Below are 71,218 nucleotides of genomic sequence, written 5' to 3' on the forward strand. Positions count from 1 at the left end.
TTAGTTTGAATACCTGGAGTTCTCTCAATGTCATTTTTTTTTTTTTTTGGTGGTACTGGGGTTCCTGGAAGCCCCTCTACCTCCGGGCTACACTCCCAGACCTATTTTTACATTTTCATTTGGAAACAGGGTCTCCTAAGCCAGCGCGCGCAGCTGGCTTCGAACCTGCGCGATCCTCCTGTCTCTGCCTCCCAAGCGCGGGGATTACAAGCGTGCGCCACCACGCCCGGCTCTCAGTGTCATTTTTCAGAGAAAGAAAGCTTGATTTTTGAGGTGGGGGAGAAAAGGCAAAAAGGAGGTCCTTTTTGGAAAGTACTATCTCCATCTGCTGGTGTTTGAGGATATCGCTAATGCATACTTGAAAGGCACGTCAATCCCACAGTTCGAGGTGATTCAAACAAACTGCTTCTTCAGTCCCTTCCTTCCAAGCATTCTGCCTCTCTTGCTTTCTTCCTTTCTCTTTTTCTGGTTGTCTTGTTCATCTATTCTCTCTTCTATCATTCCACTTCTCTTCCTTCATATCACTGATGCATGCTCCGCATGTGTAAATAAAGACGTGCATGAATCACTCTAAGGCAGATGTAGCCTTGGGCAGTTTCTTTTCTTGCATCGGGTTGGATCTGTAGCCTTCTGTAGCTTCCCCTCCTTAGTTCCAGGTTTGCTCTCTAGGGCCCTGCAGGACACAACCAAATTCTCCACCCTGAGTCCTTCAAAAGCCTGAATAGTCTTATCATGCTTTCCATTTATCTGCTTCTCTCCTGCCTCAGCACTTTCTTGCAGCCCCTTGATTGTCCATCACACACCAAAATTTGTAGGTCCTTCCTCGCCCTGGTCACCTGTGCTGGACATGCGCCAGGCCCTCTGGATCTTTCTCTCGCTGTGGGTCCACCCATAAAAACTCCAGCTCTGTGCTCAGTAGCACAGAACAGAGATGATCCATCACCTCCCTTGCTCTACACACCCTGATTCTCCCTTCTGTGCACTTATTCTGAGCATCCAGACTTCTCAGTTAACCTATTGGGGCTAACAATAAACATTTCTTGTCTTGCTAAGCAAATCATATCATCCTTGCAAGTTTTACAAAAGCAAAGACTCAGAGTTTTGTATTAGGGCCAGATAAATTTGAACATATTAGATCTAGCCTGTTCAGATATTTTCTTTTTCCCAATATTTTTTGCCTATTTTTTGTGATACTGGGGATTGAACCTAGAGGAGTTCTAACTTCGAGCTACACCCACAACCCTATTTTTTGTTCTTTATTTCGAAACAGAGTCTAAGTTGCACAGGGCCTCACTAAGTAGCTGAGGCTGGCCTCAAACCTGCAGTCTTCCAATCTCAGCTTCCCAAGTACGGGGATTACAAGCATGTGCCACCACACTCAGCTATTCTCTTTTCAATTCTATCAGTTTTATTGTCCTTATGTGCTTTGAAGCTTTGTTATCAAGAGTATATTCGTTTGAACATGTTATCGCTTCTTAATGAATTAACCCTTTTATCATTAAATTGTTCTTCTATACCACTTAGTATATAACTTGCCCCAAAGTCCATTGTATCAGATATTAATATATTCACTCCAGCTTTCTTATTACATGGTATATCCTGTCCCATATTTTAAAATTCCTAAACCATCTGTGTCTATATTAAAGACAAGTTTCTTACGAACAACATATAACTGAGCCTTGTTTTATCCAATGATAAAATGAATAATGCCTTTTAATTGGAGGCTTTTCATCATTTCCATTTAATACAATTATTGACATTGTTGGGCTTAAATCAACCATCCAGTTTGGTTTCTTATTTGTACCATCTCATTTTTGTCCTTTTCTTCTGCATTCTTTGGATTAATTTTTCGGTATTGCATTTTAGAGATTAGACATCCCTCTTTGTCTAATGTTTTCAGTGGTTGTTCTCGGGAAGCGAGTGGTAAATATCTGTCTTAGTCTACTGAGGCTACTACAACAGAATGTCATAGGTGACTTAAACATTTATTTCTCCTAGTTCTGGAGACTGGGAAGCCCAAAATCATGGCAGATCTGTTTATAGTAAGGTCCATTCCTGCCTTGGAGATTACTGTATCTCACATGGCAGGGATTGAGAGAGATCTGGTAGTGTTGCCTCTGCCCTCTCTTTTTCCTCCTCCTTCTTCCTTTCTTTTTTCCTTTCTCTCTCTCTCATACTGGGATTGAACCCAGGGACATTCTACCTCCAAGCTATACCCCCAGCCCTTTTTATTGTGGATAAACAGGGTTTTGCTAAGTTGCTTAGAGTCTCACTACTTGCCGAGGTGGCTTCAAATCTGTAGTCATTCTGTCTCAGCCTCCCAAGCACTGGCATTGCAGGCATGTACCACCACACCTAGTTTGACTCCTCCTCCTTCTTCTTCCTTTTTGGGAGTCTGGGGATGGAACCCAGGGGCATTTGACCTCTGAGCTATACCCCCCACCCTATTTTTTATTCTTTATTTTGAAACAGGATCTCACTAAGTTGCAGAGGGCCTCACTAAGCGGCTAAGGCTGGCCATGAACCGCGATCCTCCTGTCTCAGCCTCCTGAATGCTGGGGTTATAAGCGTGTGCCACCACACCCGGCTGTCTCTTCTTATAGAGCACATATTCCATTCAAAATTCATATGTTGAAGCTCTAACCTCCAATGGTATAATTAGGAAAAGAGGATTTTGGAAAGTAATTAGGATTATATTGCATCATGAGAGTGGAGCCCTTATAATGGGTCCTTAGCCTCTTTTGGATGGTTATTAATACAAATAATGCTATAATAAATTAAGTGCATGCATATGTGATTTTATATTTGTGTATATCTATATGATAGAATCCTAAAAGTGCAATCACTGAGAATATGCATATTTGTACTGCAATTTTTTGTGTGGTACTGGGGAATGAACCCAGGGTATCTGCCTCCAAGCTACACACCCAATCCTTTTTACTTATTTTTGAGGTACTGGGAATGGAACCCTGGGGGCATTCTACCTCTGAGCTACACCCTCAGCCCTTATTTATTTATTTATTTATTTATTTATTGGTGGTACTGGAAATGGAACCCAAGGGCCTTCTACCTCTGGGCTACACTCTCAGACCTATTCTATATTTTATTTGGAAACAGGGTCTCTTAAGCCAGCTGCGGCTGGCTTTGAACCTGTGCGATCCTCCTGTCCCAGCCTCCCAAGCGCGGGGATTACAAGCATGCACAAGTGTGCGCCACCACACTTGGCTCCATCCTCAGCCCTATTAATTTTTTTATTTTGAAACAGGGTCTTACTGAGTTGCAAAGGGCCCAAGTAGCTGAGGCTGCCTGCAAACCACGATCCTCCTGTCTCAGCCTCTCAAATGCTAGTGAAATGGGGGTTTCTTGAGAGGAAACCCGGCGAGTTCTTGTCTACAGTGAGCTAAGAATGACACCCGCAGATCTCAGGAAGGGGAGTAAAAGGTTTATTGGAAGCAGCAGGGAATGGGGGAGAGTGGCTGAACACCCCCAAAGGCGCTGGGACTCTGGGTCCAGCAGCTGCCTTCAGGACAATACTTGAGAGTATCCCAAGCCGAATTGCCTTCAGGTGCAGGCTGCTTTCTTCCAGAGTCCATGCGATCCGCCAGAAGGGAATAGAGAAAAGTGGCTGAACACCCCATAGGGGTGGTTGGAACTCTGGGGTCCAGTAGCTGCCTTCAGGGTCACTACCCGAGTGTCGCCCGAGCCAAGTGTCCATCAGTTGTAAACTACTTTCTCCCAGAGTCCAAGCGATCTGCTAGAAAAGAGGTACAGGTCACCCCTAGGGACCTGGTCAGCCATGATGTCCAGCAGAGGCCTTCAGGTCACTACTTGAGAGTCACCCGAGCCACGTGCCCTCAGATGCATTCTGCATTCCCTCAGGGCCAACACAACCTGTGTGAGAGAGAACAGCTCCCCAAAAGGGGAGGGGGTCCCGAGAGGGAAAGCCACAATTTGTCCAGCTCCCCAAAAGGGGAGGGTGTCCCGAGAGGGAAAGCCCCAATTTGTCGTCCAGTCAGGCAAGGCCTGGCCGCTTGCAAGTCCGCTTTTGGTTAGGGTGACTTTGGGATTCCAAAAGGAGAATTTTGGGAAGTAGCTCTCAGGATTTGCATAGGGTATTTGCAAGTCCTTTAAAGAATCTCCTTTCATTCACTTGCTCTGTGCTGGCTCCTGGGTTTATTGATTAATAAACAGATGGCTTTATGAAGCTCTGGCCTTATCTCTGAGCCTTTCAGGTATTTGTCGCCCCTCAGGAAACTCAGGAAATTAACTTTTTTCTACCGAGGCCTTTTTCCTGCCTATTTCCTTTCTACCTCCTCACTAGGATTACAAGCATGTACCACCGCGACCCAGCTTTTTTGTTGTTTTAATTTTTGAAACAGTGTCTTCCTAGATTGCTGAGTGTCAAATTGATGAGGCCGGCTTTGAACCTGCAACCCCCCTGTCTCAGCTTCCTAAGTACTAGGATTATAGGTGTGCACCACCACAACTGGCTAGTATTTGCAATCTTCATAGTGTTGAGTGGGGGCTTTTCCCTCTACCAACTCAGGTTCAATGACTGGAGGCCTATCAATGAACTGACAAAACACAGATTAACAGGAAAAAGTTTATTCACTTTTGTGGGAGTGAACTATGAGGGAATCCCTGAATAACTAAAGTTAAGAATTTATACACCATCTTAATAAAAAGAATCAGGTCTTCAAGGGATTGTAAACAGAAGGAAACTAATGAGAAACAAATAGCAGGTACAGATTTTTTTCCCCCAACACTGGGGATTGAACCCATGGGAGCTCTATCTCTTAGCCTTCTTTATTAAAAAAAAAAAAGTATCTTGAGACAGGGTCTTGCTAAGTTGCTGAGGCTTGTCTCTATGTTGTGATCTCCTGCCTCAGCCGCACCTAGCTGGTGTTACAGGTGTGCCACATGCTTGGCTCTTTTCTCCTCCCCCCACCCCACCCCCAGCAAAGCTGTGGTGTATGCCTAGATATATTTTTCCACATTTGTATACTTTGGTAGAATACATTTCTAGGAAGAAATAGCCAGCTATAAAGGAAATAAATGCATATTTCAAATCCCTCCCGCTCCCCTTTTTTACTATTGGGGTTGAACCCAGGGGACCTTCTACCTCCAAGCTACACCACCAGCTCTTTAATTTTTTTTTTTAATTTTGAGACAAGGTCTTGCTGTGTTGCTGAGGCTGTCCTCAAACCTGCAATTCTTCTGTCACAGCTTCCCAAGTACTGTGATTACAGGGGTGCACTACCATGCCCAACCTTTCTCTCTCTCTCTCCCTCCCTCTCCTTCCCTCTCTCTCTGTTGTTACACACACACAGTGTGTGTGTGTGTGTGTGTGTGTGTGTGTTACTGTGGATTGAACTCAGGGGCATTCTACCTTCGAGCTACACACCCAGCCCTAGTTTATTTTTTAGTATGAAAGAGGGTCTCACTAAGTTGCTTAGGCTAGAGATTCTCCTGTCTCAGCCTCCCAAGTATTGGGATTACAATCATGAGCCATCATGTCCAGTTCTGATCATATTTTAAATTTCTACAGACACCACCAGGTTACCTTCAAAGACAGTATCAATGAAACTCTGTTAGCAATAATGGGAGGTGACCATTTACGAAACATTATTAACTTTGGCCAGTCTGTAAATGTGAGATAATATCTAAGTCACAGAATTATTTTAAGGACAAGTGAGACAGGTTCTTTCATGGTTCATGGCTTATTGTCAGCATTCCATATTATCTTTTACTGCCCATTCTGATGTAAAACTTATATGTGAGGGCTTCAGTCTGGAAATCTTAATGAACAAAACTGATCATCAGACTTCATCAAGCCCTTAAAGAAATAAACCCGAAGGACAACACTTCCAATCAGCAACGCCTGAAGGGGTAGAATCAGCTGAAATAATGCTCGGGCGTTAGATTTTGAAAAAGCAGGGGATTCCACTTAAAAAAAAAAAAAGTTCTCTCATTCTTCCCACCCGCCACCTGCAAAGATCCCAGCCTCATTCGCGAGCCTGCCTTAGAGCCACGCGGAGCTCCTACCAACACCTTCAGCTGTCTTCTCCTGGAGGAAGGAGGGCTTCTTCCCAGGCCGCAGTGTCGAATATCCCGGCTGGACTGCGTCTGCCAGTGTCCTTCTGGGCTCGGATTCTGCATTCGACGGGCACTTGGGTGCCCGAGGCTGCCCCAGGGTTTCCTTTTCTGACGGCATCCACCTGAGTCCGCAGTCCTTCCACATTGCAGACATCGCCGGGAGAGCGGAGTACTTCGAATTTTGTGTTTTCAGGGGTAGGCTAGTATAAACTTGAATCTGGAGACAAGGCTTGCCTGACCTGCAGCTCAGAAAGCAGAATCCCGCGCAGGGCTCGGGAGTCCCGACCGGCCGCCGGGCTCCTCCGGAGGGGGCGTTTCCAGACGCGCCGCCACCCGGGCTGTAAGTGGGACAGGGTTCCACCTAATTGCAATCGAATGAACGGCATCTTTTATTCAGCGTTTAGGCCTGAATTTTAGCTTAACACAATATAAACAGCTTCTTGGAATTATCTAATATCTAGGAAATGGGAACAACCCTGATCAGAGTGCGTGGACTCCGCTAGAAGAACTCACAGCCCTGCCGGAGAGAATGGAGAGGGCGCGCTCAGCCCCCAAGCAGTCGTGATTGTGATTGGCGGTGCTGGCCTCAACCATTACGTATTTTGATTGGCTAAAGCACACAGTCCCTTTTCTATAGTCCAAACCTAGAGTCGCTTAGTGATAAATCCCGCCTTGAAAGGCGTTTGATAACAGGGTTACCTGTTGTAAGGAGAACGGTGATTGGTCAGAGCGCTCACGTACTCGGACGGTAGTAAACACAGCCATACTCCTGGGACTGTGGATTGGTCAGTTTTTCAGAGGGCCGAGTAAATTCCTCCGGGTTCGCGCACGGCTGGCGGCACTCCCACTCGGGCCCCGCCCTCCCCCTTGCTGATTGGTTACATCCCGGACATGGGGGAGGGAAAATAGAGCGGGGTAGGCGAGCTTGCGTCGCGTCACTTCCGTTTACTGTCGGCCGCCGCCGCGGCGTTCTCGGAGAGCCGCGGCGAACCGGCAGACGGAACCCGGGGGACGAAAGGAGGGGCGGGTGGAGGGGCGGGCAGAAGGGGAGGAAGTCCATCTTGGAGACGCCAGTCTGGACGTTCCCGCCTCCTCAGACACCGTCTGGTCGGATCCGAGAAGGGTCACCGCCTCCTCCAGCGAGGAGAGGGGGGCGGAGCCCGGCTCAGGTGAGGCCACCGGGTCCGCTGGAGTGGTGATGGCGCGCGCGCTCACCTGAAGACGGTTGAGCCACGGGGGCGCGCGGACGCGTCCTGCTGCCCCTGCCTGCCCGCCGGCCTTTCAGAGGGCGTATTGTTACCCTTTGGCTCCGAGGGTCCGGGAGGGTGGGGGGCGGGTTCTTCTGCGCAGGCGTCCCCCGTGTCCGGACGCCTGGCTGGCTGTGTGCGGGGTGGGGCGGGGGCTTTTCCCCTGCGGATCTCGGGATAGAGTAGTTGTTCGCTGGGGTGGGAAAGGCCACCCCGCTTATAGCGTGGCGGAACAAATAGAAGAGCTACTGCCCTGCGAGATGGAGTCGGGTAGCAGTCTTGCTTCCATCCAGTGTCTTCTTGAGCGAAGAGCTTTCATCAGAGCAAGGCCACAAGCGATCTGGATTCGGAAGCTGGCGGCAGACTTTGGAGGATGGAGTCAGTGTTTTGGAATGCCCCCAACTTGTTAGAAGACGACTAAAGAGTGTTTAATAGGCGTCCGTGTGATACCCTCGACTTTCGGGCTTCGTGCATGGAGCTATGGGAGATGCGGTGGTTAAAAGACAGCCATCCCATCATTTCCTTCTGTTTGGAAAACAGATTTGAACAAAAACAACAGAAGGTGGTGATTTGGGAGGGGGGACGAAGGTTTTTTTTTTTTTTTCTTTCTAAATTGTGTATTTACAATTTTGAGTATGCATCCTGGTGTAATGGAGAATAATGTAGAAGCTAATTCCTAAATAGATGACAAATTTTAAATACTTAATTTGGAGGAAAATTTTTGGCTAAAGGTATAGTAAAAAGCCTTGATTACCAAGGAGTGTGCTCTGGTTAAGGCTAATTGGAATTAATAGAAGAAATTTTACTTTCAAGAATTGAAACAAAAATATTTGCAAAATCTGCTCGTATATTTTGAGTTGTAGCAAGTAGATGTTACATAGATGTCGATCTTTTGATAGAGGTTGGTGAGAATGCTTTAGTCTTCGTCGGTGATCTGTTGTCCTTGAAAGGGCTGTTGTGCCTTAAAAGGTGGTCTACTTACCTTGTTTTTTTGAAGAATTTCCTTTTCATTTGCTTGTGATTTCTGTGGTGAAGGTGGTTGACTGTAAGCTAAAAGATTGGAGAGGGAAGAGTCCAGATGGGAAAAGAAGGAATTTAATTGCTTAACTCTGCGGGAAATCTCAGCAAACTTGGGAAGACTGACCTAGCCACCACAGCCAGCTTGGTGACCTGTCAGGTAAGATAAACTGGTTGAAGGTCTGTTCTGGGCCCTTGGGTTTTGCCAGATTTCTGGACCAGTACTTTTTAAAGAATCTTGAAGTTAACTTGTTTTTTGGAGATTTATCTTTTTTTCTTTTCTTCTAAAAGGTGTGTCATAACTTTTAGTTTGCTGGGGATGTGGGCAACCTGGATTCTAGTTAACTGATGTGTTTCTAGCAACTAAATAGCAAACAATTGATCAGATTTGGAGGAAAATAATTTTATAGTTTAGGATCACTGCTCTCAAAAAAGACTGTCACAGACTGCCATAAGAAATGGAAGGGTTTTTTTTTTTTTAAAACCACGTGGATGGCAAAATGCATGTAAATGTTTTAGTATTTAAGGTACTTAGCACTAATTATATTAGAGACTTAAAAATATCTTGTTTAGTAACAAAACTTGCTGTAATGCTGACACAGAATCTTGAATCTGCCTCAAATCTTCCTCAGAAGGGGAAAAAAACCTCAAGGTACTGAGTCTATATTAGCCTTTAGGTTTTCTTTGGTATAAACTAATTGTAAATACTTTGCCTCTGTCAGTTTTGAACATATGATTTCTTCTTTTACTGTATTTAACACAGCTCAAATGTGTATGTTGTCTACTAGAGGCAGTCTTTGTTAGTGTGGCAGGTGGGGTGAAATGTAACACTATACTGCACCTTTTGTCTAAGTATGAACTTCTCATTAGCTAAAAGACCAGCTGTTTCTGAGTGAACTATTGCTCTTTACAGTTGTTTTCACCATTTTCAGTACTGAATAGTGGCAATTAATCTCAAGATCCAGTTTTCTGGGGCGCGTTTCATTTAATTAATTATACATATATTGGCTAAAATCTTTATTTTCTTGTCATCTTAAACACATTAGGAATTGTCTTGGAGTGCTTACTTTTAACAGATAGCAGTAGATTCTTAGTATCCAAGATTATTTATAGTTTTCTTTTTGATCTTCTAATATATTTGAATGATATGTTTAATGTGCCAGTAATTTTATGATTCTAAAATACATTTTGTTCATTTTATTTTCAGGAAGGCAGGATAGCATAAGTAAACATTATGTTATAGCTTCACTGGCAGCTTCTTTTTTTCTTTCCTTTTTTTTTGGGGGGGGTGGTCTGGGGATGGAACCCAGGGGCATTCGACCTCTGAGCTACACCCCCGCCCTATTTTTTATTTATTTTGAGACAGGGTCTCACTAAGTTGTGGAGGGCCTCACTAAGTAGCTGAGGCTGTCCACGAACTGTGATTCTTTGGTCTCAGCCTCCCGAATGCTGCGATTACAAGCATGCACTACTACACCTGGTTTAGCTTCTTTTTTTTCTTTTCTGGTCTTATATGAAATAATATAGTTTATAATCCCTATGGTACATTAGAAGACTAATTCTAATTAATTTAATTGTAATCAGTGAATTTTCCAAATTTGCTTTATTCTCTTAAGTTTGTTATGGAAAGGAATTTGCTGGGAGGGATTTTTTTCTCATATAAATGGAAATTAATAAAATGTTTTACAAACTTTAAAGAATGATTAGTGGGTCTCCTTTTTGGAAATTATATTTGATAATCTGCTTTTTTGTGTATTTGATAACAGATTTACAAATGACTTATTTCCAACTTCTCATTTTTTAATTTATTTGTGTACTGGAAGTTGAACCTAGGGCTTCCTACCTCCAAGGTATACCCCTACACTTTCTTATAATTTATTTGAAAAAGGGTCTGGATAAGTTGTTTAGCCTATCCTTATACCTGCTATCCTCCTGTCTCAGCCTTGTAAGTACTGGAATTACAGGCGTGCACCACCACACCCCACTTCAACTTCTTTCATTTAAATTTATTAGGCTGAATTGCTTTTCCTTTTTTTCCTGTACATGATATTGTTAACATGGTATAATTGATTTTTAGTACACCTTAATTTGTCGGTTGTAATTCAAAATCCATTCAACTTTGCAGTGGTGCATGCCTGTAATCCCAGTAGTTGGGAGGCAGAAACAGGGGGATCACAGGTTCCTGGTCAGCAGCATGCAATAACCTAACAAGACCCTGTTTCAAATAAAAAATAAAATAGAGCTGCAGTGGTGCTACTCCAAGCTAGAGCATATTTGAGTTTAATCCCCCGTACTGCAAAAATAAACAGCAGGGCGTGGTGGTGCATGCTTGTAATCCCAGTACTTGGGAGGCCGAGACAGGAGGATCACATAGGTTCAAAGCCACCCTTAGCTACATACTGAGGATCTCAGCAATTCAGTGAGACCCTCTTTCCAACTAAAGAATAAAAAATAGGGCTGGGATTGTAGTTTGGAAATAGAATGCTCCTGGGTTCCATCCCCAGTACCACATAAATAAATAAATAAATAAATAAATAAATAAATAAATAATAATTTTAAATCCACTCAACCATTCTCCTTTACAAATACAAGGTTTTTACCTTTATTTACCTCCTGCTTTTGTGTCTACTCCAAGAGGAATTTGAGGAAGGAGGACAGGGAAGAGAAAATCTAAGGGCTTTGGGATCCAGTTGTGACAGGAACCCAGAAATGCTACAAAAAACCCTAAATATTTAGTAGCATACATTGTATTTTATTTTGAATAGATGGTCAAAAGCAACTTAGTAGGTCACATATCAGTTACTTAATTGAACTATTGATTTGACAAATGATTACAAATGATACACCGAGCTACACCCCCTGCCTTGTTTTTTATTCTTTATTTTAAAATTGGGTCTTACTAAATTGTGGAGGGCTTCACTAAGTAGCTCTCAGCCTCTCAAATGCTGGGATTACAAGTGTGTGCCACCATTCCCAGCTGAAAGTAGACTTGTTTTAAGAAGTGCATTAAATCCATTCTTTGCCTTCTATACTGGTAAGGTACCAGCAACAATAGTGTCTCTAGTGCATTGGCATGGTTTTCTCCCCCCCCCCCACCCCCAGTACTGGGGATGGAACCCAGGGGCATTTTACCTCTGAGCTACACCCCCAGCCCTAGTTTTTAGTCTTTTTATTTTTTTTGAAACAGGGTCTCACAGAGTCGCGAAGGGCCTGGCTAAATCGCTGAGGCCATCTGCAAACTGTGATCCTCTGGTCTCTGCCTTCTGAATGCTGGAATGCTGGGATTACAAGTGTGCACCACCACGCCTGGCTGCATGGTTTTCTTCTTAATAAAAACGTTAGTATTTTTCATTAAGAATGCTTCTGCTGGTCGTTGTGGCTGACATAGAAGACAGGAGGCTTGCAGTTTGCAGCCGACCTCAGCTAGGTCCTTTGCAACTCAGTGAGACCGTGTTTCAAAATAAAAAAAAATTAGGTCTGGGGGTATAGCTCAAAGGTAGAATGCTCCTGAGTTCCATCCCCAGTAACAAAAAAAAAAGCTTCTCTTAGCCAGGTGTAGTGGCACACACTTGTAATCCCAGTATTTATGAGGCTGAGACAGGAGGATCACAGGTTCACGGCCAGCCTCAGCTACTTAGGCCTTCTGCAGCTTAGTAAGACCCTATTTCAAATTAAAGAATAAAAAATAGGGATGAGGGTGTGTGGCTTGGAGGTAGAATGTCCCTGGGTTCCATCCTCAGTGATGCAAAAAAATAAAAATAAAAAAGAGAGGAAGCCAGGTGTGGTGGCGCACGCTTGTAATCCCAGCATTTGGGAGGCTGAGACAGGAGGGCCGCGGTTCGTGGACAGCCTCAGCTACTTAGTGAAGCCCTCTGCAACTTAGTAAAGACCCTGTTTAAAAATAAAGAATAAAAAGTAGGGCAGGGGGTTTAGCTTGGAGGTCAAATGCCCCTGGGTTCCATCCCCAAACCTGCCAAAAAAAGAAAAAAAAGAGAGAGGGAAAGTCCCTCCTGTCACCTCGTCCTTGCTCTGATTTTCACTGTTGGCTGTGATCTTACCCACTTCTCTTTTCACTCTCATGTCCAAGACTTGACTGCTTTCCAGCATCATCCCTTATTCCCTCCCATCTCCCAGTCCTCCCGACTACTTAACTGTCTCTCTTCTGAGTGTTCTCACATCAGGTACCTGGCCCTGTCTTGTTGGGATTACTCCTATTACAGCAAAGTAAGGTTTTGTTTTTGGATCTGGGTTCATCTCTCTTACTGTATTAGTTGGATGACATTGGCCCTAGATATGGGTGGATGCTGTTTGACAGTCATCCCATAGAGATAGTACATGTGAAGCACCTCTAATACCTGGTTCTTAGATGTTCAGCCCTTCCATTTTCTTCCTTTATCACCCAGCTAATAGAAACTTGGGTAAATGCTGGTACAGTGTTACTAACACTGCATAGGGGCTTTCACAGTTTGCTGCCCCATTTGTAAGTGACCCTGGAAGGTAACACTATTGTTGAGAAAATACTAGTCAGTTTATTCTGTAAATTTTAGTAACAAAACATATGTATAATTTGACAGTAGCCTTTATACTTAAATTGCATTTGTCCTGTATTTCTGAAGAATAAGATTCCTATGCATGCATTTTTCCATATATGTGAAACTTAACTACAATAGTAGTTTTCAAATTTTGTGACTTTGAGAGTTCACATTTAAAAAATATTGATAGCCGGGCGTGGTGGCGCATGCTTGTAATCCCCACGCTTGGGCGGCAGATATAGGAGGATCATGCAGGTTCGAAGCCAGCCTCGCTGGCTTAAGAGACCCTGTTTCCAAATAAAAATATAAAGAATAGATGTCTGGGAGTGTAGCCTGGAGGTAGAAGGGTTTCCAGGAACCCCAGTGCCACAAAACAATAATAATAATTAATAAAAATTATTGATAGCCAGGCATGGTGGTGCACACTTGTAATCCCAGCGCTTGGGAGGCTGAGACAGGAGGATCACACAGGTTCGAACCCAGCCTCAGCTACTTAGGCTTTCAAAACTTAGTGAGACCCTGTTTCCAAATAAAATATAAAATAGGCCTGGGAGTATAGCCCAGAGATAGAAATGCCCCTGGATTCCACCCCCAGTACCACAAAAAAAAATTATTTTAAAAAAATATTGATGACTTTAAAGAGCTTTTTTGCAAGTTATAGTTACCAGTGTTTCACATACTAGAAATGAAATTAAGAAAAAATTAAATATTAAAAATAATAATCCCACTATATTTGAATATCAATAACATTTTTTGGATGTGTAGTATTGGGGATTGAACCCAGGGGGAGTCTTGCTACTTGCTGAGGCTGTCCTCAAATCTGTGATCGTCCTAGCTCAGCCTCCCAAGTTACAAGTGGGATTACAAGTGTGTGCCACCATGCCTGGCTATAAATAACATTTTTATGAAAAAACTTTCTAAAACAAAAAGTATTTAGCTGGGGATGGTAGTGCAGGCTTGTAATCCCAGTATTTGGGAAGCTGAAACAGGAAGATTGCCCAGGTTCAAAGCCAGCCTCGGCTACTTAGGTTCTCAGCAACTTAATGAAACCCTATTTCCAAATAAGATTATAAAATAATTCTGGGAGTGTAGGCCCTGAGTTCCATCCCAGTACCACACACACACACACAAAACCCTTGGATTTTTTTTAGTGTGATGTGTGATATTGCCAGAAAGTTTACTTGAGAAAAGATATTATGACAACTTACTTTGTTACTGATTTTTATTGAAACAATAGTTATAATACTGTAATTGGGCCTCTCAACACAACATGACATCTTAGAATCAAAGAGATTAAGTTTTGCCAGGCGTAGTGGCGCACGCTTGTAATCCCCGCGCTTGGGAGGCAGAGACAGGAGGATCGCGCAGGTTCAAAGCCAGTCACGTGCGCTGGCTTAGGAGACCCTGTTTCCAAATAAAAATATAAAATAGGTCTGGTAGTGTAGCCCAGAGGTTGAAGGGTTTCCAGGAACCCCAGTACCACCAAAAAAAAAAGAGAGAGAGAGAGATTAAGCTTTGTTTTTTCTTTTTTGTTTGAATTGAGGTTTCTTGTTTACCTAATGGTTATGGAAGGGTGGAAGATTGAGAATGCAACATATATTATGTAAATATACAAAAATATCCTTTACTAAAGTCATTAGCTTTACCATTGTGGCTACATATCACTTTAGTATCACCAAGTGTGTAGCAGATACTAGCTGCTCTGACCAGATCTCCTGGATCCCCGCACCTGTTCTGTGCACTCCTCTTGCAGCTTCTCTGCGCTTTGTGTCTAGTGGTTTACATCTGTAACTTTTTCAAGAACTGTCTCGGGTGACTGACATCCTTTAGAGCATGGGCCCAAGAGCCGAAGTGCCTGGTAGTTTACATCCCCCTAGGGAGGCTCTTAGATGTTGACCCATTGATGCAGGACCAGGAGAGACCAATTCCTTTGTCTTGAGGTGGCTCAAACTCAGAGGCATTTTTTATACTCCAGAGCAATTCTGTTAGACCAGTTTAAAGGTGAATTTTTGCCCAGAATTTCACCCTTGCTTGCCTGCTGTTTCTTCTCTCTCCTGCTCCCCCCTCCCAGTTTTTCTTGGGAGCATCTCCCTGATATATCACTTGGACTTGAATCCTCTGATGGTTTGCTTCTGGGGAACCCAAACTAAGACAGCATGAATCTTAAGCCGCCTTTTTTTGTGTGTCTGTGTGTGGTCCTGGGGGTGGAACCCAGGAACCTCTGCCTCCAGGCTACGCCCCCAACCTATTTTATATTTTATTTTGAAACAGGTTCTCACTAAGTTGCTGAGAGCCTCACTAAGTAGCTGAGGCTGGCTTCAAACCTGTGCGATCCTCCTGTCTCAGCCCCCCAAGTTACTGGGATGACAAGTGTGTGCCACCACGCTGGCTAAGCCTTCTTTATATTCTTAGTCTTTGGAATCACTTTTGAGAATCATCATAATACGCCGCTATTTCCAACTCATTCTTGGAATATTGACTGTTGGCACTTTGGGATGGCCAAGACATATATTAAAAATGATGCTGATGCATTAGCTGCATTTTTTCATTTGGCTTAATTCCTGGCTCCATTTTTACCTGTAGTGGGTTATGCTTGTATTACTGGATAGTAATAGCTTTTTTTTTTTTTTTTTTTTTTTTTTTAATCCAGGGGCATTCTACCTCCGAGCTACACCCCTAGCTCTATTTTTTTATTCTTTATTTTGAAACAGAGTCTCACTGGGTTGTAGAGGGCCTCACTAAGTAGCTGAGACTGTCTGTGAACCTGTGATTCTCCTGTCTCAGCCTCCAAAATGCTGGGATTACAAGCATGTGCCACCATGCCCTCCTTTAATAGCTTATCTTAAAAGTCAGTTAGCCGGACTGGTGATGTAAGTGGTGGCCTACACTTGTAATTCTAGTACTTGGGAAGCTAAGACAGGAGGATCGCAGGTTCATGGCCAGCCTCAGCTACTTATTGAGGCCCTCTACAACTTAGTGAGACCTTGTTTCAAAATAAAGAATAAAAAGTAGGAACTGGGGATGTAGCTTGGAGGTAGAATGCCTGGGTTCCATCCTTAGTATGGCAAAAAAAAAAAAAAAAATTTGTCAGTCAGTGCAATCACAGCAATAGGTTGCCCCTCATTATCCATGAATCCTTACTGATCCATTCAAGAAAATTGGTCAGTATTTATTACTTAATTATATTGCCTGGTAGGTGTTACAACTATTTACATCAATATTGCATTGTAGGGAGCTTCCTATCCTAAGATGATTAAATAATATTTATCTATTTCATAAGATTTAATAGATATTTCCTATAGTGATGCCCTTTGGGGAAAGTAATTATTTGACAGCTTTTTGTGTGTGTGTGTGTGTGGCACCAGGGGTTAAATTTAGGGTGTTCTACCTCTGAGCTACATCCCCAGTCCTATTTCAATTTTTATTTTAAAACAGGGTCTCACTAAGTTCCTGAGAGCCTCACTAAGTTGCTGAGGCTGGTCTTGAAAGTGGGGTCCTCCTGTTTCAACCTTGCAAGTACTGAGATTATTGGCAAGTATCACCATGCTCAGCTTCACAGCTTTTGTTTGTTTGTTTGTTTGCAGTACTGAGGATTGTACGTAGGTTCATTCTACCTGCAAGCTATACTCCCAGCCCTGCTATTTTTTAAAATTAAATTATTATTATTATTATTATTATTATTATTATTATTATTATTATTATTATTTGGTGGTACTGGGGTTCCTGGAAGCCCTTCTACCTCCAGGCTACACTCCCAGACCTATTTTATACTTTTTTATTTGGAAACAGGGTCTCTTAAGCTAGTGTGGCTGGCTTTGAACCTGTGTAATCCTCCTGTCTCCGCCTCCTAAGCACGGGGATTACAAGCCCGGCCCAGTCCTGCTTTTTTTTTATTTTTTATTTTGAAACAGGATCTCATTAAGTTGCACAGAGCCTTACTAAGTAGCTGAGGCTGGCGGCGAACCTACAATCCTCCTGTCTCAGCCTCCTAAGTACTGGGATTACAAGTGTGCGCTACCACACCTGACTTTTCACAGCCTCTTTTAATTGTATATGTGTAGGGGGATAGTCTGTTCAGCTTCTCTTTCTTTCTAAATTAAATTTTTGTTTTGTTTGTTTTTGTTGTTTTGTGGCTTGAACCCAGAGGCATTCTGTCTCCAAGCTCTACCCCAGCCCTATTTTGTTTTTATTTTGAAACAGGGTCTTGCTAAGTTGATGAGAGTCTCAGTATTTGCTGAGGCTGTCCTTGCACCTGGAGTCCTCCTGTTGAAGCCTCCCAAGTACTGGGATTACAAGTGTGCTAACACTACATTGGTCTTTAATTAACTAATTAATTCATTTTCTTTTTTTTCAACGAGAGAAACATAGTTTGCTAAGTGCATATCACTTAAAGAATCAGTAATTCTCCAAGATTTGTTAAGACAAATACCAGCCTTAGCCTCCCTGATTCCCATTCTTTTCTTCCCCAAGATTACCACGTTCACCTCTTAGTTGAGTCTTTTAATTTTATTTTATTTTTATGGTACTGGGGGTGGAACCCAGGGGCTTTTCTACCTCAGGGTATACTCCCAGACCCATTTTTTTAATACTTTATTAAGTTGCTGAGAGCCTTACCAAGTAGCTGGGGCTGGCTTTGAACCTGTGTGATCCTCCTGTCTCAGCCTCCCAAGTGCTGGGATTACAAGCATGTGCCACCACGCCTGACTTAGTTGAGTCTTATAGTAATGCATATATATTCTAAATAACATGCTCTGAGCCAGTTCTTTTTTTGCGGCACTAGGGATGGAACTCAGGGGCATTCTACCTTCGAACTACACTGCCAGCCCTATTTTTTATTCTTTATTTTGAAACAAGGTCTCACTGAGTAGCTGAGGCTGGCCTTGAACCCAGATGCTCCTGTCTCAGCCTCTCAAATGCTGGGATTATAAGTGTGCACCACCACACCCAGCTGGAGCCAATTCTTAATTTTTTACTTGAGGTGGTATTTATTGACACTCTTTGGTTATAGATGAGACTTTTGTTCTTCATGAGTTTAATTCATGTAATTCTACTAGTTTTGCTGTATGAATTTTAATGCACATCCTCATTTTTCAATCCTCCCAGTATGAACTTTTTGTTTGATCAGCAGTTCTCATAATATGGTCTGAGGACCCGTGCCCCCAACTCTGACGTTTTCAAAGGCTCTGTGAGGTCAAACTTTCTCATAATAATATGAGGCTCTATTGCTTTTTTAAACTCATTCTTTCCTGAATGTACCATGTAGTTTTCTAGAGGTCAGGTGATACTGGAAAAAGTCTGAATGCAGCAGCAAATATGAGAATTCAGTTATCTTCTGTTAATGCAAGTGTAAAACAATTCCATTCACATTTTGTGTGGGGGTATTGAGGATTGAACCCAAGCTATATCTACCTCCAAGCTATATTCCCAGCCGTATTTTATTTATTTATTTATTTATTTATTTATTTATTTATTTATTTATTTTGGTGGTACTGGGGATAGAACCCTTCTACCTCCGGGCTACACTCCCAGACTTATTTTATATTTTTTGTTTGGAAACAGGGTCTCTTAAGCCAGAGAGGCTGGCTTCGAACCTGCGCAATTCTCCTGTCTCCGCCTCCCAAGTGCAGGGATTACAAGCATGCACCACCACGCCCGGCTTATTTTTTGTTTGAAACAGGATTTTACTAAGCTGAAGAAGGCCTCACTAAGTAGCTGAGGCTGACAGTGAACCTGTAGTCCTACTGTCTCAGCCTCCCAAGTACTGGGATTACAAGCATGGGCCAGCACACCCTGTTCCATTCACATTTTGAAAATAAATATTTTTTATAAAAATGTTAACATGTAGCCAGACATGGTGGTGCACACCTGTAATCCTAGTATTTGGGAGGCTGAGACAAGAGCATCATAGCTTCAAAGCCATCCTCAGCAACTTAGGCTGTAAGCAATTTAGCAAGACCCTGTTTCAAAATTAAAAATAAAATAGGGTTGGCAAGTGTAGCTTGGAGGTAGAATGCCCCTTGGGTCAATGCCTAGCACCACACATACAGAAATGTTAACATGTAAATGTTTAATATTTTAAAATAAGCAAACAAAAATTTTAAAATTTTCTTAGCCCCTAGAATTTTCTGATGATTTTAAAAATTTATCCCTTAGTGCAGCCTGTGGCAGAGTACTGAGGATTCAGTAAATATTAGTTGAAGATGTTTACACTGCCTGCACACCTGTAGAGTATAAAATCAAGTATTTCGCCAGGCATGGTGGCACTTGCTTATAATCCTAGTACTTGGGAGGCTGAAACAGGAGGATCAGTGTGGGAAGCCAGCTTTGGCTACTTAGTGCGGCTCTCAGCAACCTAGTGAGACCCTGTTTCCAAATAAGAAATAAAATTGGGCTGGTAGTGTAGCTCAGAGCTAGAATGACTCTGGGTTCAAACCCCAATACACACAAAAAAATTAAGTCTTTTGTCCTTTTTTTAAAGTTTTTTTTTTTCACTTTTAGAATGATCACCTCTTATTCAGTAAAATTGTGCATTTCCAAAATTCACTTGCATATTATATATACGTAGAGAGGCTCTAGTTCTTCAGAGGGGCAGTGTAGTGAACATTGGCCATTGCAGCTGTCCAGAATCTTTTGAACACCCCTCCCTTTACCTTTGGATAGCCTGAAAATTGTGAGTCCCTGTTTCCCAAGGTAGAATCTTAGTTATTACAGTACAGGTTTAGGAAAATAGATTTCCTTGGTCAGATGTACCTGAATGGAGTTTGGATGAAGATGTGAGCAATGGACATTATCAAACATTTAGAACTTCTCTGTCCAAAACCATAGCCATTAGCTGAGCATGGTGGCACATGCTTGTAATCCCAGCATTTGGGAGGCTGAGACAGGAGGTTGAAGGTTCGAGGACAGCCTCAGCTACTACTTAGTGAGGCCCTTTGCAACTCAGTGAGACCCTATTTCAAAATAAAGAATAAAAAATAGGGCTGGGGGTTCCATCCCCAGTACCATTTAAAAAAAAAAAAAAAAAAGAACAAACAAGACCATAGCCATTAAATTAATTAAAAGAGCTGGGCGTGGTGGCTCACACTTGTAATCCCAGAATTCTGGAGGCTAAGACTGGAGGATCGCAGTTCGCGAACAGCCTCAGTTACTTAGTGAGGCCCTCTGTCACTCAGTGAGACACGGTTTCAAAATAAAGAATAAAAAATTGGGCAGGGGGTGTAGCTCAGAGGTCAAATGTCTCTGGGTTCCAGCCCCAGCCTCGCAAAAAAAAAAAAAAAAAAAAAAAAAAAATTAAAGGAAATAAAAATCAGCTCGTTAGTTATACTTGCTGCATTCAAGAGCTCTGTACTTACATCTGACTGGTAGACAGCATAACAAGAGAAGGCTTCCATCACTGCAGAAAGTTCTGTTGGATAGTTCTGGTCTAAAAGGGAAGGTATGTTTCTGAGTAGCTGATCTATGATGTAGTTGAATGTACCTTCTCTGGGGGCATCCAAGTATAGCTTTCTTGCCTTCCTGGAGATTTTGTGCATTTCTTAGTTTTTTGTTTTTGTTTTTGGTACAGGGTATTAAACCCAGAACTATTCTACCTACAAGTTACACCCTAATCCCTGTTTTTATCTTTAGAGTTTCACTAAGTTGCTACAGCTGACCTTGAACTTGAGATCCTCTTGTCACAATTTACCAAGTACTGGAATTACAGGCGTGCACCACCACTCTAGCTCCTAATCTTTTCATCACAATTTCCTTTCTCCTTATTTTTTTTTTTACTTTATTTATTTTATTTTTGCAGGTCTGGGGATGGAACCCAGGGGCATTTGACCTCCAAGCTACACCCCCTGCCCTATTTTTTATTCTTTATTTTGAAACCAGGTCTCACCGAGTGGCGGAGGGCCTCACTAAGTAGCTGAGGCTGTCCGCGAACGCGATCCTTCTGTCTGAGCCTCCCGAATGCTGGGATTACAAGCGTGCGCCACCACGCCCGGCATCCTTTCTCTTTAAATTAGCTTAAGTGTACTTTGTTGTACTTAGTTAAGGATTTTGACTTACATTGATAATGGAGAAATAGTTGTATATTTGGCCAGTTTTCTAGCTAAGATTAGCTTTGGTTTTGGTAGATTTGATTTCCACTATGAATTGCAGTGATCAGAAATTGAATGATTATATGAGATGAAAGAAGGTGCCTACTAAAGAGAAATTAATTTGTAGTATCTCCAAATGGATTGTTGCAAATAGTTAGAGTTTTTCCAAATTTTGACCAGCTCTGTTGTCACCTTGTTAGTTTGAGCTCCCAGAGTCCTTTAAGAGAAAAGGAATCCTCCGTCTTTGTATTGCCCTGAAGATGGCCGGCCAGTAAGGAATAGCAGGAAGTTCAGGCAGCCCCAGTATGTTTGAGAAGAGCCTGGAGGAGAACTTGAGTTGATCTGAAGGACTGTAATGGGAGATCTAGTATAAGGCTGAGGGTCTCTAAGCTGATGGAAAATTCAAATTGTACGTGCTATTAGGTGTGGTGGTGCACACCTGTAATCTTAGTACAGGGGAGGCGGAAACGAGGATTGCAGGTTCAAAGCCAGCCTCAGCAACCTAGTGAGGCTGTCAGTAACTTAGACTCTGTTTCTAAGTAAGAAACTAAATAGGGATGGGGTGTAGCTTGGAGGTAGAATCCCCTTGGGTTCAATCCCCAGGATTCTCCCCCCCCCAAAAAAAAAAAACAGATTGTAGCCGGGCGTGGTGGCTCACGCTTGTAATCCCAGCATTCGGTGGCTGAGACCAGAGGATCATGGTTCACGGACAGCCTCAGCTATTTAGTGAGGTCCTCTGCAACTCAGTGAAACCCTGTTTCAAAATAGAGAATAAAAAAAAAATAGGGCAGGGGGTGTAGCTCGGAGGTCAAATGCCCCTGGGTTCCATCCCCAGACCCACACACACACACACAAAAAAAATGTATGTATTGTTTACCATCTTCCAGTATTATTTAAAAGTCTCTCTTTGTTGGGGTCATTTTAGCTTCCTCAGCTTTGTCTCAAAGGTCTGGGAAAATTTCCTCACAATGGTGCTTCTGGGACCACAATTTCTTTGCTATTTATGCTTTTTTATAGAAAGCAGGTAGGGCATGAACTTCAGAGTTTGGCATTTTTAGTGAATGATCTTTTATAGGAAAGGATGCTAGTTTCTTCTTATACTCAAGATTTAACTGACTTTTTTTTCTCATAACTTGTGGTGGTTGGGGAAAAAAAGCATTGAACAGAATACTTGGTTGAAATACCATTTATTTGGGAGGTAGTAATCCTACCTGGTGTGTTGTGTAGCACCCAGTTCTTAGCAAGAACATGGAAGGCTGGAGAGTAACAGTGCTCTTATTGCTACCGCTGCTGCTTCCAGAGCCCCTCCCTGGGATTGCCGCCACGGGTCTTCAGCTCCTCCCTCTCTGGGTGGAGAGAAAGTGGTAAGCTGAGCATCTGCTGCTGCTCTTCTCTGTCAGAGCCCAAGGCTATGTGAACGCTTAGTTCCCAGTACAACTCTAAGGCTTGCACAACTTCTACAACAGCGCTGTTTATTTTATTCCTTAAAACCAGAATATTTCTTTCTTGTTATTACAAAATGATGATTCTGGAATTTTAGCCCTTCCTAGTATATGGATTTCCTTTAGAAGGCAGGGACTATGCACTTGTGAGCAGTAATTACATTTTGCGTAATCTCCCAAAAGCATTGAGCTCTTAGTCCATGAGTGTTCGGATAGGGGTCCAGGCTGGTGTGGCTGCTGCCTGCCACAGATCGCTCCCAGCAGAGAGTCCTGGCAAAGCAGATAGGGATGTAGCAATGGCCACCTCCTTCTCTGCTCTCTCAGTCCTCATGACCAAGATCAGAGAGCCTCAATAGGAAGATACATGTTTAGGTGACATTTTGTTGCTGGGGAATCATCAAAGGTTATCTTAAAAGAGGGAGAGAGGAGGTGAAGGAGTACGGCTAGTATGTAGCTATTGCTTTTAAACATTTTATCACTCCAGTAGTTGCTTTTCAGGTACAGCAAAACGTCATAGCATTCCCAGTTGCCACAGTAGAATCTTGACTTGGGTGGATTTTGAGTTTGTCATTTATTTTCCAGGATCCTGTAAAATTTTGGCCTATTCATTGAGACCAAGGCATCAGGGCAAGGCTGAGTTTGGTGAGCTGCCTAGTGTCTATAATTCTTGTAGGAATTTTTGTGAAATGTTCTCGTAGAATGTAAATTTGGAGATTTACAAAGGTCTCGGGGCACATATCTTTAGAACTTTGAGGATCTGTTTTAAAATTCTGTGTGTGTGTATCCAGAGTTCCATAAGGCTTATTTATAGCTGAAAGAAAGAAGACAGGAAGCAAACAAAATCAGCAGGCCTCTATCCTATCTTTTCTTCCTCCAATTCCTACTCGCTGGCTGTGTCTTCCACCATTACTTCTGTAACATGCTTTATTTTACCATTTTTTTGAGGTAACCTCTTTCAGATAGTATTTTTGAAAAATAGGGGAGGTATGGATTTAGGTTTATCACACCACTTCTAGAAGCTATTCCATCTCCTGTGCTCATTTACCCCCCACCAGTATCTCAAATTTGGTTCATTTTTCATATTATTATGATGACCATGTAAATATTATCAAGCAAGCCATTGAATATACTACAACAAAACAACCTTTTGTTTTTCCTGGAGCTAATTATTGCCCTACTTGAAAGCTTTTTATGTTTTAAATAACATTTTTTCTCTTTTTTGTTTTTTGTGGTACTGGGGATGGAACCCAGGGGCATTGTGCCTACGAGCTATAACCCCAGGCCTATTTTTAGTCTTTTTATATTTGAAACAGGGTCTCACTGAGTCGCAAAGGGCCTCGTAGCTGAGGCTGTCCGCGAACTCCGAATCTCGGGTCTCAGCCTCCCGAGCACTGGGATTATAAGCGTGCGCCACTGTGCCCAGCTTAAATAACATTTCTTTACGCTTGATGAAACTGCTTAATGCTTAGCACTCTCAACCCCATCAGGTGACCTATTTTTTTTTTTTTTTGTCTCGGAGTCTTTCTTCATGGAGTTCTCCATCTTGCTCCAGTCTTGGTTGTCACTAGGCCCACGCCCTAGTTATTTCATCATTATACCTTAGAATTCTCTTTGTCTGGCTTCTGTGGTTTGTCTCCTGTTTCCTATATTGTGCATTTTCCTTTTCCTGATTTATTCTCAGCTTGCTTAAGGAAAACCTTTAGTAGCTTCCTGAGACAGGGGAGGTAAACCTGGGGGTTCTGCTTGTCAGAAAATGCCGTAGTTGCCAGGCATTGTGGTGCAGGCCTATCATCCCTATATTTGGGAGACAGATAAGAGAATGGCAGGTTTGGGACCAGCCTCAGCAACTAAGTAAGACTCTCCTGTTTAAAAACAAAAAAGGCTGAGGTGTAGCTCAGAGGTAGAATGCCTTTAGGTTCAATCCCCAGTACTAGAAAATGAAGAAAAAAAGAAAAAAAAAACCCTTAGTTTACCCTTGTAAGTGATTAATAGTTTGGCTGGGTATGGAATTCTAAATTGGAAATCATCTTCTTAGAGAATTTGAAGGTACTATTATCTTCTAGCTTTCAGGATTGTTTTTTGAAAAAGCCTAACATCAATTTTATTCCCAGTTCTTTGTAACCTGTAGCCTGTCACAAATTCCTAATTAGGGAATAATTCCTTAATATCATTGAAAATACATGTAGTTATTTAAGTAGTCAGTTTAGTTAGGTTTGTGGAACCCCCACACTTTAAAAATCTGTTCCTCTCTCTCTCTTTTTTTTTTTTTTTTGGTGGTATTGGGATTAAACCCTGAGAGCTACACCTCCAGCCCTGTTTGAAATGGGGTCTCGCTAAGTTCTTAACCTTGGGCCTGTGACCCTCCTGTCTCAGCCTCCTAAGTACTGGGATTACAAACATGTGTCACGATGCCCAGCTTCCATTTTTTAAAATTGATGTATAAATTTATTGAGCTTTCTTGAATTATAATGTATATACTCTTAAAAATTATTTTAAATGTACAATTTACATATTTTAGCAAATGTACAAGTTGTGCAACTATGACCACAGTCATAGACCATTTAGAATTAGAACATTTCCTTTGTATCCCCAAATCTCTCTTTGTATTTGAATTATTCCTTGATCCTAGCCCCAGATAAGCAATAATCTCTCTTATTTCTGTAAATTTACCTTTTCTGTGCCCATGATATATATTCTTTTACTGAAGAGACTTTGAGCCAGCCCTCCTCAGTCTCACTGTTACTCCCCTTCTTAGCACCTGAGCCACCTGTTTCTGAGCCTTCAGGAGTGGAACTCGTGTCGGATTCTCTTATCCGCTGCCAGTTTAGTAGTGCTTTGAGTGCTGAGTCAGTGCTTAGTCACCGTTCCCTAGCTTCTAAGTGCGATTGATGCTGTTTTCCCCTGGGTACCCCCCAACCCCAGTTTATACCTTTAAGCCAACAACAAATTTTGTTCTGCATGTTTAAATCAACAACATATTTTTAAAAATTAGTGCCTCTTTAATGAGGCCTCAGCAGTGAGTGGAGGCAAACGCATGTGTGCAGAACTGGAAGTCTTCTTCTCTGATACTGCTTTGCCCTCTTCACTTATTTAAGGTTGCTAAGAATATTAGGAATTTCTTGCCGTTCGTTCATTGTCCTCAAGGAATGAAGATGCTAACAGAATTGTGTGGGATCAGTAGGACTTCACCCAGACATTGGTCTTTTCTTTATTTGTTACTTATTTAACTGGAGATTGAACCCAGGAACAGAATCTACCTCTGAGCTATACTACCAGCCCATTTTATTTTATTTTATTTTATTTTGGTGGTACTGGGGTTCCTGGAAGCCCTTCTACCTCCGGGCTACACTCCCAGACCCATTTTTATATTTTTATTTGGAAACAGGGTCTCCTAAGCCAGCACGTGCAGCTGGCTTCGAACCTGCACCATCCTCCTGTCTCTGCCTCCCAAGCGCAGGGATTACAAGCATGCGCCACCACGCCTGGCTGGTTTTTAATCTTAAAATCTGGTCTAGCTAAGTTGCTGAGGCTAGCTGTGAACCTGCGATCCTCCTTGTCTTGGCCTCTCTAGTACTGGGGTTATAGACGTGCACCACCATGTCCAGCAACATTGGTCTTCTATAACACAGGCTCTCAGTGTTCTAAGTGGCTCACATTCAGGGTGAAAGGAAGCTTGTTACAAGCAAGCCTGCATGTGTGTGCACTTCTGGGGCTGAGAACTGACTTGGCGTCTGTACCTTACTTGACAAGTTCTTAGTTTGTGTGCCCATCTTCAGAGACATCGCAGGCTCTAACAGGTCCAAGCTTGGCCACCCACACCTCTCTTCCTCGCACCCCTGGTGTTCTCGCTTTGACTTCAGCTTTCTCAATCAACACTTTTCTGTTTTTCCTGTAGGATCATGGATTTTCCTGGTCACTTTGAACAGATCTTCCAGCAGCTGAACTACCAGAGACTTCATGGCCAGCTCTGTGACTGTGTCATCGTCGTGGGGAATAGACATTTTAAAGCCCACCGCTCAGTGCTGGCAGCATGCAGCACGCATTTCCGAGCTCTGTTCTCAGTGGCAGAGGGAGATCAGACCATGAACATGATCCAGCTGGATAGCGAGGTAGTGACAGCAGAGGCTTTTGCTGCGCTGATTGACATGATGTATACTTCCACCCTCATGCTGGGGGAGAGCAATGTTATGGATGTCTTATTGGCAGCCTCTCACCTGCATTTGAACTCTGTTGTAAAGGCATGTAAACATTACCTAACGACAAGGACGCTGCCCATGTCTCCCCCCAGTGAGCGTGTTCAGGAGCAGAGCGCCCGCATGCAGCGCTCCTTTATGCTGCAGCAGCTGGGACTAAGCATTGTGAGCTCAGCCCTCAATTCCAGCCAGAGTGGTGAGGAACAGCCAGCCCCCATGAGCTCGTCGATGCGCGGGAACCTGGACCAGCGCACGCCCTTCCCCATGAGACGCCTTCATAAGCGCAAACAGTCCGCAGAGGAGAGGGCCAGGCAGCGCCTGCGACCCTCCATGGACGAGTCAGCCATTTCGGATGTCACTCCAGAGAACGGGCCTTCAGGGGTTCATTCTCGGGAGGAGTTCTTTTCACCAGATTCTCTGAAAATTGTGGATAATCCTAAACCTGATGGAATGACTGACAACCAGGAAGACAGCACTATCATGTTTGACCAGTCTTTCGGTGCTCAAGAAGATGCTCAGGTGCCCAGCCAGTCCGACAACAGTGCCGGCAACATGGCACAGTTGTCCATGGCCTCTCGCGCAACTCAGGTGGAGACCAGTTTTGAGCAGGAAGCCACAGCTGAGAAAGGTGGCTTCCAGTGTGAGAATCCCGAGGTTGGCCTTGGCGAGAAGGAGCACATGAGAGTGGTGGTTAAATCTGAGCCGCTGAGTTCGCCCGAGCCTCAGGATGAAGTGAGCGACGTGACCTCTCAAGCAGAAGGCAGCGAGTCTGTGGAAGTGGAAGGAGTTGTGGTCAGCGCCGAGAAGGTAGACCTCAGCCCTGAAAGCAGTGATCGGAGTTTTTCAGATCCCCAGTCCAGCACGGACAGGGTAGGGGACATCCACATTTTGGAAGTCACAAACAACCTAGAACATAAGTCCACTTTTAGTATTTCAAGTTTTCTCAACAAGAGCAGAGGAAATACCTTTAGTGCAAACCAGAGCAGTGATGATAACATTCCAAACACCACTAGTGACTGCAGGCTGGAGGGCGAGGCCCCTTACTTGTTGAGTCCAGAGGCTGGGCCTGCAGGCGGGCCCTCCTCTGCCCCTGGCTCCCATGTGGAGAACCCGTTCAGCGAGCCTGCAGACTCCCACTTTGTCAGGCCTATGCAGGAGGTGATGGGCCTGCCGTGTGTGCAGACTTCAGGCTACCAAGGAGAACAGTTTGGGATGGATTTTTCCAGGTCTGGTTTGGGCCTCCACTCCTCCTTCTCCAGGGTAATGATGGGATCCCCAAGAGGAGGTGCCGGTAACTTTCCATACTACCGCCGCATAGCTCCCAAAATGCCAGTTGTAACTTCTGTCAGGAGTTCACAGATCCCTGAAAACTCTGCCAGCTCCCAGCTAATGATGAATGGGACCACATCTTCATTTGAAAGTGGCCATCCCTCCCAGCCTGGTCCTCCACAGTTAACCAGGGCATCTGCAGATGTTCTGTCAAAGTGCAAGAAGGCCTTATCAGAGCACAATGTCTTGGTTGTAGAGGGCGCTCGCAAGTACGCCTGCAAAATCTGCTGCAAAACTTTTCTCACTTTGACAGATTGCAAGAAGCACATCCGTGTTCACACAGGTGAAAAGCCGTACGCTTGCCTGAAGTGCGGCAAGAGGTTTAGTCAGTCCAGCCACCTGTACAAACACTCGAAGACCACCTGCCTGCGCTGGCAGAGCAGCAATCTTCCCAGCACATTGCTCTGACTATGTTGAGGCCGGTCGTGGGGCTGACGCTAGAATTGTTTTTGTCGGCAGTTTATGCCACTGGGTTTGAGGCTTCCACTACCCAGGGGCTCTTGCAAACTTCAACAGCTAGTAAGTGGCTGACGTTACACGTAGCACTTGTGCCGAAGCGTTTCTGAGTGAAGTGTGTGTCTTGGAAGAGGGATGCGATCCCTGACACCAAGTTCTTCCTTAGGGTTGAGTGACATAGTCATAAAGTAGTTTGTAATCGATGTTGTTAAAAGTGGCACATTTAGCAATTGAAGTACAAAAAATTTTTTAGCAAGTTTTGTAAAGCTCTGTGAAGCATTTAATTACATTTCCTATACCCTCTGATGGGAATATTATATCCCTGTACAGCAATGCAAAACACACTTATGTGTAACTAATGGCAACTCAGTGCCTGTCTGAAAGGAAGGCCCTCGAGGATGTGCCTGTTGCCACAAATGCTTTAATGTATATCCTGAGCTAGTCCTAGGCCTCAAAGTACTGTATTTTTAATTTTTGTCTGATTTGCAGTCACAGACACTGCACTTTGATGGTGCTGACACTGGGCCTGGGACATGCATTTTCTTAGACTAATAGGTGTATATACTTTTGAGTACATTTCTGTTGGATAGATGTTTATTGTTTTTTTTTCTGGTTTTAAAGGCAGTTGTAAATGGAGTATGTACTTGTATAGAGTGACGAGTAAGGTATTGTTTCTGTATGTGTGATTTTAGCAGTATTTTAACCAATTCGTATTGCCAATGTTACAGTTTCATGTTTGGAAGTCAGAAAAGAGCTACTGTTTGTCTTTGTTCTGATGACGTGGAGTCATGTTTTGTGGGGGTTTATGGTGCATTTACCTTTAGCTCCATCCAGCCTCGATGGCCAGTCCAGTCTGACACGTCCCACCCCAGGACAGGCCTGTTCTCGGCCTCATTTTTTCTCCTGCCCCATAGAGCATCTCTCCAGGCCTAGATTACTGTTTTCACTTGCAAACTAACCAAAAATAACCCCACCCCATGGGTTTTGTTACTATTACATACTTCATTCTCAAAGTACAGACCCTGAACCTTATTGTTGATGCTCTCCAACCCATTGAGTGTTGGAAATTGTTCAAAACGCGAACGTTTCAATATTTACCAGGCTCTGTAAGAGTTAGGCAGCTCTGCATAGAAGTCACCCAGGAGCACCGAGGCTCCTGGAGAAGCATTTGGGTCACTGCCCAGGGCTTCTCTCGACCCTCCCGCCTCACTTCCCCAGGGCTACCTTGCTGTCCTGATGTTGTGCATCTGTCTGGCCCTGCCCTGGCTCCCTGGCACCCAGGGGAGCCAGCACAAGGTCATCCATCTTTGTAGAGCTCGGTGCAGTTCATAAATGAACATGAGTTCACTTTTCTATATTTTCTCAGAGATACCAAACCATTGTGCATATTTCTGAGAAACAATTGAGTTATGTTTAGAAAGCCAAGTATTTATGTGTATCTAAAATAAAAATGAGCTCGTGTCTTCTCTAGTCTAGTGTAAATGCACATCTGCAGATAAACGCACAATGCTCATAGCAGGCTTGGCATCTCTGTGAACTGATTCCTAGGGAGGAGAGCCCAAAGGGAAACCCTGACTCTTCCTTTGAGCAGATGTGGGAAAGAGACCATTGGAGGATAGAGGTCACCTGTGACATCCAGCTCTGTGTGGGCTCATTGTCAGCAGTCCTGTTCCCACAGATGTGAGGGGCTCTAAGACAGACAGACAGACACACACACACACACACACACACACACACACACACACACACACACACACACACACACGATGCAGTACCCATGTCCTGAGAGGAGAGTGATCTTGGGAGTCAGCTGGGTCGGCATGGAGACCAGCAGCAGGCCCTGCCCGAGCGGGGGATGGGGAGCCAGCGACACAGGCCAGTTAGCAGCCATGCTCTTTCCCTGCCGTCCTGAGGAGTTAGTGCCGGGAGCCTGTCCCTCATCCTGCTCTGGCCTAGTATACTTTTGTTTCAGAGCTGCCTCCATTGCCGGATAGAGTCTGGAATCTCTCATCTACCTCTTAGTTTCTACTTAAGGAGCAAACTTGCCGGCCAGTGTCCTCGGACGGGCTGTAGCACTTCAAAAGTAATTGCAAGGTTCCCTGAGAACCAGTCCCCAGATTCTTATGATCTGGAGCTTTTATAAGTGGTGTTGGGGACCTGAATTTTGCCTGGCTAGCCTTAATTACAGCCTGGCATAATCATGTAGAATCTTTTTCTGGTGAAAACATCAAGTTCTGTCAGGGCACCCGTGACAGTGGTGCTATGTTGGTCAAAATTTGAGATTTTGAAATAAACAATTTGTCATACTCATGTCTCTAAATATTAGTGATCTTTTTCTTTGCTTACATTGTTAATGTTGAAATGAAACATTTCTCTACCAGCACTGCTTTGACTCGTGCTTTTTTTAAACCAAGCCGCCTGACAGCGATCAGTAACAGTGACTGGTTGTTCCCTCACATTATTCTTCCTGCTTCCCCTGAGCCTTGCCGTCTTTGAGCTGTGGACTTGGGTCTCCCTGCAGCCCACCCGCTTCCTCTGGAGGGCCAGCCCTGCCCGGCGCCCAGATGGAAGCTCGTCTGCCAGCTGGCTTGGCCAAAGGAGTGAGGGAGGACTAGGGGAGGGCGGCGAAGAACAAGATGGGCAAAGGGAGCACAGCAGAGGGAAGGAAAACTACCTGCATTCAGGGACTTTTTTTTTCCTGGAGATTGAACCAGGGCATTCTACCTCATAGCCACACACACACCCTTTTTTTTTAAACAAAGTCTTGCTAGTTTGCTGAGGCTGTCCTCAAATCTGTGATCCTACTGTCTCAGCCTCCCAAGCACTGGGATTCTTCCAATTACTGCTGCCCAAGAGAAGAGTGTTCTTACCTCTGCCTCCTTCCAGGAAGCCCCTTCGCCCTGTGTGCTTCAGCATTCCCAGTGTTCTAGGAACCGGGTTCCTGTGCTTGCCCCATCCTTACTGAAGGACAAGGGAAGGATTTGGGGCAGGGTCTGAAGATGCCCAGGTGAGGGCTGGGGTGGGAAGCTGGGAGGTGGACCACCAGATGCCCTGAGTTAGCAAAGGTAAGCAGATGTTCCTCTTGTTAGCTTTCCCCAGTTACAGACTAATGCAGTCTCAGAAAATTATTTAATAATAGAATTACATGCTTCTGGCTTGAATGTATCCAACCACAAAAGTGGCTCGCACATCTGTCAGCACCTGCCTCCTAAAGCAGAATCAGACCAGACTTCCCCTGGGCTTCCACCTGTGGGTCGAATCCAGCCTGGCCGTGTGTAAGCAGAACCAGGGCACTGGCTCCAGCCTGCGGGGTCTCCCATGTGGCTACAGCTTGAGTTCACTGGGCATCGGCTCTCCTCTCAGGCCAGCCAGCAAGTTGTTAGCTGCCAACAAGGACATGGTGTTGCGAGTTCTGTAGGTGGCACTGCCGATGTGGGGCAGGACGACTGGAAAGGAGAGGAAGAGGAGGCGGTAAGAAGGGCGCCCAGGCCTTGGGCCAGTCTTCTTTCATGGGTTGATCTGCCATTCCAAAGGATAAAAAGGACCTGCCTTCATTTGCTTTCCCTCCTCCTGACACTAAGCTCTCCACTCCAGCAGGGCTGGGTTCAGAGACAGTAAAGGGACAACAGGCCGCTAAAACCCAGACACAAGTGGGACTAGAGGTTTACACCCTGAACACAGCATGGCCGGGTAACGAGGGTCTTGGTTCCTTCCTAGACCCAGACCTTCAGCACCAGCTGTGAAACCCGGAGCCAAATCAGTTCGGAGCCAAGCGCTCACACCCTGTATCCCTGAAGTGACATCACAGGGCTTCCGGCCCTTGGGATCATTCCAGGATAAAACGCTGGGCAGCACGCCTCCCCGGCGGAGCAAGCAAGGTCTTGTCCCTCAAGAGCTGCCCTTGGAAGCAGTACCCAGGCAGGGGGGAAGCGGCCATCTTTCCAGATGTGAGCAACAGAACAGGCCTGACACCACAGCCAGTGTTCCTCGGAGGCTGGCGTGGGGGTGGGGATGGTCCAGTTCCCAAGGGATTCAATAATGGGAGCATTCATGGGGAAGGCCGCAGAGGATGTGAATGGGAAACTGCTGGACGCATCTCCCGAGGGGAAGGGTAGATCCCTAAAATTCAAGGGACTGAAGGGAGGGCCCCCAGAGCTGAAACTAGACCTCTGCGGGGCGCTGACTGCGGGTGAGCCGAATGCTGGAAAATGTAAACTGGATGCCCCAGCTACAACAGGAAGGTCCTGCTGCTGCTAGGGCAAGGGGTGCTGCTGGGGCCGCCCCAGACAGATGGACAGGAGCACGTGCCTCCAGCACCCCACAGAAACGAGGTGTCGGAGGCCCAGCCCCACCCACAGAGCACAGGGAAGGGGGGGTGTTGCTCAGAGAACAGCTTAATAACTGGCACCAATTGTAAATACTGGTGGTGGTACTTTATCACACATAGACGATAGCAAGTTACAGTAGTGGGCTTCATGTATGAGCAGCCACAGGTCAAACATGTGCCAGTTTTTTTTTTTTTTTTTTCTTCTTATTTCTTGTTTCGGCACTGAGGATTAAACTCAAGTACTGGGCTTACAGATGGGCACCACATGCTCAGGAAATGTGCCCAGCTTCTTTTTACAAATCCAGCTGCCTCTACTGGCCCTTTTCCCCACGTCTGGTGAGTCTTTTCGGATCTACAAAGACCCAGTTGAGCAAACTCAGAAGGATCCCGCCTGGTGTCATGCACCAGTGTTACTAACAGCCTGCACAGTCGGGGTCCCTGGTTGTGTCTTGTGCTCGACACCGCTCACGCCGGCTGCACGGCCAGCCCCCAGCACCGCCTCAGCACTGGTCCTGGGCAGCACTGGGTGTCTGGGAACAGGGTTCTCACCACAGTTCTTCAGCGTCAGGAGCGGGTGGTTTGTGGGCAGCGGCTCTGGGGTTGTCACATCCAGTCCGGCAGCTGCAATCTGACCGCTGGCCAAGGCCCGGTACAGGGCGTCCTGGTTTACCACATCTCCCCTGGAAATGACAGTGGTGATGTGGGGGCCCGACGCTCCCTCCACTCACGCCGTCTTTGGGACGGAACAACCTACAAAATGAACTTTTCCACTGACCCAGCACTTGGCATTTACTAAAAGCAGTATGTCTTGGAGTGCATTTACAGGAAGACTATATAGGAATGCTGGTCTTTTAGTTTTCAGAACTGAGGATTGAACCCAGGGCACTCTGTCACTGAGCTACATCCCCAGCCCAGCTCTTTTTATTCTACTTTGGGATAGGGTCTCACTAAGTTACCAAGGCTGGTCTCAAACTTGTGATCTTCCTTCCTGCTCTAGCCTCCTGAGTAGGTGGGATTGCAGGTGTGAGCCACTGTGGCCAGCAAGGAAGCAGGGCTTATACTGAGAGAACCCGTCCCGACACTCTAGCTGCAGGACCCTTAGCAAGTCTCTCACTTCTCTGGACCCCAGGCTCCTCCTCTGCAGACAGACCACAACCTGACACCCAGGGATGTGGGGGCCTGAAGCTTGCTTACATGCACTGTGGCGACATCAGGGCCAGAAGTCTGCATTTGCCTGGCCCCGCAGCCAGACCAGTCTGGCTGGCCCCAGACCACGTGCCGAGAGCCGTGGCTCGCCATTGGGCACCTGCCTGCACAAGGGCAGAGACGCTGGTAGACACCCAACTGCATCCACCCACATGAGCATTACTGAAGCAGAGCACTGGGTCTACAGACTCCCTATGGCACACCAAATTATAGTTGTGCAACAGGAGTATTGTCACGCGGGACCCTGTACAGTTCTGGACACACACAGGTCCCCAGGAAATGGAAGCCCGGGCCGCCATGGGCCACCGGCGTGAGCCCGTGTTCCTGCACATTTTACCCCTTTGGAGCTAAACACTGGTGATCACAGGTGCCCCAAAGGTGAGCCCTCAGGGCGACATCAACCAGGCCTTCCTCCAGACTGACTGAAAGGGGTCGAGGGCACCAACTATGGGAGGAGTTAGAGTGGCAAAAGGAGGTTGGACCCAGTACATGCCCAGTGCCTTGAAGGCACCCTGGGGACATTTGAGGGAACCAGAAAAACTCGAGTTTTAGATTATGTCTCCTCAAAAGCATGAAGTGAACTCATGCCCGGCCCAGAGGTGTGGAGAGGGCGACACAGATCAGCAGTCCAACCCTGTGTGGGAGGCAAAGGCCTTCCTGAGGTCCCTGGTGACCTGCTGCCAGCCAGGTCTTACCCCCCTGAACCATGCCGTGTGCCAGGTCCTAAGTGGGATGGGGCCGCTGCCAGCATGGCCAGTTTAAGTTTTATCCTGAAATAGGGTTTCACTGAATTGCAGAGGCTGGCCTCACGCTTGTGCTCCTCCTGCCTCAGCCTCCTAAGTGCTGGAGTTACCGGCACGCACCCCCACACCCAGCCTCTACTGTATTTCCTGAGTGGCTTGTCAGTTGGTCAGTTTATGGAGACCAGAAGCTCAGCCCCAGGGAAGAGAAGCCCAGATGGCAGCAGTGGCAACAGCGCCGCCCCCAGCCTCGGGTACCGCGAGGATGCCGGGCAGCACTGGGCTACCTGCTGATGTTGACAAACACGGCTGTTTTCTTCATCTTCTGGAAGAAGTCCTCGTTGCAGAGCCCCTTGGTTGCAGGCGTTAAGGAGCAGGCCACCACAATGAAGTCAGACTCCGCGGCCAGCTGGGGGACAGACACTGGGCGGGCAGCGCTCCGTCAGAAGCTGAGTCTAGGTTAGGGACGCAGTGCCCCACCCCGCCACCCAACGGAACTCCCAAAACACGTTCTGAAGGCTTTGTCTACCTGGACAGCTCTGGGGCTAACAGAAACCATCCACCCAGCCCGAAACGGAGGCCGGATCCATTGTCCAAGGTCACGGAGTGGGAGCTGGGCCCCACGGGCTGTCACCACCGTCAGGCTGATGTGCCAAGGGGCAGGAATGGCTGCCACCGCCCTCCCTCTGGTCCCCACACTGTATAGCCCCCAGGGGCCAGAGCCACCTGGACAAGGCGCGCACAGGCTGGGGTGGGGCTCACCCGCTGGCTAAGAACCCTGAAGGTGCTCAGCTCTTCCTCAACCTGCACAGCCACAGGCCAAGTGCAACCTGCCCCAGTGTCCTCTATGTCCAGCGCAAGGAGAGTGGACAACACTTAAGGGTCAGCAGCCCCAGCCCGCCTGGGCCCCTGCAGCCCGCCTGCGAATGCTACTACTAAAAAGCACTGCCGGGCTCTTCTGGAAATTAAGGTTTCACTTACCAAACTCTGCCTGGAATTCTGCTGCTTCCTGGGGCTTGGGCTGGCGCCCTGAGTATAGAAACCTCTGGACGCCAAATGGCTTCAGACGCCGAGCAATGGCCTGACCTAGGAAGGGGCGGAGTCCATGGCCTGGCCCTGGCCCTCCGAGGGCAGGGGCAGCACACAGCAGCTCCGGGAGGAGACCCCAGGGCAGGCGCTTCAATCAGTACACGCCCCACGTCCACTGCTCCCACCTCACTGAAGCCCAGAGCTGCCTGGGCATAACCAGCCCCCGCCAGCCCACTGCCCTCAGGGACCTGGAGGCAGCGCCACCGCACCTCCGTGGCTGTGACTGGCTCGTGCTGTCTTCACAGGACTCCAGCCATCTCGAGGGACACTAATCTGAAAGTGCTGGGCAAGTGGACCCCTCCCAGCTCCTGAGCCTCTGCTTCTGTTAACCCAGGCCCTGCCTCATTTGGCTTCCGGGTGGCATCACCCAACCGCCAATGCGCTCCAAGCCTACAGGGCCTTTTCACAGACCTTACCTGAGACAGGCTCAGGCAACTGGATTTTCAGACTCATAATAAGCCCCACAGCTCTTAGACCCTCTAATCAACTCCAGTGAGAAGGCAGGACTACTGTCTATCATAAGGCCTACTCCCCAGCCTCAGCTTTACCCCTGCACCAGGCGGGGTGACAGCCTTCCCCGGCCTTCTCCAGGTGGGGGCCACTGGAGGAATGCAGCTCTCACTGTCCGCAGATCGGCAGGTAGACTCTGCCCACTGACCTCTCAGGTCCCTGTGAAGTTTCACAAGGCAGTGCCTTCTAGGCCCAAGGAAGCAGGGGTGCCCCATAGTGCACGGCTCCTCAAGGCCCGCCCAGCATCCATGCATTTGTTTTTTCTTTTCTTTCTTTTTTTTTTTTTTTAGGTACTGGGGATGGAACCCAGGGGCATTCTACCTCCAAGCTACACCACCAGCCCTAGATTTTATTTTTATTCTTTATTTTGAAACAGAGTCTCCCTGATTTGTAAAGGGCCTAAGTAGCTGAGGCTGACCTCAAACAACGATCCTCTTGTCTCAACCTCCCAAATGCTGGGATTACAAGCGTGCGCCACCACACCCAGCTTCTTCATCTGTTCTATAGGAGCTAAAATCCTAAGGAACACTGGCTCTTAGCATCTGGCTTCTATCACCTAGCCGGTCCTTCAGGGAGGGACTCCTCCACCTGTGTTCTACAAAGCCATGTTGTAGCAGAGACCTCCCCACTGCAGGCAAAGTGTCCTGACAGCAGGCGACAGCGGCGGCCCTCCAGGCCAGCACCAGGGGCTCAGCCCAAGCTGTGGGGACAGGGTCAGAGAAGTGGGGAGCCTCACCTATGCGTCCCAGCCCCACAATGCCGACAGTGCTCTGTGTGAGTCCGTAGCCACACATCCACAGGGGCTTCCACGTGGTCCAGCCGCCACTGCAGGGAGCGGGACGTGGTGAGCGGCCCGGCCTCGGGCGAGGGGAGCCCAGCGGAACCCATGACCCAACCCTGGCTGTGGTCTCGGGTCTAAACCTGCCTCAGGTCAAAGGACTGCGAGGGGGTGAGTATCACCTGCAGCCACTTGGAGCTGGGAGATGCAGCGGGGATTACAAACGTGCGCCACCATGCCCAGCCTTATTGTTTATTTTGAAACAGGGTCTCACTAAGTTGTGGAAGGCTTTCTGATTCATGTCACCTGCACTGCCACCTCCGTGACGCCGACACCCCCCCCCCGGCCTGCGCTCCTCCCACCCTCAGCAGGCTCTCGCCCCTCGCCTCTCCCCTCTCCTAGGGCCCCATTTATTGCAGTAGCCCATCCCCTTGGCGAGATGGGACACACCGAGGGACACAGAGCGCCCGGAGACCCTGGGGCTCAGGAACCACTGGCCACACTCACTTCTTCACTTCCTCAATGGCCTCTGGCAGCCGGCGGCAGGTGGTCAGTAGCAGGGACACGGCGAGCTCCGCAGTGGTGTCTGTCAGGACGTCGGGGGTGTAGCCCACCCGGATCCCACTGGGAAACCAACATCTGGTGTTAACATCGGCCTCGAGCACCTTCTCCAGTGCCTACTGCTCCTACTTTTACTTCCATGATGCTACTCAGTTTCTTCTTTGCTGCCTGCCAGGGAACTCAGAACTACATGAGTACTAAGGGATGGTTAGTACTTCATCCCCATTTCTATTTATCTCCCACCTCAGGGAGAATATGAAGATATAAGATCAAGGTTGAAAGTCTGAGGCAAGTAATTACTTTTCTGAATTTTCTCATAAGAAAAAAAATAATACTTGTATTTTCTACTTCCAGGGGTGTTATAGGAATAAAAAAACAAAAACAAAAAAACAACAACAGAGGATTACCGGCTGGAGACCAGCCTCAGCAAGTTAGCAAGACTTTCAGCCACCTAGAAAGACCCTGTTTCAAAAAAAAAAATAAAATAGGGCTTGGGTGTAGCTTAGAGGTATAATGCCCCTGGGTTCAATCCCCAGTACAAAAAAAAAAAAAAAAAAAAGTGAAAGGGTGATGCTAGACACAGATTACCCCTCTTTCTGACCCTTGGGTTTGTTTTAATTGACTTGCACAATGTGGAAAAATTATATCACCAGTGCCTGACATCTTACTGAAGAGTCAAAGTATATTAAGTGAAAAGCCAGGTGTGGTGGCACACACTTGTAATCCCAGTACTTGGGAGGCTGAGACAGGAGGATCACAGGTTCATGACCAGCCTTAGCAACTTATAGAAACTCTCTACAACCTAATGAGACCCTGTTTCAAAATTAATAAAAATAAGACTGGTAGTATATAGCTCAGAGGTAGAATGCCCCTGGGTTTCATCCCCAGCACCACTAAAAAAACAAAAGCAAAAACAAAACAAAACAACAACAAAACAAAGGCTATGAACGTAAAAACAAGCAAACAGTCCCCACTCCCCGGGAGCCCCGCTCGCTCCAGGCCCCTTCGCAGCTGAGCCGCATTTACCGCTTCTTGATCTCATCCAAAGCCAAATGGTCGACTCCCACGGACAGTGTGCTGATGACTCTGAGGTTGGCTCCTGGTGTAAAGAAAAAGTAGTTTGCATCTTTCCTTGTGGAATTCAGAGCCACCACACTGGAGGCCATCCTGGGGACACCTGCTTGTGATTATTTTCTTAGACTAAGAGGAGAGGCTGACATCTCTGTACCTCAAGCAATACTCTCAACACAGCTACCCACACGGTGGCTCAGGGAGGCTGAGTCAGGTTACAAGCAGAGCCAGGGTCCTGTCAGGGCCTCAGACACCGAGGCCCTGCTCCCACCCGACTGTCCACCCAGCGAGGCCTTGGGTCTCCATCTGCCGCCCCTGGGGCCTCCCCATGGGGACGTGTGAGCACAGAGAAGGCGGCGGGCGCCATTCACACCCTCTCCTCCACCAGCAAGCTTCTGGGCCGAGGCCGGGACCTCGCTCGCTCAGCTCTGAGCACAAGGGTGTCTCCTATCCAGCAGCCTCGGAGTCTAAACCTTTTCTCCAAACTGCCACAACACGACCTCACAGGGTGAGTTCCTTACCCCAGGACCAAGACCCATGGCTGGCTCAAGCAAACATACCCTGGCTGCCCCCTGGCGCTGGGCACTGAGCTCCCTCTCTGCCACGCTGCACACAGCCGGGCAGGGTCTTGATCAAGGTGGCAGGGCAGATGGAGGGTCCAGCAGTACCTCCTGGGTACCCTCCCCCACTCCCACCTCGCTGACCTCCTGGGAAGCCAGGGACTCACAGCGGGGGTGGGGGGCACGTGTCACATGAAGCCATTTCTCCCCCTGGCCTGGCACTCAGAACGCGCAGGGCACAGGCACCCCGGGAATCCTGCAGCACACACACCTGCGACATCCAGCAGCTTCTTGTCCACCTGGTCAGAAAGGAGGCAGAGCAGGCCATGGGCCCCCACCACTTGGCGCTCCAGCTCCTTCCTGGGGATGGGCTCATCTGAATCCCACTCCTCCACCTCACAGCTGACAAGAAAGAAGAGCACTCAGGAGCTGCAGGGGAGCTCCGTGGCCCCTGCCCCTCTCTGGGTGGGCGAGCATCTCCAGTCTCCTTCTGTCCTGAGTCCTTAAAATACAAACTCTCCTTCACGGGCTTGACTGAGAATGATAAGCTCAAGGACACTCAACTTGGAGGAATATTAGGGTGTGCTCCAGGGAGTGGGGTAACTAGGCACTCCTCCCAGCCCTCCCCATGGAATTCAGCGCAGCCAGGACTGGGCTGGGGGTGTAGCTCAGTGGTAGAGCACTTGCTTAGCATGCCCAAAGCCTTGGGTTTGATCACCAGCACTGCAAAAAACAAAAAATTTGGTGCAGCCAACACACGTGGGGTGTGTGCGCATGTGTGTGTGCGCACGTGTGTGTGTGCATGACAAAGGGCTGCTGGCACCTCCCAACATGCTCTCCTGACCATGAGCCCCATGCACGAGCACAGCACAAGGTTTTAATGTTTTTGCTTCTCCTTCCTTAAGTATATGAAGCAGGTCTTCAGCAAAAGTCGGGCTGCACAGAATGAAATTAAAAAACAAATTACTTTTTCCTAGAACTGACTGCCAGGGCTGGGTCCTACCTTCCCCCTACTCTGGAAGTACAATAGGGCAAAATGCAGAGGTCAGAATACAGCCAGACAGGGAGGTGAGTGTCTCTGGGCAAAGTACTGACCCCTTCCAGAGAGAGAGAGAGAGAGAGAGAGAGAGAGATAATACTGATTTCACAGTGTTGCAAAAAGGGGTTCAACTAAAAATGTGGTCAAGGCCCCTGCCAACTATCTCAGCGGCCAGGCCAGTGACCACCTCAGTCCCTGACCCCAGCCAACCTTGAAGGGTGAAGAATTAACAGTCTGGACCTTGCCTGGTGGGCAGTCTACCCTCTCTGAAGGCTAATGACCACAGTTCCTCCTACTGGCCCAGCGCCAGGTTCCCAAGTCCTGGCCTGGAGCCTGGTGAGAGCTGGATCCTGGAGAACTTTCTCTAAATCGCCCCAAAACTTCCAGCTTAGCTGGCTGGACCCAGGGGAAAGTCTAACCAGGGCCCAAGCTCAGGTCCAGGGTGCTCTAGTTCCTGGGGCCACTGTCAGATCAACAACTGGGGTCTCCCTGCCAGATCGCGGTATCACCGGTGCAGGGCGCCCGGGGCTTGGGCGCGGGCAGCCGCCAGGGTGGCCCAGGCAGGGTGCAGTGGGCTCCGCAGCCCGCTCCCGGACCCACCCCGCCCGGCCTGGCGGGGACTCGGCGCCGGCTCTTACTCTGCGGCCTGGGCGAGCGCGGCCCTGCCCTCGGGGGGGATCCTGCGGGTGACGAACACCTTCATGAGTCGCGCTAGCCTCATCCAACCTGCGGCGCCGGCGAGCTGGCCAGACCCACTGCGACTGCAGCGGAAGTGGGGCGGGGCCTGGGGCGGGGCTTAGGGTGGTGGGCGGGGCTCGGTGGTGGGCAGTGTGTTTGGGGGCGAGGCCTCGGGCGGGGCGGGCTGTGGCGGCCGCCCAGAGGGTGACAGCAGTAATGGCTGTGATAGTGTGTCTTTGCGTGGCCACGGTCAGGGTGGGGTTTTGAGTTCGCTTTCTGTATGTGTGTGCCATCCAGCCCTAATGTCACCGAGACGCGGGGAGGCTGTGGGGTGCCCTGCTGCCCGTGCTAAGTGCGAGGGGCCTCTGGGCCCGGCCTGATGTGCACACTCAGGAGGCTGGACAGGGGTAGTCTGCAAACAGGAATGACCCTTTTGCCCCTTGGGACAATTCCCTATAGGAAACCCACAGTTGAGAAGGGGATGAAACCCTTCCAGAGGCCCCCAGCTTGCTGACCGGCTGGCAGCAGTTGACACATAGGGCCAGGGCCAAGCATGTGGGCTCATGAGCAGGCCCAGGGTGTGCAGCCAGATGGGCCTGGACCTGAGTCCTGGCTCTGCCACTTATAAGCTGTTCGACCATAGTGAGGTCATGTGTCTTCCTAAGATAACACCTAGTGAGGAGGGCTGTTGTGATTAACAAGACAGAGACGGGTGTGCATGGACCCTGGGCCGCACTCAGTAGGTGCTGCACAGGCAGGAGGCTGTGGAGGAGAGGTGGGGAGCTCAGGTTCGGCAGCCCAACTGCCTGGGTCTACATCCCAGCTCTGCCTCTAATGAGTTCTTAAACTTCTGTGCACCTCAGTTTCTTCGTGTGTAAAATTGGGGATTATAATGCCTGCCAGCCAGGCTTGGTGGCACCCGCTTGTAATCCCAGCATTCTGGAGGCTGCGACCGGAGGATCACGGTTCGTGGACAGCCTCAGCTACTTAGTGAGGCCCTCTGCAACTCAATGAGACCCGGTTTCAAAATAAAGAATTAAAAAATAGGGCAGGAGGTGTAGCTCAGAGGTCGAATGCCCCTGGGTTCTATCCCCAAACCCACAAAAAAATGAATAAAAATAATGCCTGCTCCTGGCTTGTTGACAGATGCGCTGTGTATGGTGCTTATAACAGCACAACACACATAGGAGGTACTTAACAAAAATTAACACGTCCTGGTGACCAGCAACGGCAGCTGGTCAGAGATGCCGGAGCTGAAGCCAGCTCGGGACAAGTGGCGGGTCCTGGCCTGTCCCTAACTCTGTCTGCGGGTTGTTCTTTTCCTTGCTCCCAGGCCTGGGAGGCCCCTGAGACAGACAGAGTGGTCTCTTCTCCATTGATTCTATAGAACCCATTGTGCCTCCCAAGAGCCCAGAGGAGAGAACTGCGATATGTACAGAGGGGTCACATAAGCAGCTTGGGATCATGCAGCAAATTCCTGGGCCATCTGAGTCCTGCCAGGACTCCACCCACCGCTACCTCCTCCTCAGTAACACATTAATAAATGTCTTACCCACTGACCTTTATCCATGCCGCTAGCCCTGTGCAAGGACAATTTCTGAAATCCAGCAAACATTGACACAGTGGTATTTTTTCTGTCCCCAGGCTAGGCTTTCAGAGACAGTGCAGTTTGAGATTATTCTGAGCCAGTCTTTGTCAGGTGAACAAACCTTTAAGGGATGCAGCATCAGCCGTGATGCACGCCTGCAATCCCAATACTTGGGGGGCTGAGATGGGAGGATCACAGGTTCAAGACCAGCTTCAGCAACTTAGTGAGACCCTTGCAAATTAACAAGACACTGTTTCAAAATAAAAAAGTTCTGGAGGTGTAACTCAGAGGTAGAATATCCCTGGCTTCAATCCCCAGTATCAAAAACAAAAACAAACAGGCTGAGCGTGGTGTTTTGAAATCTCAGCATTTGGGAGGCAGAGACCAGAGGATTGAGGTTTGTAGATAGCTTCAGTTACTTAGTGAGGCCCTTTGCAACTCAGTGAGACTGTTTCAAATATAAAAAGACTAAGCCAGGCCCAGTGGCGCACGCTTGTAATCCTAGCATTTGGGATGCTGAGACAGGAGGATCGTGGTTCGAGGACAGCCTCAGCTACTTAGTGAGGCTCTTTGCAACTCAGTGAGACCTTGTTTCAAAATGAAAAATAAAAAAATAGGGCTGTGGGGTGTAGCTCAAAGGTAAAATGCCCCTGGGTTCTATTCCCAGTACTGCTAAATAAATAAACTAAAAAAATAGGGTTGGGGTGTGTAGCTCAGAGGTAGAATGCCCCTGGGTCCCATCCCTGGTACTGCAAACAACAACAATGGATAGGGGCGTAGCTCAGATGCTCGTTTCTTAGTTTCTGTCCCATTTATTTGATTTGGCAAATTGGGGCAAGTACTGGATTTCTGGTTACAGGAGGCAGAATGGCCTGGGTTCAAGCCCCAGTACTAAAAAAATAAAATAAAATAAAATAAAATAAAAAACAAAAAAACCTGCAGCATCAGAAAGAAGCCATCCTGCTGGCCTGGAAGAAGCCAACTGGTATATGGTGCAGAGGGCCACACAGGGATGGTGGGCAGCCGTAGGAGCTGAGAGCCTCACACCTCCCTGTCCTCGTCAGGGCACGCTGAGCGCTCAGGAAAGGTCTCTCTCCACTTTCAGAATCTGGGCCCTCAAGGGCCTGCCGTGACTTAGCGGTCCTGCCTCGCTCTCTTCTGCATTGTTCCCTTCCCTCCTCCCCCTGCAGGACCCCAAGGCTCCCCCTGCCGCCTGGCCTCCTGCCCACACCTTCCTGAACGTCCACTCGGGCACGTGGCCCTGAGACACCTGAAGATGAGCGGCCAGCGGCAGCTGCAGGCAGCGGGAAGGGAGAGTGCGGCTGCCACCCGGCAGGGCGGCTGCAGGAGGGGACTGCGGGGACACGCCCACCAGTACCAGGCACGTGCAGGTACCTATAAATGTTGGACAAATCTGAGATTCAGAATTACATACTACCTGGCGGTTTATTCAATAGACTGTGAGTAAAAACACTATTATTCCAACATGCTACGAGAGCTGACATTGACTGAGTGCCAGTGGTGTCCTTTATACATGTGACCTCATTTCATCCTCAGGGCAGCCCTCTGCAGTTGGTACGACTTTATTCCCATTTGCAGATGACATAACTGAGCTCAGAGAGGTTGAGAAACCTGCCTGAGATCTCCTGGCTGCTATGCGGTGGGAGCCATGGACAGGGCCCAGCAGGGTAAGTGCTTCCCAGCTGCACTGCAGCCAGAGTCCAGGCTCAGCTGCCCGGTGCCCTGCTGCTCCCTCCACCCCCGTGCCCTACCCCTGCCAGTGCCAAGCCCCCAGACTACCGACGGAGGCACAAAGATCAATGCCTGAGAGCTCTGGTTCCTCATTCATAAAGTGTGAAGATGAGCCAGGCATGGTGGGCACACCTGTAATCCCAGGACTTGGGAGGCTGAGGCTGGGATCACAGGTTCAAGGCCAGCATCACCAACATAGCAAGAGAGAACTTGTTTCAAATTTTAAAAATGAAATAGGCTGGGGGTATGGCTCTGAGGTATGTATTGGGGATTGATTTCAATTCAAGGGCAATCTACCTCTGAGCTACATCCCCAGTCCTATTTTTTATTCTTTATTTTGAAACAAGTTCTCACTAAATTGCAGCGGGCCTTACTATGTAGCCGAGGCTGGCCTCAAACCGTAATACTCCTGTCTCAGCCTCCCAAGTACTGGGATTACAAACATGTACCACCACACCTGGCTTCGATCCTGCCATTATAACACAAAAGCAACTACAGGCAAATTAGGAATGAGCATGGCTGTGTCCCAATACAATTTTCTTTATGGCCAATGAAATGTGTATATTTTTCATGTATCTCAAAATATTATTTGGTTGATTTTATTTTTCTAAGCAGGATCCATTCTTCGCATAGGAGTCATATAAAAATAGGTGGCAAGCCGGGCGTGGTGGCACACACTGGTAATCCCAGCGCTTGGGAGGCTGAGACAGGAGGATCGCACAGGTTCGAAGCCAGCCTCAGCTACTGAGCGAGGCTCTCAGCAACTTAGTGAGACCCTGTTTCCAAATAAAGGATAAAATAGCCTGGAGGTAGAAAAGCCCCTGGGTTCCACCCCCAGTACCACAAAAAAGGGGGGGGGCTGGAGGAGTTAGCTTGGAGGTAGAATTCCCCAGGGTTCCATCCCCAGTACTGAAAAAAAAAAGTAGTTGTAAGACTGTGCCACAGCTGTCATTTGTTCCTACATCTCTCAATTCCAGTAAAGCTTCCTACTTTGAAGTACACATGAATAACCTGGAGACCTTGATTTTATTCATTAATTCATTTGTCCTGGAGATTGAACCAGGGGCATTCTCCCTCTGAGCTATACCCCCAGCCCTTCTTACTTTTTATTTGAAAACCGGGTCTCACTAAGTTGCTGAGGGCCTTGCTAAGTAGCTGAGGTTGGCTTTGAACCTGCGCGATCCTCCTGTCTCAGCCTCCCAAGCGCAGGGATTACAAGCGTGTGCCACCATGCCTGGCTAGCACCCCTAGTACCAGAAAGGATAAATAAATAAATAAATAAATAAGTAAGTAAATAAATAAATAAATTGCTGAGGCTGGTCTCTAACCTCTTGTCTCAGCCTCCCAAATAGTGGGATTACAGATGTGGGTCACTGTCTTGTTAAAATGCAGATTCTGATTCAGAACATTTGAGGAAGACCTGGGAATCATCATCATCGTCGTCATCATCGTCGTCGTTGTCGTCATCATCATCAGCAGCAGCAGCAGCAGCAGCAGCTCCTGCTCCATGGTCCATGGACCAGCAAGGGGTGGACTGGACGATCACCCAGCTGGCCAGTCTCTAGATCTAAGCGGCACTGAAGAAACACTCACTCAGCAGTCAGGACACATAGGGCTCCCGCATCTTCTGTAGTCTTCCTTTCTGTTCTGTTTTTCCTGCTTATTTTATTTCCTTATTTTTGTGTCTCCTCCGAGCTGAGCCTCTGCCAACTAGAACATAAGCCCCTTGAGAGCAGGACCTCGGCGTGTTGCTTACTGCTGTTGTCCTACAGTCTTACACAGGCAGGCGCTCAGCAAGTATTTGTTGAGTAAACAGAGGTGTCTGGTTGCCTCCCCAGCTGCACCGGGACGGGGTTATTCTATCACCACCTAGTGGGCAATTTTGTGTACTGCGGGGCGGGGGAGAAAAGGCCGCTAAGGATGCAGGTGCAGGAAGGCGCTGGGTGCAGAGCCGCCCCATCTAGTGCCCCTGTTTGTTCCCGTCTTGGAGGCGAGGCTTCCTGGAGGAGGTGGCATCTGAAAGGAGCCATTAAGATGACAAGAATTGGGACGGTGGGATGAAAGAGGAAGGACAGGCTTTCTGGCGGAGTAACATGTACAAAGGCCTGGAGGCTAGAAGGCCTGGACGATGCCAAAGGTGTGTGGAGTTGAGATGGGGTAGCAGAGGTGGTGGACAACACACTGGGGGAGGGGCCAAGGAAAGAATGTCTGCCAAGTGAGTGTTTGACCCACACCAGGCACTGCATTTGCAAAAGCTCATTCAGCCTCACAAAGACCAGTGAGGTGGACTGTAGGAGCCCTGTACACCACAGGCAAGGAGCAGGCGCAGATCCGTGGACTTGCCCCAGGCAGACCTGGATTTGACTCTATAGACTGGCTTCCCACATGAGGGTGCCTGCTCCAGCTTTGTGCCGGGGAGTGGAGGTGGGGGAGCCTGGAGCTGGGAGGGGCAAGGCATCCATGAAGCACGCCTGCAATTCCAGTTTTGAGGAGGCGGAGAGAGGAAGGTCACGAGTTTGAGGACAACCAAGCAATTTAGCAAGACCCTGTTGCAAAGTAAAATAGCTGAGAGGTAGAATGTCACTGGGTTCTATCCTAGTACCAAAGGAGGAAGAGGGGGAGGGGGGGAGGTGGAGGGGAAGGAAGAGAGGAATGAAGAGGAGGAGGAAGAGGAGGAGGAGGGAGAGGAGGAGAGGAGGAAGAGGGGGGAAGAGGAGGAGGAAGAGGAGGTAGTAGAGGAGGTGTAGGTGGAGGAGGAGAAGCAACCAATTACACAGATAGGGAAACTGGAGCTCAGAGAGGGGAAGGAAGGCCCGGATGGTGCATGAGCTGTCCTGGCACAGGCTCACCCGGGCAGGAGAGCATGAGGCCCCAGTTCTCCCAGTTCAACAGTGGACCTGCATCCCCGGCCTCCAGCCCTGATGTAGCCTTGCACACTTTACAGGAAGCACTTACCCTTGGTCCCTTGGCTGCTCTTCCAAGTGTTGGGGTGATGGGTCCACTCCTCAACCCAGGACTCAGGATTGTGGAAGGAGGTTGTTGACTAACATGATGGAAAAGAATTTTAGCATGTGCCAGTCAGAGACAGAATGAAGATTTATTTAGGAAAATAAGAAATACATATTCAAGGGAAAATGTGGACTGTCTCAAGAGGAAGAGAGAAGCCGGGCATGGTGGTGCACGCTTGTAATCTCAGCATTTGGGAGGCTGAGACAAGAGGATCGAGGTTCGCAGACAGCCTTGGCTACTTAGTGAGGCCTTTTGCAACTCAGCGAGACCTTGTTTCAAAATAAAGAATAAAAATAAAAACTAGGGCTGGGAGTGTAGCTCGGAGGTAGAATGGCCCTGTGTTCCATCTCCAGTACCGGGAAAAGAAAAAGGCTCTTTTCTTCTAGGTGACTTTCATGAGGGGTGGACTAGAGGAGGAAGGTGCGGATGATCTCGGCCTGGCAGTCCCGAGGCGGTTTCTGGTGGCCTGGTCAACCTTAGGTTCCTCGGGCTGCTCCAGGTCTTCATTATCTGATTGACAGATGAGCGAGAGAGTGTCTTACATTATAGGTTTCTCAAGATATCGTATCTGTCTTGTTAACAATGCACAGAGCAATTATAGTATCTTGTACAGTTAACTCTAAGATCTGCAGATTTCCCAGAAACTTGGGACACAGTCCTGGGAAAGAGAACTGGTTTGGGGGAGTAAAGACTGAGGCATTTTAACTCCAGGTTCTTATATTAAAATTATATTTTGGGGAAGGCTGAGACAGGAGGATCGCAGGTTCAAAGCCAGCCTTGGCAACTTAGCCAGGCCCTCTACAACTTAGTGAGTCCTTGTTTACAAATTAGAAATAAAATTGGGTTTGGAGTGTAGCTCAGAGGTAGGTGCCTCTGGGCGCGCGCACACACACACACGAATAAATAAATAAATGTAAAGTTATATTTTACTTTTCCTTTCTATTCCTGTCTGTCTCCTTTTTACCTATTTATTTCTTGTATTTTACATCACAGGGAGCAGAGGGCCAAGCCTGGGGGGACTCAGAGAGATGAGGGAGGCATCCTTACGCCCAGTGTTGGTCCTCAGACCATATGATACTCGCCCACAGCAAGCCTGCTGGGATCCTCACTTTGAAATAAGCGCACTCAGAGAGCTCCAGTCCTCCTCCCTGAAGGACTTGCCCAAGGTCACCGAGTTTGAACTGAACCTCAAATCCAAGTCAAGAATCCCAAAGTGTTAAGACCACAGTCCAGTGACTGCCCTGCCCAAGCCGCCAGCGGCAGCTTCCTCTAGGGCCTCAGGCCCCATCTGCTTCCGTGGGGAGGGGGCCCCCTGGCGCTGTTGGTTCCAATGACCCACGGTCACTGCTCCCTCCCAGCCTTTTCTGAGGCTCCAGTGCCTGCAGGGTGGCACTCCATGTTCTGTGAACATGCCAATCCCAATCCCTATAAAAGCGGGCCTCGTCCCTATTTCTTAAATGGGAAAGCTGGGGGTCAGCAGGGGATAGTGACCTGCCTGGGTCCCCAGAAGGTTCCTGGCAGAGCGGCGGCCTGTCCAGGCTTCTTGCCACCCAGCCTCAGCTTTCCTCTGGAAGATTCGGCCTCGCACAGCTCCTCCACAGCTGCGCATAGCCCTGTGCGCTTCGGAGAGCCGGTACCCATGGCCAAGTTCCTGCCAGGCAGAGGCTGAGCGCCCAGACTTCCAGCCAGCCCTGCTGTGTGCAGACACCCCGAATGTGCTTTGGGCAGACCGCCAGGAAGAGATTACGGCAGTCCGATTTCTGGATTTCCTGGAGGAGCGCGTGGCTTCTGCTGAGGATTTTTACCAGAACAGTTCCTTAATCCTTCTTGGGGTACCGCCGGGCTTAGTAATGAGCTGGAGCAGCCAGAATATTTGGTTCTGTGAGCTGAGACTCAACTGCTCATTCTGAAACAAGCTAGGCTCCTCTTTTCTTCATGACCCAGCTCAGCCCTGCAGGGGATCTGGGGTCCAGAACCAGGGAATCAGCATTGCTTGCACGGGGCTGGAGCCCTGCACCCACAGTTCTGATGGAACCCTGAGGGGCCCAGGGAGGCTGTGAGCTGGGGCAGAGTCAAAAGAAACATTCATGTGCCAAGACTCAGCTGTGTGCAAGGCCAAGGGGAGGGGCCCCTCCCAGAATCAGGCTGGTCAGCAGGGCCAGCAGGAGTCTGGGTCTCAGGATGGGGCTTTCCCTCTACAGAGGGTCCATGCAGGAAAAGAGATCTTCAGGGGGCCTGGCCGGCACCTTTCTTTTCTATAAGGGAGCTGTGGAGGAGGCTGCTCCAAGGAAAGAAACAGTAGGAGGAAAGCCAGGAGCCAGGACAGGGAAGCTCCCCAGAAGCAGGCTCTTGCCTGAGGACTCGGGCAAGTGATTTAGTAAGAAATATTCCAAGCTGGGCCTGGTGGCACACGCTTGTAATCCCAGTACTTGGGAGGCTGAGACAGGAGGATCACGGGTTCAAAGCCAGCCTCAGCAACTATATGAGATCCTCATCAACTTAGCAAGACCCCATTTCAAAAATAAAAAATAAAAATAAGAAGGGCTGGGAGCATATCTTGGATGTAGAATGGGTTTAGACCCCAGTGCCAAAAATAAATATATAAATAACATGTTGGGAGGCGAGTGCGAGGCATGGAGAGGAGGTTGGCCATCCTTGACCTTTTCTCAGGACCCCACTCCACACACTAGCCTACTCTGTGAGGACAGCAGTGGTCTACTCCCCAGACTCTGCCCTCCTGGCCTGATCCGCTCCTGTGGTCCCGCCTCTTTGGCTGCGAGGGCAGCCAAATTCCAACCGGAGTTTCGGAAGGGACATTCAACAAAGCACCACCGCTGGGAATTCCTTGTCATCTGTGCTGTTTGGGGCCCAAGCTTTGAGCTGTGGTGGAAGGACAGCAGCTCAGGTGATGGCAGAACTGGCTTATTCTGCCGGAAGAGCCCAGTCACCGGCCTGGCCTGGGCTCCAGGGAGCAGCATGGATGGGAGCCGCGACTGACCCGGGTGGCCAGCCAGGGCGGTGGCTCCGTGCTCAGGGCGGGCCTGCCCTTCTAGTTGACCTCACCTCCCTTCCACCCTCCCTTTCAAGGACCCCTGGACTTCCTGGCCTCCAGCCTCCGGCCTTCAATCTGTTCTCCTGGAGCCACTAAAAGGTCATCTCTAGAAAGCAAATCTGATCCTGTCCCTGACCTGCCGGATACCTTGCCTGGCTCTGCTCTCAGGATGAAGACCGAAGGCCACGTCCTCACAAGCCAGCTCCTAATGGCTGAGGCTCAACCCACAGGGACTGATTCAGCAGGATCCGGGAGCCCCAAGGCCCTCCGAGCCCGCAGGGCACCCCAGGCCACAGCCCGGCCATTGGGAGGAGCTGTCCTGAGAACTCTGTAATTCACGCATGGAAAGAGCCTAACCTGGGTGCAAATCTCATCTAATCCCTGCCTCCCCAGAGGAGCCATGCTGGCAGGGAGTGCCCCTCACCCTGATTGCGGCGCCTGTGCTGAGGGCCTCCTCTGCAGCCCTGGGGGCCAAGGAGGGCGCTGGGGCGGAGGGAGCCCAGCTCCAGCTCATGGGAACTTTCTTGCCTTTAAGCACACCCAGAAGCTGCTCTCTCCCCTCCACAGCCTGCACCCTGTGTCTCCCTGCCATTGCCCCTGGCCTGCGCCCCGTTCTTGCCCTGCCCCGTTCTAGTTGCCCCTCAGGGCAAATAAAAAATTTATTTATAAATAAATAAGCAAATGGGAGGAAAGAAAGAACAAGTTCTATTTGTTTTAGAAAAAACAGTAATATAATAGTGCCCAATGGTAGAGATAAAAGTAGCACAGTGTGTTGCAAACATTTTATTATTTTTTTAACGCAAACATTTTAAATAATCAAGGGAAATATTTGATCAAATATTAAGTGTTTTGTCTGAGACAAGAGAGTCACAGGTTCGAGGACAGCCTCAACAACCTAGCATGACCTGTGAGAGTGCCCTTGGGTGCAATCCCCAAAAGAAAAAAAAGGCAAACAAAAACAGACGCAGATGAGGGCATCCGTTGTGGTGCTGTTCATGGTGGAGGGGACAGACTCCTGAATAATCATCAATGGAGGGTGGTTTAGTAAGTGATGCTTGAGTCCTTGATGGTCCTTCAGCTGGTAAAAACCTCAATCCCGGACACTCTGCAACCACATGAGTGCTGCTTCTGCTAAAAGATCTCAGAGCAAAGAGAAAAATTCAACTGCGTGTCGATGTCGATGGGCTGCTGGTCTCCACTGCAGGGAGGTCGTTTTTTTCTCCCTGTTTGATTCTTACAACAGCCCTTGATGCAGGCAACACCCTCTTCTCCATGGTGGAGGAGGGGAGGCTGAGCCAGGGGAAATGGAGGGGACGTTCCCTCCAGGACTCAGATTCCGAACAGGGTCGGCTCCCAGGTTTCTCAGAGCTGCCTCAGAGGAGCATGTCTGACAGACACCCAGCAGCAAGTTCCCTCCTGGGTGAAGAACTGGGAGACAGAGTGCTGCCCTGGCCCACCCTCCCCAGTTCACCCAGAAGAGGCAGCCCACTCCCTGAGGGGGGCTGGAAGAACCCCTGGTCCCTCACGGGAAGGCCCTCCCGCATGCTGGACCCCTGAGATCATGTGGGGAGCCCTGGGTACGCCTAACACCAGCCCCAGGTGTCAGTTATTTCTGTTATTAAAAAAGAAAACGTCCTGAGGTGAACATTTCTACCATGCAGACATTGTCAAAAATAATATAACGGACATTCTCCTCTCTATTACTCAGCTTAGGAAAGAAACCTTGTCAGGAAGGGGACCTGCTCCCCAGCTGATTACCACCAGGGGTACCCAAAACCCAAATCAGGTGCTTTTCCTTCAACAAATTCACGAAACAAATATATGTTGAGCATCTACTATATGTCAGAAACCACACGAAGCCTTGGTGACATCAGTAAACAAAACAGACAAGCTCACTGCTCTTGGGTGTGTGTATACAACAACGGGGGGCAGGTGTGTGTGTGTGTGTGTGTGCGCCAAACAATAAACAAAACCAATAAAAGTTAGGTCAGAGCCGGGCGTGGTGGCACATGCTTGTAATCCCAGCATTTGGGAGGCTGAGACGGAAGGATCGTGGTTCGCGGACAGCCTCAGCTACTTAGTGAGGCCCTCTGCAACTCAGTGAGACCTGGTTTCAAAATAAGAATAAAAAATAGGGCAGAGGTGTAGATTGGAGGTTGAATCCCCCTGGGTTCCATCCCCAGACCTGCAAAAAATAAATTAATTAATTAAATAAAATTAAATTAAAAGTTAGGTCAATTATGTAAAATGTGATCCTCCTGTCTCTGTCTCAGTCTTCCAAGCACTGGGATTACAGGCGTGCACCACCACTTCCAGCAGTGCAGGGCTTTTAAATGTAAGAAGCAGCTGAGGACCAAGGAAATTCCATAAGTCAAATAAAAGGGAAGGTGACGGGTGCACAGGGGAGGTCAGGAATCCACCCATGGTAGCTATAGTTGCAATGCTCACTAAAAAATGCCAGTGACATTTTCAGGCTTTGCCCCATTCTAACGTCTGTGTTCCTGCCCACCTCAAGATCTCCTCTTATCAGGCAGCAGTCCATTTGTGTACAGGCCCTGGTCCCCTAATGGCCTACAGGCTCCATTTGGGAATTCTGAGAAGCTGCTTTTTTTTTTTTTTAATCAAAAAAGAAACCACAGAGCCGGGCGTGGTGGCGCACGCTTGTAATCCCAGCATTCGGGAGGCTGAGACAGGAGGATCGCGGTTCGCGGACAGCCTCAGCAACTTAGTGAGGCCCTTTGCAACTCAGTGAGACCCTGTTTCAAAATAAAGAATAAAGCCAGGCTTGGTGGTGCACACTTGTAATCCCAGCATTCAGGAGGCTGAGACTGGAGGATCGGGGTTCGCGGACAGCCTTAGCTACTTAGTGAGGTCCTCCACAACTTAGTGAGACCCTGTTTCAAAATAAAGAATAAAAATAGGGAAGAGGATGTGGCTCGGAGGTCAAATGCCCCTGGGTTCCATCCCCAGACCCCCCCAAAAAAGAAAAAAAAAGAATAAAAAATAGGTAGGGCTGGGAGTGTAGATCAGAGATCGGAGATCATAGATCGGAGATAGAATGCCCCTGGGTTCAATCCCCAGTGCAGAAGAAGAAGAAGAAGAAGAAGAAGAAGAAGAAGAAGAAGGAGGAGGAGGAGGAGGAGGAGGAGGAGGAGGAGGAGGAGGAGGAGGAGGAGGAGGAGGAGGAGGAGGAGGAGGAGGAGGAAACATCAAATTTCATTTAAAGGAAAAACAGCAGAACTTGTCTGCAAGAACACTGGAGAAAACCAACTTTTGAAAGAGTTCAACATCTTGGTGAGCACATCTGTTGGAAGGGTGAATAAAACACCAGTCAGCTTAAGAAGTTGTAAGCCATTTGTGAATCAACTCATTTCAGGGGTGGAAAAGTTCTTGGATCATTTCTTAATATCCAAACGTGTACACGCTTTCCTCTTGAATGTCTTGCACATTTATTATTATTATTTTTTTTGTAGTACTGGGGGTGGAACCCAGAGGCTTTCTACCTCTGGGCTATACTCCCAGACCTTCTTTTATATTTTATTTGGAAACAGAGTCTCACTAAGTTGCTGAAAGCCTCACTAAGTAGCTGAGGCTGGCTTCGAACCTGTGCGATCCTCCTGTCTCAGCCTCTCCAGCGCGGGGATTACAAGCGTGTGCCACCAGGCCCGGCTGAATGTCTTGCACATTTAAAGAGGTAATGGCATGGTTCCCTGTTTCCCACACAGGAGAGATTCTTTGTTGCTGACCAGCCAACTCTGAGTGGAAGGGCAGCTAACACAACACCATCTCCCCAGACCAGAAGCATTGGAATATTCCATCTCGTGGGTTTATATCTCTCTTCACATGTCTCCTCATCAATTTCTATAGTAGTCACAGTTTCTTCCACGACTCCCAACATCGTATTTAAGTGCTGATTGGAGCTCTCAGTCGTTTCTCATCTTCACATGAATTTGCTCGTCCAGGCCGAGCCCGGTCAGACCCAGGGGCTCCTCTGTGGTGTTGCAGTCTGTGCTGGTCCATGTTGTCTGCCATGTTTTCAGAAGCTGCTTTTTCTCCTGATTTTCGTTTGGACTTGCAGAATCAGGCAAATCAGTATTCATTAAATACTGATCTGGTCAGAAATATAAATAACTACATCGGAGGCAACTTGCTGGGAGGCATGTGCATGTGCTTAGTTGGGTGTGTTAGAAGGTGGTGAGAGCTAAGTTCTCCCCTTCCATATGACAGATTATATACTATGTACTAGTTGTATGAACTAAGTACAACTTAATAAGCATTAAAACTAAATTTAAAAGTTCTCCTGTGTTTAGCAGCCTTATAGGTACATCTTTTAGATCTCTTTATTTCCTTAGTGTAAATTCCAAAAGTGGGGCTGCTGGGTCAGTAGGCATACATGCTTTAGAAATTCCTAGCCGGACGCCGGGCATGGTGGCGCACGCTTGTAATCCCCGCACTTGGGAGGCGGAGACAGGAGGATCGTGCAGGTTCGAAGCCAGCCGCGCGCGCTGGCTTAGGAGACCCTGTTTCCAAAATGAAAATGTAAAAATAGGTCTGGGAGTGTAGCCCGGAGGTAGAAGGGCTTCCAGGAACCCCAGTACCACCAAAAAAAAAAAAAAAAAAAAAAAAGAAAAGAAAAGAAAGAAATTCCTAGCTGGGTGTGGCGGCACACACCTGTAATCTCAGCACTTGGGAGGCAGAGACAAGAAGAACTGCAGGCTCAAAGTCAGCCTAGGAAACGCAGAGAGACCCTATTTCAAAATAGAAATAGAAAGGTCTGGGGAGGATAGCTCAGAGGCAGAAAGCCCTGCATTCAATCCCCTCTACAAACCAATAACAAAACCCCCTTCTTATCTGCAGCAGCCAACAGGGCATCGATCTTGCCTTTCCAGAAGTAAAAGTCTGTTTTCCAGTCCTTTCAAACTCCGTTATTAGCTTTATATGCTTGCCAATTTGATGGCAGAAGGGATCATACTGTAGTTTTAATTTACATTCTTTGATTATTAAATAACTTGTCAAAGTTAACATACTTGCGTTAGCATACTTGACTTAGTTCTTAGCTCTGTGGATCTCCTCTCACTGTGCTTTGCCCATTTTTACCTGGGAATGTTGTCTTTTTCGCTCTTAATCTGTGGGGCTCTTTAAATAGCAAGCCTACTCATTCTTCACCTGCCACACAGCATGCAAACATCCCCCAACTGGGTCCTTCTCCTTTCAGTGTTCTTTTCTAGTATAGGGATTTTTTACTTTTATATAGTTAAGTCTCTCTTTTATGTTTTTTGCCTTTGGGTTCACATCAGGAAAGCTCTGCCTCATTCATGGGCTTTCACAGATTCAGTGTTTCTTGCAATCATTCATATGTTTGTATGTATGTGTGTGTATGTATGTGTGTGTATGTATGTGTGTATGTATGCATTGTGTGGTACAAGCGATTGCACCCAGAGGTGTTTTACCTCTGAGTTACCCCCCGCCCAATCCTTTTTGTTTTCCATTTTGAAATAGGGTTTCACTAAGTTGCTAACCCGGGCCTGGAACCTGCAATCCTCCCGTCTCAGCCTCCTAAGTGCAGGGATTGCAGGCATGCACCACCACATCCAGCTTTTGCAATCATTTTAAATATCTGAAATCCGGGCGGCACTCAGGCAGCAGCCCCCACCTGCCTGCTGCACGTCAGGGTATGCAAAAAGTAACAGTGGCTTCTGGGGAAAGTCTGGGGACATTCCTGGAATACACCTTAGAAGATGCTGGCCCAAACTGGGCATGGTGCTGCACGCTCGTAATCACTCTTGGGAGGCTGAGGCAGGAGGGCCAAGGTTCAAGGACAGCCTCAGCAAGAACTTAGACTTATCAACCTAGCAAGACCCTTTTCCTAAATAAAGATTTTAAAAAATAGTGCTGTGGACGTTGCTCAGAGGTAAGATGTCCCTGGGTTCAATCCCCAGTACTGAAAAAAGGAAGGAAGGAAGGAGAATGGGAAGGAGGGGAAGAGGAAGAAGAGAGAGGAGGAGGAGGAGGAGGAAGAGGAGGACTAGTAGTAGTAGTAGTAGTAGTAGTAGTAGTAGAAGAAGAAGCCACTCCTCCCCTATTTCTTTTCCCTCCTGGGCACAGAGCGAGGCACTCCCAGCCCATGTAGTTAGGCGTGGCAGTGTAGCCCTTGGGTTGCGCATGGAGATGGCGTATGCACCTTCCCTGCTTGGCACTCTGCCCTCCCTCTACACTCTTTTTCCTGTCTACTGGCAGAGAAGCCTCGGAGCCCAGATGCTGGTGGGGCCAGAAGGCAGAAGGAGCGTAGTTTCCCGAGCTCCTTCTGGAACCTGCTGGCCAGGAACCTTCTGGGAGGCCACCTGCTGGCCAGGAATCCTCAGTGCCAGTCTCAGCTACTTAGTGAGGCCCTTTGCAACTCAGTGAGACCCTGTTTCAAAAAAAATAAAAATAAAAATAAAAATAGGGTTAGGGGTGTAGCTCAGAGGTAGAATGCCCCTAGGTTCTATCCTCAGTATCGCAAAACAAAAACAAAAACAACTTCTATTTAGCTGGGCATGGTGGCACACACCTAGAATCTCAGACCTTGGGAGGCTGAGACAAGAAGATAGCAGGTTCAAGGCCAGCCTCAGCAACTTAGTAAGACTCTCAATAACCTAGAGACCCTGTTACAAAACATAAAATAAGCTCAAGGTATAGCTCAGAGGTAGTGTTCCTGGGTTCAGTCCTTAATAACACACATACACACACACACACACACACACACACACACACACACACTATAAAAATCTTCAGCTAGGCATGGTGGCACATGCCTGTAATCCCAGTACTTGGGAGGCTGAGACAGGAGGATTGCAGATTAACACCCTGTTTCAAAATATAAAATAAAAAGGGCTGGGGGTGCATCTCAAAGGTAGAGCCCCCTGGGTTCTATCCCTAGTACTACAAATTAAAAAACAAAACTAAACAAAAAAACAACAGGAAGGGAATTCTTCCACATGCTGCTGACGCTAGCCAGTCACAAAAGGACGAGTACCTGCGCTCCCACTCCTGTGAGGTACCCGAGGGGCCAGATTCATGGGGTCGTGAACTGGAGGGGTGCTTGGGGGCGGGGAAGCTGGCATTTCGTGGGTATGGATTTTCCCTTTTGCAGGATGAAGAGTTCTGGAGGTGGGTGCTGGCAACACAACACCATTGCAATGAATGCTTCTGAAACACACACTTGAAAATTATTAAGATGGAATATTTTTTGTTACATCCTTTCCTCCGCAATAAAAAAAAAAGTGCATCTGTGGCCTTGTGGTTGCCCCAACTGGGGTGTTAGAAGCCACCGCCTCGCGGTCCGGGCCACTGCCCTCTCCTCTCTGGGCCTCACACGTCAAAGCGTCAAACCAGGCGGGGGAGCAGCGGGGGTCAAGCTCCCGCCAGCGCTGATGAGCTCAGATGAGAATTAGAACAGAAGTGCTTTTTAAAAAGTAGATGGAGAATTAAAACTACAATAGAAAATCACACTCTCTCTCCCAAGATTAAAAACATTCTTTAGAAACTGGGCTTATTAGAGGACATGCTTCCTGCAGTGTGGGAGGGGAGGGGGCCGGGTCACCGGTGCTCACAGTAGGGGGCAAGCAGGTGAAATGATTATGAAATGTGTCAAATAAATGGTCCTTTTTTTCTCCCCAGGAGATAAGGAAAGGTAATTTGGTCTGTCAGTCGCGCACACAGAAGACGTCATGGTCAACTGCATTAATACTGAATACTTTGTCCAGAGTCACAGAGCTAAAAGAAATTACAGAATCTTTCTCCTGTGAATTCTGGCATGACTCTCAGCAGACCTTTCCCCACCTGAATTCACAAGAGAGATTAATAATAAAAGGCGGGGCCTAGCGTGGGGCCAGAGCTGCGTTCCTCCCGCACCTGGGCCTTCTGAGCCAGCCTCGAGCTCTGGCCAGCTCTGGCTACACCCTTTGCGGGCCATTTCTGCCGGACACACTCCCAGCCATTTCCTGGTACTTCCTGGGCCCACCTGCGCCTCCTACCACAGGCCTCCCTGGAGCTTTTCCCCTGCCTGGCCTGGGGCTCCTCCATTGCCTACACCTGGAAAAGCATCCTCTTCCAAGTCACTTCCCGACAGTGTCACCTGCCTTCCTGGCCAAGAACGCCTGTGTGCATGTGTGTGTTACTAGAAATTGAACCTAGGGGCATTCGACCTCCTAGCTACACCCCCTGCCCTATTTTGTATTCTCCTTTTAAAAACAGGGTCTCACTAATTTGCAGAGGGCCTCACTAAGTAACTGAGGCTGGCCATGAACCACGATCCTCCTGTCTCAGCCTCCTGAATGCTGGGATTACAAGGGTGCACCACCACATCCAGCTCTTTTCTTTCTTTTTAAAAAAATTTCTGAACCAGTAGCGGTGAGGGTGTGTTGTCGGGGTTGGCCATGGACATCAGGGTGCTCTCTGAATCCATTGTTGGCTTGCTGAACTCAAGAGACTGGCTTCCTCTCGCCTCTGTCCTGCAGGCTGGACAGGGCGCCCCTCCCAGGGCTCACTGAATGGCTGGTGGAAGCTTTCTCTCCATTTCTTCTTTGGGGGACTTGTGGTCTTTGGAACAATTAAACCTCTTTCAAGGCAATTGTATTCCCTCTTGTAATATGCACTCCATTGTTTTAAACTGTTTTACTCAGTATATTTTATTATCAGTTAATTATGTATTAACATTTTAAGAAAATGAGTATTTGCCCAGTTACTTAAACTAAATCATTAACTATGTCTTTATTCCTTTTGGAAAAAAAAAATAGACATCGTTTATCTCCTGCAGATGGAGAAGACGTGTTTGGAGCCCCCTGAGCCTCTGAAACAAGTTTGTGTCATGCGAAGCTACACTCTTGGCTGGGGTGGGGCCACACCTGTGTCAGAGGGGGCCACCGTCCTCAGGACTGGCTTAGCAAAATATGGGGTATGGGAGCAGCAGCACCCAGAGGCTCTGCCCTCGGAGATAAACCCTCTCACCACCTCTGGGCACTGGCGAGAAATCCCTGGGGTCAGCACCCTCGGGGCTGTGAAGCCCAGAGTCACGTGGACGCATGGGTGGCCGCCTCACTCCCCCAGTTTATAGGAGGAGAGGTGCTGCCTGGCCACCAAAGCCCTTTCTAGCTGGACACACCATGAACTTGCGAACCACCCAGAGGCCGCCCACATCTCCAGTCCACACAGCAAGGGCAGATACAGCTGAGGCCGCCATGCAGCTGACCACAGGACCACAGCTGTGGAGATGTCGACTGTCCCCCAGCATTTCCTGAGGTGAGATGCCCAGTGGCCATCTACACCAGGGTCAGTACACCAAGGCCTGTGGCAGAATCCGCCCCACATCTTCTGTACTGGGGATGAAACCCAGGGGCATTCTACCTTGAGTGACACCCTCAGCCCTATTTTTTAATCTTTATTTTGAAAGAGGGTATCACTGAGTTGCAAAGGGCCTCACTAAGTAGCTGAGGCCATCCAAGAACTACGATCCTCCAGTCTCAGCCTCCTGAATGCTGGAATTACAAGCATGCGCCACCACGCCTGGTTGGCACATATTTTGATGGTGTAGGAGCTGAGATTTCTATAGTTTTAAATGGCTGGAAAAGAATCAAAAGAAGATTAATATTCTGTGAATGAAGAAAACTATAAGAAACCCAGTGACTTATTTGCTTACTAGAAACAGCTGGGTCCATGGCCACCTCTGTCTATGACTGACTGACCCACTGCAGCTCTGAGTGGTGGCCTCTGAAGCCTGAACTGCACTGTCTGGCCCCTGGGGGGAGGGGTTGCCAGCGCTTGGTCCACAGGACTTTTCCATGACAACAAGGACTTTCTTAACAACAAACTAGATGGCGCATCCCAGCTGTGAGGTCTGGCACTTCCTTGGTTGGGCACGAGGGAAACAGATCAGCTCTAGTTCCTTCTTGAAGGATTTCCCAGGCTGATGGAGAGAGATGCATGTGTATAGGTACCTTTGCTGTGTCCCAGTACTCAGGAGGCAAAGACAGGAGGATTGCAGGTTCAAGTCCAGCCTTCACAGTTTAGTGAGACACTCAGCAAGTTAGTGAGACCCTGCTTCAAAATGAAAATAAAAGGGTTGGGGTGTAGCTTGGAGATAGAATACTTCTGGGTTCAATCCCCGGTACAAAAACAAAGGAGGACATTTGGGGAACATTTTGGGGGGCCTTTGGGGGACATTTTAGACCCTAACTATCAGGGATAGAGGTGTAGCTCAGAGGTAGAGCATTTACCTAGCATGAATGAGGAACTGGTTTGATCCCCAGCACCCCCCACCCCCTCCATATCCAAACCATAGCAGAGGGGCTGGGCCATGATGTATACTTTTACTAGATAATGGAATCCTTGGGAAATCAAGATTGCTGCTGAGAGGAGAAGCACAGTACTGTATTCAGCAGAAGAGACTATACCAAGTAAGAGCAGGGATGTCCCCTACGGTTACACTGTGCAGAGCGGGCCTTGAAGGGCGCTCCACTGCATGCGAGCAATACCGAACCCACTGGAGCCTAGGCACCCGAGGAATTGATTGGCTCCTGAAACACAGAAGTCTGGTGTGGAAGCCAGGCTCGGCTGGATGTAGGGTCTCCAGCAGGGCTGTCAGGATGTCACATCTGTGGCCCATTTGTGCCAGGGCCGTGGGGCAGGTTGCAGACAGGCCAAGGAGAGTGTCCAGAGCCAGCACGTGAGACATATGGCTCAGTAGAGAAATCTTGCAAGAGCTTAGCGTCTGCTCAAGAAGAGTTCGGTGGTGAGAGACCGACAGCACCTCGTCCCTCGAGGTGCTTCAACATGCGCACGGCCTCCTATCACTCGGGGCGTTCTGTCCGGGGGTGGCTGGGTGAGTGACAGGTATCGTTTCTACAGTGCGCTCAGTCCCACGGCCCACCCCATTCAGAGAGGCTGCTGGAGCAGCGGCACCATGAGCATCCACGTGCTGACTTTGCCTGACTCGCCAGCATCCCTAGGAGCAGCATCCCTCGCAGGCAGGCAAGAGGCGGCTTTCTCCGGGCAACACTAACTTGCCTGGCTCACACTGTGCATGAGCGCAGGCCAGTGTCCTCGAGGTAGTGTGTGTCTGGACATGCTTGCACGCATTGTTCCCTTAACTTGGCGAGGTTTTCGGGAAGATAAAGGGAGCATTGGGAGCGTGGAGTTTTACTGTTCTCTCTTTCCTTAGGCACGGTACACAAAGCCTCTCCTCTCCTCCACCTCTTGGCTCTGCTTGGCTTTTTTCTTTCCTTGAGTTAGGCAAGACGGCAGTGGGCAGCCAGATACACAACCTCCCGGCAAGACAACACTATCCCGAGGAACGGATGCTCACAGAGCCAGGGTCGGAGGGCAGAGCCACAGTGACTGACAGCTCATGGGGTTCTCCCAAGAACACTTGCAAACGAACCCATACATCACCCAAAGAGCAAGAAAGAGCCCTCTAGGCAGGCCAGGCAGGAAAAGCTCACAACTCAGATGTTAGAAAAGTTCCACTCTGGGCCTCTGCGGCACAGCATGGCACCGTCCTGAGCCGGGGCCCTGGAGCTGGGCTCCCGGGCCACCCTGCCCCTCCTAGACCGTGAGGACTGTTGACCTCCGAACCCAGGTGGGGAAGAGAAAGGAGGCGCCCCACCGCACCTCCTCGCCTGCCCGGTGGCCTGCTTAGAGCCCATTACTCGATCCATGGAGCTCTTTAAAAAATAACAAGAGCTCGCACGCACCTTTCTTTTAAAACTTTCTTGGCTCAGCCACAAGCCATGGGAATTAAATTTGTGTAGCGCAGTTCTCTGACGCCGACCTGTGCCTGCCAGCTGGTGACCCCTCGCGCTGCTCCCTGCTCTGCCGCGACATGGCTTCTGAAAGGTAGGTGGCGGCAGAGCAGGGGCGCCATGTGCTTAAAAGGACATTTAAGGAGCCTATCACTGGCATCTCTTTGGCTCTTAGACCTGAGCGACATCGTTTCAGAAAGGCCCCTTTAGTCTAACCCTCTGGCTTTATAAATGGGTAAACTGAGGCCAGAGATGAACGTGACTTAGTGATTCCAAGGCCCAAGACTGAGCCTGAGAAGCCTGGCCGGCACATTTGAGATCAGGGAGTTTGCAGGAAGGGCATCTCCTCCTCCTCCTTCTCTTCTTCTTCTTCAGTCCCACGGCGCGCAACCTCTGAGCAACACCCTTAGCCCTTTTATTTTTAAATTTTGAAAAAATGTTCTTGCTAAATTGCTGAGTCTAGCTAAGTTTATGAGTGGCCTTGAACCTCTGACCCTCCTGTCTCAGTCTCCCAAGTCCTGGGATTGCAGGCATGTGCTGCCACATCCAACTAAGAGGGGCTGCTTTTAAGGGGCCTTAGGTATAGTTGGATCCATATTCTCACTTAACTTTGGGGTTTTTGTGTGTGTGTGTTTGGTACTGGGGCTGGAACCCAGAGGCATTCTACCTCCGAGCTACACTCCCAGCCCCATTTTTTATTCTGTGTGTGTGTGTGTGTGTGTGTGTGTGTGTTACTGGGGGTGGAACCCAAGGGCTTTTCTACCTCCGAGTTATACTCCCAAACCTATTTTTATATTTTATTTGGAAACAGGGTCTCACTAAGTTGCTGAGAGCCTCACTCAGTAGCTGAGGCTGGCTTTGAACCCGTGTGATCCTCCTGTCTCAGCCTCCCAAGCGCAGGGATTACAAGCGTGCGCCACCACGCCCGGCCCCATTTTTTATTCTTTATTTTGAAACAGGGTGTCACTGAGTTGCAAAGAGCCTAAGTAGCTGAGGCTGCCCACAAACTGCCATTCTCCTGTCTCGGCCCCCCAAATGCTGGGATTACAAGCGTGCACCACCACGCCCGGCCCAGCCCCTTTATTTTTTACTTTGGGACAGGGTTGTGCTAAGTTGCTGAGGGTCTTACTAAGTTGCTGAGGCTGGCCTTGAACCGGCCATCCTCCTGTCTCGGCTTACCAAGCACTGGGATTACAGGTGTGCACCACCATGCCCACCAGCTTTAAGTCATTTTTTTTTTTAATAAAAATGCCTTTTGATAAGCTAAAGTGCAGGCTACTTGGGACTCTCCTGTTAGAGGTGCCACCTGTTGAGGCTGAATCAATTTGTTCAGATTTTGAGAACAGTGTCAAGACCCCTACCTACTCCTATTCCTACCCCAAGGTCAGGAGTAAAGGAAATATCATATGAGGAATTTGGAAATAGCATATCAGAAAGTTGGAAGTGATTCTTTCTTTCTTTCTTTCTTTCTTTCTTTCTTTCTTTCTTTCTTTCTTTCTTTCTTTCTTTCTTTCTTTCTTTCTGCAGGTCTGGGGATGGAACCCAGGGGCATTTGACCTCTGAGCTACACCCCCTGCCCTATTTTTTATTCTTTGTTTTGAAACTGGGTTTCACTGAGTTGCAGAGGGCCTCACTAAGTAGCTGAGGCTGTCCGCGAACCGCGATCCTCCGGTCTCAGCCTCCCGAATGCTGGGATTAAAAGCGTGCGCCATCGCGCCCCGCTGCGACTGATTATTTCTAACCTCTTAGTTTGTAAGCGGGTGCATGAGGATGAGCATCTGCATACAGTGGTGTTTTAGTCCATATTTCTGTTGCTATAACAAAATACCTGATGCTGGGATAAGAAAAGAAGTTTAAAGTAACCAAAAAAAATTTTTAAAAAGGTTTCATTGGTTCACAGTTTTGGTGGCTAGAAATCCAAGCTGTGATGCCGGCTCTGGCGAGGGCCCCACACTGCATCCCAGCCTGGCAAAGCAGAAAGGGAAACAGCGAAAGGGTCAAGGCTGTGAGTAGCCCCACTTTCTAATAACCTGCTTTTTACAGGACTAATCCAGCCAGCCATGGTGGTGCATGCTTGTCATTGCAGTACTTGGGAGACTGAGACAGGAGGATTGCAGGTTCAAGAACAGCCTCTGCAATTTAGTAATGCCGCCTCTACCAGTTAGTGAGACCCTGTTTCAAAAATAATAAATAAATAAATAAAGTAGGGCTGGGGGATGTGGCTCAGAGGTAGAACGTCTCTGGGTTCAATCCCCAGTACCACGCACACACAAAAAACTAATCTCGTCATTTGTGAGTTAACTGGCTCAGAGTAACAACATTAACCCATTCATCAGGGAGGAGCCCAGCAACATAACTGCCTCCCTCAAACCTCAGATCCTCCCGTCTCAGCCTCCCTAGGGCTGGATTACAAGTGTGCACCCCATACCTGGCTCAGGCCACCCCTTAAGGTTCCACCGCCTCAGCACAGCCACACTGGAGACCAAGGCTCCATGGCTTCAGTGGCCAGTCTTCTGTGACAGCCACAGCCTCAGCCTCAGCCTGGGAGACCACCCTTCCCAGGGCAGCCCACACCAGGTGACTGACCTGTGAGGGGTACAAAGGCCTGGCCAGCTCTGCCTCAGGAACACCATGTTCAGTACACCTTCGAAAGGCCATTCTAAGCCAGGAGTGGTAGCACGTGCTTGTAATCCCAGGACTTGAGAGGCTGAGAAAGAAGGGTTGCAGGCTTGAGGCCAGCCTCATTAACTAAGCAAGGCTTTCAGCAACTTAGTGAGACTCTGTTTCCAAATAAAAAATAAGATAGGGACGGGGATGTGGCTTGGAGGTCGAATGCTCCAGGCTCAATCCCCAGCAAGGCTGCTCCGGGTTCAGGGCATCCCCAGGGGCCCAGCTAGCTGCCGCCAGCCTGGGTGCAGTGAGCATGTCCTTTGCCGGGGTCCAGCCCTAGCATAAGTCGGGGTTCATGTGTTGGTGAGAGAAGAGATCGTGAGAGAGACGCTGACACACGAAAGACCAGCTGCAGTCTACTCTGTTTATTCAGAACTTAAAACAATTTTTATACTTTCTTTCATGCAGGACAGAAAAAACCATATTCATGTAAGCAGGAAAGTTCAAAGAGAAAAAAGATTCTTTAACAGACCTCAGGGCAAGGTGCCAGACATTTAATGAATCATAGAAAGTAAGCTTTGTCTTATATCACAAGGTCAGCTTGAACCTAATCTTTTTTTTTTTCTTTTTTTTTTTAATTGGTGCACTGTATTCATACATCATAGTAGGATACATACTTTTGTAGACATACTTGCACACTTTTCCCAGTCAGCCCCCACCCAATCCCCCCCCCCCATTCTCTCCCTATCCCTCCCTCCCATGCTTGGCTTAGTAGTTGACATCTAGTATTATGGCAATTTATCTAAAAATTAAAAATGGTAATCTCACATAACAGTTTCATTTGTCTGATACCAAGCTTTTGATGACTTAAAGATGACATTTCAATATTTCTTTTTACTTACTTTCTTACCAGAGAATATTTTTTTTTCTATTTTTAGGTGAAACTATCATTTATTTATATATTTATTTTTCAGAAAAAAATCTATCCTAATATGGAATATGGACTCTAGGTACCCAAAACGATCTTGAAAAAGAACAAAGCTAGAAGATATATATTTTCTGATTTCAAACCATATAAAGCTACAATAATTGAAACAGTGTAGTACTATTCTAAAGGCAGATATATAAACCATTGGAGTTAAATACAAGCCTAGAGCTAAATTCTTCCCTATATTGTCAAGTTATTTTTGACAAGGTTTCCTCGAACATTTGGTGGTGGGAATATTAATCTTTTAACTAAATATTGTTAAAAAATAATAATTACATGGAAAAGAATAAAATTGGACCCTTACCTAATCCCATATACAAATATTAACTCAAAATAGATAAAAGACCTAAATATAAATCTTAAGACTATAAACTTTTAGGAGAAAATCTGGGTCATTAAACCTCACAACATTGAAATTGGCAGTGATTTCTTGGTTATGATTTCAATGGCACAGGCAACAGAAGCGTATACAAACTCCCTAAAAAATAAAAAAAAATATTGTATATCCAAAGACAATGTAAACAGAGTTAACAGTTACTAATAGAATGGGATAAAATATTTCCAATTGCTATATCTGAAGGTATATTAATATTCCAGCTAGAAATCCTAAAAATTAACAACAATAAAGGCAAACAATACAACTTAGAGATAGGTAAAAGACTAACATAAATAATGAATCTCCACAGATAACCAATCTTAGTTGTCTGTTGGATGGAAACTCTTGTTTCTCTAGTTCTGGTGTGTGTTACCTATTTCTTCTTTGTAGTTAATCTCTTTGAGTATTTTCTCTAGCGCTGGTTTTGAAGACATAAATTCCTTCAGTTTCTGTTTGTCATGGAAGCTTCTTATTTCTCCATCTAATTTGATAGAAAGTTTTGCTGGGTAGGAAATTTTTGGATGGAAGTTGTTTTCTTTCAGAATTGGGAATATGTTACTCCAAGCCCTTCTTGCTCTCATGACTTGGTTTGGGAAGTCTGGAGTGATTCTAATTGGTTTGCCTCTGAATGTCACTTGGCCCTTTGCTTTTGTTGCCTTTAAGATTCTCTGCTTGGCTTCCACATTGGTCATTTTGACAATTATGTGGCGTGGGGATCCTCTTCTCCAATCCTGTCTAAAGGGAGTTCTATAAGTTTCCTGGACCTGTGTATCGGCCTCTTGCTCTATGTCTGGAAAATTTTCTGCTATTACTTCCTTGAAGAGATTGTTGATCCCTTTGGTTTCACTTTCTTTTCCCTCCTCTATTCCAATGATTCTTAGGTTAGCTCTCTTAAAATGGGCCCATATTTCTTCAATATCAGATTCCTGCTGTCGGATATTTTTTTCTAGATTAGAAACTATGCGTTCATTTTTGGATTGCTCATCTTCTAAGAGTGAGATTCTGTTCTCCATGTGTTCTAATCGGTTGTTTGTGCTTTGAATTGAGGCCTTTACTTCATTAATTGCATTCTTTATCTCTTTTTGGCTCTCTCTGAGTTCTTTTCGAAGCACCTCTATTATTTCTATAGTTATTTTCCTGATTTGATCTTCTAGAAATCTCTGATTTTCTGTTTTATCGGGTTCTGATGTTGTGGGGTTGTGTGCATTCATTGCTCCAGTATTATTCCTCTTTCCCATGATTTCGGATATTTGTGCCTTCTCTGGGTTCTTCCCTTGGGTCACTATGACTTCACTTAAGGTGTTCTGGATCTCGAGTCAGTAGTATCTCGGACCCCACTACTCCTTTACTGGGTTTTATCACAGAGTCTCCGACACAGAGAGTCGATAGAGGCTGCTTTAGACTGTGGGGGGTGCCAGGTTGCACGTTCTCCTATGGTGTGATATCTCTGCCACCGCCCCTCCCCCACTGGGTCAAGTCCCAGGGAGTACAGTACTGGGATTTCTCCTCTGTGGCCCGCAATTTGACTCACTGTTCTTGAGTTCGCAGATGTAGCTGTACTGGCCTCGCTGAATTTGCTGCTGCTGCCGCCGGTGGCAATATGGCGCCGCTGCTACACCCTCGGCTATGGGGCTGGCGTTTTCTTCTTGGTTTTGATTTCGACTCTGAATCCCTGCAGCGTGTGCTGAGCTCAGCCACTGGGAGCTTTAGACGCTCTCTGCGCGGAGAAATCCCGCCTGGCTGTTCCGCAGTGGCTCACCTCGGCTTGCTGTAGCCCGTCCGGTGAACTCCCTGCTGCCGCCGGCAGTATGGCGCTGCTGCCGCGTCTGCCGCGTCCTCGGGCGCGAGGCCGGTTATCTCCTCTGTGGCTCTGTTCTCAGTCTGCTTTCTCTCTGGAGCCTGGTGATTTTTTGTTTCACTGGTGATGGTGTTTTCTGGCTATGAAAGGCGCTGATTTTGTGGTAATGGTGATTTGTTGTTAGCGGGGCTCTTAAGCCCCCCGCTTTTCTCGGTCGCCATCTTCCCGGAAGGAACCTAATCTTATATGTTGGCTCAAACTAAGGTCAGTTTGAATTTAATCTTTTGGCCCAGACTTTGTTCTTGGGAAAAAATTCTTTGCTGATTGAGTCTCTCACAAGCCATCACACACCTGTTTTAGTTAATAATGCTTATACATAAAATATTAATTACACATATTGATCCAAATAATCTTAAAATAATTTTTTGAAGAAGGAGATGCTATTCATACTTCATGGGGGGCTTAGGCTCTTGCAGGGCCCCTGACCGAGCTTTGGCTCAAGGTCGGCATGAGATACTCTAGCAGTCCTTGTTGCCCCACCCACCTCCTGCCCTCCCTTCCTCCCCAGGTGTTGACCCCAAGGGTCCTCCTCCACAGACATCCACGACAGGGGCTTGAGTGACCCCACCTGCGGGGCTGTGGTGCCCACTCAGCTGGCCCACGGGGGTGCTGTCCTGGAGAGAACAGGCAAGAAGCCCCGCCAACCCAGCGCTTCTTGGTGGCCCTGGTCCCCAGCACCCGGCCAAGACTCAGCGCCAGTGAGAACCACACCAGGGATGGCACCGGAGCTAAATTCTAGCAGCCACAGTTAATGGACTCCTATACATTTAAGGGTGTGATCCTTTGGGAACCATAATTTTATTCATAGAGACTCTGCTGTCATAATTGAATTCAGAAAACTGTCCTTGAGAGACAGGGCGGCTTGGGTGGTTTCTTGCTTCCTTCTGCGGCTGGCCTTGCCGAGAACATTCTGGTGCCAGAGAAGCTTCTGGGCACTGCACCACGGAGGGAGGAGAAAGGCATGGAGGCGTGAAAGTCATCTGAAACCCAGAAAAGTCAGACCATGGCCTGAATTCCCCTGTAGGACGTCAGGAAATTATCTTGCCTCTCTGAGCCTCGGTCTCCTCATCTATCAGTGACAAGAGTACTTGGTTCCCAGGGTGGCGGGAGGCTGCACACGCACCAGTGAACACACACACCAGTGAACACACACACCAGTGGACACACACACAAGGGCACACGCAGAGGACTCAGGTGACGAGCATTTGAGCTACTGGGCACAAAATTTCCCAGCAATTATTAGCTAGGACTGCCTCAAGTCACTTTTTTCTCCCTGTATAAATAACAGTAAGGCCAGGTGTGGTGGTGCATGCCTATAATTCTAGGACTTGCAAGGTGAAGACCGGAAGAATGTAGGTTCAAGACCAGCCTCGGCAACTTAATGAGACTCTCAGCAACCTAGCAAGACCCTGCTTCAAAACAAAAAAAAAAAAAAATAAAAAGGGGTGTAGGTCAAAGGTAAAATGACTCTGGGTAGCACAATAAATAAATAACAGTAGGATGACCAGCAGAAAGGTCTTTTCCAATTTTTCCCCCCAAGAGTGGGATTATATGTGTTTGTTATTTGTGTGTGTGTTTCAGAGATTGAACCCAGGGCTTTGCACTTGGTAGACAAACACTCTACAACTTCCAAGTCCTGCACTATAATTTTGATGTTCACTTAGTAACGTAACATGGACTGTAAATGTCTTTCCATGTAAGTATTTATAGGTCAAATCACATCAGCTAATAGATCAAGAACATTCCGCACCTCCTTGTCCTGGCCCCATGCACATCGTGAAAGCCGTGCACTGACCCAGCCCTGTCCACTGGCCATGCTGTTCCCGGGGTTCCCGGCGGGGGCTGGAGGGCTGCGGGCAACTGCTGCCGCCCACAGAGGGCTCCGAGCAGGCAGGCTTCCCACGAGTGCAGTGTGGCCGCGGGGCCGCGGGAGAGGAAACGAGCTCTCCACGGCTGCAGGTGTGTGAGCCCACAGCACACGGAGACTTTCTGCCCCTCACGTCCTCCTCGTGATCTTTTGGGATCTTTTGGGATTCCATGCTCCAGCTCCTGAAGCCCCTTGTTGGGAACTGTCTCCTCCTGACGACACAAGAGGTTGCAGAACTCAGTCCCTGCTCCTCTGCACGAGTGGGGCGAATCTGTGTCTCCACAGCACACAGAATACCCAGGAGTGGACTTGGCTGCTAAGCAGGGTAGCTCTGGATGACCAGGACAGACGCACGACCAAGCGGAAACAGTCCTTGTGCACCTAAGCCCTGCCCCCACACAGGAGGATACTGAAACCCCCGTGGGTAAGACTAATCCAGGAACACACAGCTAGCCCTGAGCCCAGGTTTCCTGCCCCTGCCCGAGGACCTTCTCTAATCAAAGGCGTTTTCTGCCACTGGGCAGTTGTGAAGAATTGTCCCCTTCTTTGTCCAAAGCAGAAAGAGGGGTTACAGGCAGGGGCTCAAAAGGCGAGCCAGGCCAACAGTCCCCCGGGCCCATGGGATCAAAGGCCGCTCACAAGGGACTTGGCCCGCACATCCCTCCAGCGATGGGGACTGGCCACTCCACCTGCGTGGTGAGCATGCCAGCTGTCCACCTCCTATCACGGCCTCTCTGTTTCTTGGATGGGATAAATGGTTAGGCCTTAGGACAAAATTCTTTTTGCACAAAACAGGATTGTTATCACTTAATTGAAAGCAATTAACCCATGTAAACGGAGCTCACCTCATCTAGTTGGAAATAAAGAAGTGAGTGTGTGGAGCGGCTTCACTGCGGCAAGGCAGGTATTTTAGGCAAATGAAAGTGATGTGCTGCGGGCTGGCCTTGCAGTAGAGAGCCCTAGGGAATCTGCAGGCCTTTTCTTTCTTTCTTTCTTTCTTTCTTTCTTTCTTTCTTTCTTCCTTCCTTCCATCCATCCATCCATCCATCCATCCTTCTTTCTTTCTTTCTTTCTTTCTTTCTTTCTTTCTTTCTTTCTTTCTTTCTTTCTTTCTTTCTTTCTTTCTTTGTGTGGTACCAGGGATGAAACCCAGGGGCATTGTACCTCCGAGCTACACCCCTCGCCCTCTTTTTTAGTCTTTTTGTTTCTGAAACCGGGTCTCACTGAGTTGCAGAGGGCCTCACTAAGTAGCCGAGGCTGTCCAGGAATCGCGATCCTCCGGTCTCAGTCTCCTGAATGCTGGGATTACAAACGTGCACCACCACGTGCAGCTCTGTGAGCCTTTCTGGACTTGCTCTCTTCCCCCTTGGCTGGGGTCTGGCTCACCCC

General features: G+C 47.9%; 2 protein-coding genes across 2 annotated transcripts; one reads left to right on the top strand and one right to left on the bottom strand.

Annotated features, from left to right (window-relative positions):
- Positions 1-26,314: 26,314 nt before the first annotated feature.
- On the top strand, positions 26,315-28,345 carry ZBTB5 (zinc finger and BTB domain containing 5; the record flags this gene model as incomplete). The annotated part of the gene is made up of 1 exon (XM_080708654.1): positions 26,315-28,345. One exon carries the CDS (start codon positions 26,315-26,317, stop codon positions 28,343-28,345), a length of 2,031 nt encoding a protein of 676 aa, XP_080564780.1.
- Positions 28,346-31,717: 3,372 nt separating this feature from the next.
- Positions 31,718-40,995, bottom strand: GRHPR (glyoxylate and hydroxypyruvate reductase; the record flags this gene model as incomplete). The annotated part of the gene is made up of 9 exons (XM_080709324.1): positions 31,718-31,839; positions 33,270-33,400; positions 34,954-35,089; positions 35,648-35,752; positions 37,002-37,090; positions 37,551-37,667; positions 38,631-38,703; positions 39,507-39,637; positions 40,913-40,995. The coding sequence occupies 9 exons, from the start codon at positions 40,993-40,995 to the stop codon at positions 31,718-31,720; spliced, it is 987 nt and encodes a 328-aa protein (XP_080565450.1).
- Positions 40,996-71,218: the final 30,223 nt, after the last annotated feature.

The sequence above is a fragment of the Muscardinus avellanarius genome (genome assembly GCF_963383645.1).
Source record: "Muscardinus avellanarius genome assembly, chromosome: 13".
Lineage (NCBI taxonomy): Eukaryota > Metazoa > Chordata > Mammalia > Rodentia > Gliridae > Muscardinus > Muscardinus avellanarius.